Source organism: Malania oleifera, chromosome 4 (genome assembly GCF_029873635.1).
Source record: "Malania oleifera isolate guangnan ecotype guangnan chromosome 4, ASM2987363v1, whole genome shotgun sequence".
Lineage (NCBI taxonomy): Eukaryota > Viridiplantae > Streptophyta > Magnoliopsida > Santalales > Ximeniaceae > Malania > Malania oleifera.
The window spans coordinates 103,091,593-103,152,540 of NC_080420.1; the positions used below are offsets into that span (position 1 = coordinate 103,091,593).

At 34.8% G+C, this 60,948-nt stretch overlaps 2 long non-coding RNA genes across 2 annotated transcripts; both read right to left on the minus strand.

Annotated features, from left to right (window-relative positions):
* Positions 1-26,117: 26,117 nt before the first annotated feature.
* Positions 26,118-51,417, minus strand: LOC131153369 (uncharacterized). The gene is made up of 2 exons (XR_009136217.1): positions 50,925-51,417; positions 26,118-26,531 (listed from the first exon to the last, which is right to left on the minus strand). It is a non-coding gene; the product is annotated as an uncharacterized LOC131153369 (long non-coding RNA).
* Positions 42,742-43,603, minus strand: LOC131153370 (uncharacterized). The gene is made up of 2 exons (XR_009136218.1): positions 43,502-43,603; positions 42,742-43,386 (listed from the first exon to the last, which is right to left on the minus strand). It is a non-coding gene; the product is annotated as an uncharacterized LOC131153370 (long non-coding RNA).
* Positions 51,418-60,948: the final 9,531 nt, after the last annotated feature.

Consider the following 60,948-nt stretch of genomic DNA (forward strand, 5'->3'; position numbering starts at 1 on the left):
ATCAAAACTTCGTTTTGAGGCCACCATCGCATGCAGCTCACCGAAACGAAGAGAACCGTGCAATTTGGAGCTCGAATAGAGTTCAGACGAAGGCTCATGTGCCCTTACGCGCCCCGTGGGAGTAGGACACTTCGCCACGCGCCGGTTATGCGTCGGTGACTTGTCCCTCACGCGCTGCACGCGTTGTATGCATCTTCCTAGCCTAGACAGCCTCAACCCGACCCGCTGAGAACCTAACCCGACCTAGATACAGACTCAGCCCAGGAACCGATTCCTGACCCAGGTCCGACGCGCTACCTCAGCACCACATTAGCGCGCCACCCGCCATTTCAGTGCGCCACGTCAACAAGTGAACCCCACTGCCATGTTAGCAGGTGGGTCCACTGCCACATCAATGGGTGCCACATCAGCGGGTGGGTCCCACTACCACGTCAGCTGCCACGTCATCGGGTGCCACGTCAGTAGAGTTGACCAAGTTTGACCAGGTTTGATTGAACTTTGACTAAGTTTTTCAGAGTCGTTTTGGGTCCATTTTTTGAGTGAATTGAACCATTTCTAGGGTTTTCAATCGTTCTAGATCCGACCGCGCTATCCATTTAAGCTAGTTTCATCTTTAGATTAGCGAATCAAGATGTCAAATGAAAAGAGCTCAAAAATTGAAATGTTCAACGGAAACAATTTCGATTTTGGAAGATACAAATAGAAGATTATTTGTTTGGGAAGGAATTGCACTTACCGTTGAAGGGTGAGCCAACATCCATAAACGAGGACGAGTGGGAGTTGCTTGATCGAAAAGCCCTCGGAGCCATCAAAATGATGTTGTCGAAATCTATGGCGTTCAATATCATGCATATAACATCCACCAAGTCTCTAATGGATGCGCTCTCTAATATGTATGAGCAGCCTTCAGTCGCAAACAAGGTACATCTCATGAAAAGACTATTTATGATGAGCATGTCTGCAGGTGAAAGTTTCAGCAGGCATTTGAATAACTTCAATGAGTTGTCTAATCAACTCGCCTCAGTCGGGATAATGTTTGATAATGAGATTCGGACTCTACTGATTCTCAGTCAGTTGCCTGAAAGTTGGAATGGTGTCGTCACTACCATCAGTAGTTCCATAGGAAAATTGAAGCTTGTATATGATGAAGTCGTCAGCATGATTTTGACGAAGGAAATAAGAATGCAGTCGAACCATGGCTCCACTTCGAGTTCAATCTTGAACATGGAGAGTTGAGGTAGAGGAAACAGGCATGGACAATCAAACAACCATGGAAAATCGAGGCCCAAGCGGTCTAAATCCAGAAATCCCAAAGGTACTCAAGACACAGGTTCCCAGAGTACAAAAGTTATTGAGTGCTGGAACTGTGGAAAAGTTGGTCATTACAAGAACCAGTGCAGGAGTCAAAAGAAAGAATATGACATGAGGGCAAAGACAAAAGCAAATATTGCTTCTGAAAATGATGAGATGTTGATTTGCTCTTTGGAGAGTAAGCAAGAGTCTTGGGTCTTAGACTCCAAAGCCTCATTTCATGCCACATGCTGCAGAGATTGCCTAGGGAAGTACACACCAGGTAATTTTGGTAAGGTGTACCTTGGCAACGATCAACCTTGCAACGTAACCAGTAAGGGAGTTGTGAAGATCAATATAAACAGGTTCGTATAGAAGCTAAAGGATGTCAGGTATATTCTAGACTTGAGAAAGAATTTGATCTCAATTGGTCAGCTGGAAGATGAGGGATACATGACGAAATTCATTGGCGATGAATGGAAAGTTTCAAAGGGTGTACTAACGATTGCACGAGGTAAGACAATCGGAACACTTTTCCTAACCTTCAATGCCTCCATGTCTATTTGAGTAAAGATTGACATGTGTGAGGATTGTATAGTCGAGAAAAAGAAGAGGGTTAGTTTCTAGATAAATACCCGTGCCCCAAAGAAGAAGGGACTAGAACTGGTCCACTCAGAATATGTCGGGACACAACAGCAGAATACCGAGAATCTTCAAGTGGAGGAACCAGTGGGGCAGATTGTCGCACCACCATCTCCTACTCTCGTTCCAGAGCTTAGGAGATATACTCGGTCCCATATACCAAACAGAAGGTATATTGATTACTTACTTCTTACAAATGAAGGAGAGCCTGAATGCTATGATGAAGCATGTCAAGTGGTAGATACGAGCAAGTGGAAGCTTGCAATGAAGGATGGGATGAAGTCCCTCACCTCCAATAGAATGTGGAAGTTGCCCAAAGGCCTTCACAACAAGTGGGTATACAGAATCGAAGAGGAGTATGATGGCTCCAAAAGGTACAAGCCTCGGTTGGTAATCAAAGACTTCGAGCAGATGGAAGGGATTGACTACACCGATATCTTTGCACCAGTTGTGAAGCTGACAGCCATCAGATTAGTCCGCAGGAATCGAGCATACAGGAAGGTGGTGACTACAAAGAAGCTGAAGTTGTGTTCAACTTCAGTTGGTCTTCATGCCTGAAGACATATGTTTTGAGCACATCATTTATTCATGATATTGATTGTCTCTGTCTCCAAGTGGGAGATTGTTAGAGATGGAGCCAGGAGACACAGCTAGAGACGCGTTGCAAGCTAGGAGCTGAGTCAAAAACGCGATGCATTTACCCACCATTAACCTCTCCGTTGTAACTTCCATTCATGTTTGATTTTATTTTAATTGTGATTTAAATTCCAAGCCCTATAAATAGAGGGCTGTGAAAGATGTGAGTGTGAGTACAAAAGAGTGAGAAGCTTAGAGAGAGCAGAGAGGAAGAAGGGAGGAAGAGAGAGAGAGAGAGAAAAAAAAAATTGTAATCTTTTCGGCGAGATAGTGAATATTTGGTGTGTGCTCCGTGGACATAGGTCGTTATTGACCGAACCACGTTAAATCTTTGGTGTCACTTTGATTTGGATGCTCACAGGTTCCTAACATATATATGTCATCTAGGCATATTTTGAGAGAGATTGTGATCATTAGAGAAGTTTATTTTGTACATTTTGATTTCCTTAGTGAAATGTGTGTAACATTGTTTCCATGGATGTAGGTTTTGTCAAATTATGTAAATCTTTATGTTGATCTTGTTCTTATTGGTTGTGTTATTTATTTCTTGTTGTTTATTCCACTGTGCATCTTCATTATACGATCCATATCACAACAAGGATAATTCATAATTAATTAGGTGTCGTTTATCAAACAGATGTGTAGAGGGTGCAAATATCTTTCCTTCGCATAACTAAATTCCCGATCCCAACTTTGGTATAAGCAGACCGAGACTACTGGTTCATTAGGTTTAGTTTAGTGATCAATCAAATGAGTAGTAATTAGGTGTTCTAACTGCACCTAGGAAAATAAGTTAGTGGTAACTCTAAATTCAAAGTTTTTAAAGAATCATATTTTATCACCTTGTGGTCTCAGGCCTCGCTCTCGGACGTCGCAACTACCTCCAACAAAAAATTTTATCCACACGTGGCATGAATAATACTTTTGACCATCCGTTGCCTTGTTGCTGCACTTTTACCAAGTATTGAATGATTTTTCCACAACCCAACTTTAATCACCACTCCTATTTTCTATCTTTGCCAAAACTCTTGTATTAGAAGTCTGATCATTTCTCATATTAAGGAAAGTGTTCAACTAAAGACTAACTGCTTTGATACTTATATGAGTATGCTTAAATTTTTATGGGAACCTAATGACCTATATTAAGGAAACAGAGTGCTGAAAATCTCAAAAGAACACTGTGTGCAGTGCAAATATTATTCTCTCTCTCTCTCTCTCTCTCTCACACACACACACTTCTTTTTTCTTTTTTTTTAATTGAAGATAAACCAAATTCAAGTCTCAAAAGATGACTGTAGGGGGATAAAATGCATTAGGGGGCAGAATGCAAGTAAATTTTGAAAGACAGCTGTGCGGTGGAAAAGAAAGTAATAATTTTGAGCATCATTGCTGACTAAAAGGCTCCTATATAATTTCTAACAATGCAAAAACCTGTTTCACCCCTCCCTCCCTCTCTTGAAATTTCAATTTCAAGACCCAAAAAGCAAAGGCAAGAGCATGATGGCAATCTCAAAATCCAATGCAAATCAGCAGTGTCACAGGAAAAAACTCAAATCACTCATGACCCTTAAGGTAGGGCAGCCCCCTACCCTAAAAGCCTACCACATAATGAGTTTGGGACCAATATTTCAAACCCTTCAGCCCCATATTCAAACCTCCCAGGGAGGGAGGGGAACCAACACTTCAATATAAAACATTTGCATGTATTTTAAGTATTGACCTTTTGAAAAAACTATGTGGGTTAATATTGTTTATTCACACAGTATTTCAGAGTTGTCTCCTGTGGAAGGGCCATATAATTTGACCACAAGAGATTCAATCAAAGTTCAAAGTTCAAAACCTTGAGTAGAATATTATCATTACTGTACAAAACTAAAATGAGGAGTTTCACTTTATGCAAAGAGTCCTATTTCCCCAAAAGGTCTGCAAACTAGCGTATGAGTCTTACCAACTGTTATTCATTGGTTCAGACTTTTGAGTGATATGTTGGACAGGCCAAGGGAGCAGCCGCAAAATTGTCTATGTATATATTATATTATTTATACTTGTTCTAAAAATTGCTTTCAAAACTTTCAACTGTCACAGCCTCCTCTCTCCTTTATTTTTATTTTTTTTTTAATGTTTGATGAGCCCAAAACTTGTATAGATCAATGCTTTGCTCGAACACTCGCACATGTTTGCATGTGCATTTTTCTCTTTACATTAAAAAATATTGAGAAAAATGTTTAGATGAAGAGAAAAATTTTTTATCTACTTTTTTGAATTGAATTTGCATAGGTCTCGTTTAGAATTTGAGAAAATTAAGAAAAGAATAATATAAATGAGTCATTGTTTTCATGCATAGCTATCCAAGAAAGTATATATATTGCATAGAAAATCAACGAGTAACATTATTTTACATATCGTTAGATTATGTTCATCAGTCCGTTAATGAAAATTTTAGGTGAAAACGTATAATATAGGAATTGTCACCGATAATTTACTGTTTGCTTCATTAATACTTTCAAGAGTAAAAAAATAGTTATGATAAATATTGTATCTGTAAAGCACCGACACTTTAATAACGGAAAAACATGAAAATTTATTATATAAGGCCAAAATATTGTCACTTTTTTTAAAAAAAATTATAAATATTTTTGAATTTCCCATTGAATAATTTTAGGTGAAATTGTATTAAAAAAAAAAAAGAAGAATTGTCATAGATAATTTACTATTTGTTTGATTAACATTTTCATGGGTAAAAAAATAGTTATGATAAATATTGTATCTCTAAAGCACCGACACTTCAATAACAGAAAAGTTAATTAGTAATTCTGCAATTCAAAACATGAAAATTTATTATATAAGGATTGTCACTTTTATTAAAAAAAAAAAAAAAGTTTTAAAATTTTTTGACTTTCCAATTAAATAATTTTAGGTGAAAAGGTATACTACAAGAATTTTCACTAGATTATTTAAGTGTTTGCTTGATTAATGTTTTCATGAGTATGAGGGGAGAATGTTGTAAATTTAAAAAACACATGGAAATAGGTTCAGAGTTTTGTTGAGTAAAATTACTATATTAGACATTATTCATTTCACTATTATTATAAATCGTATGAATTCACGTGTAACATACCAAAAAATAGGATGATGTAACAGGTTATAATCAAAATAAAATATTATTCTTATGTTTTATCCTTTGTATTAGTATGAAGTCATGCTCAATAACATGCTCCTATTAATAGCCTTTTGTCATACGCTAATCATGTTGTTCAATGTGCTCAAAGGCACAATTAATAATGACTTTAAGCTCGATAAAGAATGGGGATGGTTTATTATTGGTCCACAAATAATAAGATTTCACATTTGAGCCGGTGATTTTGTTTGAAGAGAAGAAAGAGAAGGAAAACAAAAGGAAATTTATTTTCTACTGTTTCTCAACGTATAAGGTTGTCTAGCGATAAGATTGAGTTTTGGAATGAGTTGCTATCTTAGACATGTTAGGTTCGACTTTTCTTTTCGCATGGTCAACATTCATTTAAGTTGACAATTGTATTGATAATTTTTTATACTATTGTCTTAGAAGTAGTCAATTTATTTACGACTACACGCCTCTTTTATCTAAAAAAATAATAAAAGAAGCTTTATCCTATGCATTGGAGGGAGAGGAGAGGAGTCATAGCTACAAAAAATATATATACTTACAACTAATCTTAATGGTAAAGGAATAAAGAGGGCAAACTTGTTTATTCACAAAAAATTAAGTTAATAGTGGCGAATGTACTTTTTATCAAAACGCATCTACACGTATTTTTATGATTGCGATTAGGGGTGTGCAAAGAGTCGGTTCGGCCAAATTTGGTTAATTAATCGAATTTTTCGGTTAATACTAATCTCTAACAAAATCGACCGAATTAGTAGGTGTAATCGAACCGTACCCGACGAACCAACTTTTTGGGTAATTCGGTTTACTAAATTTGACAAAATAAATTTAAAATTAATTATAAAAAAAATATGATTGCAAATTTTATTTCCAGTTTGCCAATTCCAGCTTAATTAACTATTAATTTTATTGATAAAAGAGATATTTTAAGGTTAAACATTTAAGATTTAACATATATCATATATTAATATTACTAATTTATATTTAATTATTAATTAGTGATTTCGGGTAATTCGGTTAGTCACATTAAAGATTCTCCATACCCGAACCGAAGATCGAATACTCGAAATCATCCAAATCTGGAACCGAACCAAATCGAACCTACATGTTAACCAAATCAAGCCGACCGAACTCAGTCAATTAATTTGGTTAAACCCGAATTATGCTAACCCCTAATTGTAAAAATTAGGCAAAGCAAAGTCGAATTTACAGCTTCTTCTTCTTCTTCTTCTTTTTTTATCTTTCATTTAAATTTGTATTCCATTCCCTTCCCTGCCCGTTCTACTTTGAACAATTTTATTTTATAAATTAAAACATAATAATAGTTTGGAAATACACGCTCATTAATGCATGAACTGTATCTATATCCACCACTTCTAATAAAAAATAATTAATGAAATAATAAATTGAGTTCAATGGACACATTATGAACCTTGGAGAAGCAGGTTCTGATGCAGCATGCACTAAACCCTAATTCCGTGAAGAAAACAAATGCTTAAGCCTGCCTAGATATCCTTTAAAAAAGTACAACTGCGATGATCATGATGTCCCATTAACACTATTTTTCAAATATATTTTCTCCACCACCAGGGGCTCTAGGGCATTTTCATTACAGTAAGAGAGCGTGGAGAAGAAGCAGAAATCTTCCAATGAAGAATTCACATCTAGTTCTCGTGCAAAGCAACACGCAATCTTTCATTTTAACCAAATCGCATTTTGATCCAAGTCTTTTTAAAAGTTGGATTGAAGCCCCATAGAGAGTGCATTTTCTGCCTAATAAATCAAGTAAGTTGGGAATGTCCATAAGTGATTAATTTAGGGAGGCCGACTAAGTGTGAAATATTCGCAAATAATGCAGCAGAATATGATTATTGGAATGGTTCGTGGTCACTAATTCCTTGTAGAAACGTTGAAGTAGTGTGAGTCAATGGTGGCGACATGGGTGCAAGAATGACACTGCACTGCTAGTTGATTCTTGACGGTGACTGTTGAAAGTTGGGGTTGAAAGAAAGGAAAGGAGACGTCTTATGAAGCTTGACCTAGTGCGTATAATTAATTCTCTTGGAAAGAAACAGGAGATAAATTAGACATTTATAAACTAATCTAAGAAACCGATAACAACCCATAGTAAAATATAATTAACTCTTTTTTTAAAATAAACTAAAAAAATTTACGATTAATTTTCCTTCTCATAAAGATTAGGGGTAGAAAAACAGGTCGTAACCCGACGGGTGACTCATGACCCACCTGTTTAAACCGGGTTTTGATTTAATACAATCTAATCTGTTTATAAATAGGTCAACCCGAACCCGACCCGTTTATTAAACAGGTTAGGCGGGTTCGGGCGGGTGATCCGTTTATAACTTGTTTAAAAATAAAATGAAGCATTGTTTTTTAAATATATATATATATATATATATATATATATGTGTGTGTGTGTGTGTGTGTGTGTGTGTGTGTGTGTGTGTGTGTGTGTTATTTTATATGAAATGTTTAAAAAAATTAAATAAATAAATTATATTTTTTAAACAAGCGACTTGTTTATTAAATGGGCGGTTCTGAGTTTACATAATAGTCACCCATTAATAAACGAGTCAACCTGAACCCAAACCCGTTTAACCCCGACCCGTTTATGACCTACCCGAACCCAGCCCATTAACCCATTTTGTCACCCCTAAGAAAAATTACAAAAAAAAAAAAAAAAATCATAGTCAATTTTTTTCCAAAACAAATTACAATGAAATCCATGGTTAATTCACGGTTAAAAAACCATAGTTAGTTTTCTTTATAAATTGATATTTTTTCTATTATTCATTTTTGTCCATTGAATTTTATATTGAAAATAAATATAATATTATTGAATGATTATTTTGGTGAACCTATTAAAATTTTTTAGAACGAAATATACTTCTTTTGTATGAGAAGTACGACGTTATTATTTATTTATATTTTATAAAATTTTATGATTGGGCCAAAGAAAATTTGAGAATATATGTCAAATAATCATATTATTGAATAACTTGATGAATATCCAAAATTTAATAAATCCATTCATTTGTCTATGAAAAACTACCTTAGTAATTTTATAGCATTTTGTATAAATAAAAGATAAGAATTTACTAAAATCAATAATTAAATTGACACTTCAAACTCAATTTTTTTGTTACATAACTATATGAATTATAGGGTTTCTTTCTTTTTTTCTTTTTTGGTAATTTTTAACCATGAATGTACCAAATATTTCTTTCTAATTTGTTTTAGGAAGAAAAAAATTAATTATGGTTTTTTTATAATTTTTTTATGCAAAGTGAAATCAATCATGGAATTTTTTATTTGTTTCAAAAACAAAGTTAATTATTTTTTATTTATGTGATTTTGTGCATGAGTTGTCACTGCTTGAGTTGTCGTTACCTTATTGAGCTAGTTTACTAATGACATGGTAGACTTCGTATACCTAATAATTACTCCTACAATTGTCATACTAGAAATTGGTGGCTTAGGTATCCCTTGAAATTTAAGTAAAAAATGTATATTTTCTTTAGGGATATTTGGTAAGAATTTTATGGATCAACACAACTTACTTTTACTTTTATTTTTTTTATAAAATTTGTTGAATCAAATGTGTAACGGAAACACACACAACTCGAATCCGAACAAGTAATGCAAGCAACTAATAATGAATATACAGAACAAGCAATCACAATGAGAATAATGGAAAGTAATAAAATCAAAGACACAAGAAATTACGTGACTCAAAAATTTGCCTACATCCACGGGACCAAGCAACTGATTTTCACTATCAGATTCGTCAAGCTTACATCAAGGGTTACAAATATAGTTTATATATCTAATAGTATGCGCACATAAGACTTAGACTACATCTAAAACACTTCTGTAGCAATCCCCAGAGGGAAAACCTCTGAATCCTCCAATCTACTGATCTCCAAATTCAAAAATCTGTAACTTGCGCCAATAAAAACTGTCGACGGTTTCATATTGAGAGCAAATTGTCACTCATACCGTCGACAGTTTGATCCTACAACTAGCTTCCCTGTTCTTCGCATCACTATGCTTCCCCGATGTATGTGTTCCACTCAAATATGAGTCACATCTCCAATAATCTCTACCTTGACGAATATTCACCACTTAGGAGAAATATGGAAGCATAACCCACTGCTCCACTTGGGACAGTATATTGGGATTGTCTCTCGTCTAGTATTTGGAGACGTTGATCAAGTCCAAGCAATGCTTGAACTTATCTGTTGTGACAGGCTTTGTCAACATATTAGTTGCATTGTCAGACGTGTGAACCTTTTCAAGTAGAAGTATGCCTGAAGCAATCAGTTTCGTGATCCTGTGAAACCACACATCAATGTGTTTTGTCCTCGCATGATAACCTTGATTCTTCGCCAAATAGATGGCACTCTGGCTATCATACTCCAGCTGAACTCCACCTTTTCTGCACACCCAATTCCCTGACCAATCCTATGAGCCACAACGCTTCCTTGGCAACCTCAGCCACTGTCATGTACTCCAACTCAGTAGTAGATAAGGCAACAAACGACTGCACCATAGACCTCCAACAAATAGGTCCTCCCACAAGGGTGAATACGTACCCTATGGTAGACCTCCTGTCATCCAAGTCTCCTATGTAGTCAACATCCACATACCCTACCATTGATGGATCACTATGTTCTATGCTAAACATAATGTCATATCTGATTGTACCCATCAACTACCTGAGAATCCACTTGACTGCATCCCAATGATGTTGACTCAGATTCGGAAAGAACTTACTCACCATGCTGACAGCATGTGTCAGGCCCAGCCTTGTACACACCATAGCATACATCAGACACCCCACTACACTGGCATAGGGGAACTTTAACATGTCCTGAACATCACCATCTGTCCTTGAGTAGTAATTAGTAGACAATTTACATTGATTCCCCAACGGTGTACCGGTGACCGGTCTAACATTAACTATGCTAAATCTCTCCAAAACCTTCTCCACAAAACCACCTTGAGATAACCATAATCTCCCTACAGTTCTATCCACAAAGCCACCCTAAGATAACCTCAATCTCTCTACAGCTTTATCCTTGTGAATCTCCAACCTAAGAATATTCTTGATAGCACCTAAAACCTTTTATGTCAAATTCCTTTCTCAGCGGAGTTTCTGATTGATTAACCTCAGTTAAAATCTTCCCAACAATTGACATGTCATTCACAAAAAATAACAGAATGATTACTCATTTTCATCCTATCATCCTCTTCCCCTGTGGAAGCTCCACCAACTCACACATCTGATTCTTATGTAGTAACTTCATCTCCTCCACCATAGCACTCATCCATCTATTTTTCCCTTTTCTGTGCACTACATCTTGAAAAATAGTAGGAACCTTGCTGGTAGTGATGAATGCATAAGATATCCCTGATAGTGCACCTAGGCCCATTATGATCTTGCTAGTCTCCTAAGTTAGAACTCCCTGCAATATGAATGATGTCGTTTCTGCCCTAAATCTGTAACTTCACCTGCGTCACAAACTCCTTTCTGTTGTAGTTTACTTTATATCTTGTGCATGATTTATATTTATATTGTGATATAATTTCTTGTATCTTACCAAGAGATTTTATTTCGTAGAAAAATTCAATATACGTGAAAAGATCCATTCACCCTCCCCCCCCCCCCCTTTTTGACTCTACATTGTAAATCCGTTGCGGGGCACACGTATATACTCCATGGGCTACAACATCTAACAAGTGGTATCAGAGCCAGATGCTTGCATTTAGCGGAGTAAAATCTAGAGCGTAAAAATCAAATGGAGTATTTGGCGAGCACCTCTTTACAAGGGCAATCCGTGACAAGACCACCTATGTTCAACGACTCCAATTATCCGGTATGGAAAAATAAAATGGCCATCTTCATTCAATCCTACAACTTGGAATTATGGAAAAATCATTTCCAAAGGAAACTACATCTTCAAAAATGAAGAAGGGGAGCCGAAAGAAATAAAGGAGCTATCAATAAGTGAAATAAGGTTAACAGAGCTCAACTTTAAAGCAAAACATTTTCTTTATTATGCCTTGAATGATGTTGAATATTTGCGGATGTGAAACCGCAAAAGAAATATGGGATATGCTTCAAAGCACCCATGAAGAGCCTAGGAAAGAAAATGACCTCACCTTAGATTTATCTAGTGCTATTCATCAAGAAACACTAGAAGAAGCACTTTGCTTCATAACAAACAAACTAGAAGAAATTAGTTCGAAAGATGATGATGAATATACTCCTTCTTATGAAGAATTAGCAGAAACTTGTGATAAATTGTATGATAATCTTATTTCAACAAGAAGGAGAAATAATTTTTTGAGAAAGATCTTGCCAGTTTAAACATAGGGAAACCTCATTTATAAAAGGAAACGATACTTTTAAGAATAAGATGAGGAGCTTATCTTAAATTCTCAAAAAGAGCATGAAACTTCGAAAGAAAAGATAGAAAATTTGGAAGGAAAATTGTCAAAATATAAGGGTAAGGAACCTTGTCTTTGTTCTATCTTAAAAGAAGAAAAAAACTCTTTGAAAAATAAAAATGAAGAGCTTGTTTCAAATGCTCAAAAAGAGCATGGATCTTTTCAAGTAGAGATAGGGATTTGAAAAATCAAATGGAAAATATTATGAAAGAAAATCCTATCTTGAAAAAGAAAAAAAAAAGATCATGGCAAAACCACAAGAGGGAAAGAAATTTCAAACAAATTCTTAGGAGCTGAAAAAAACAAAACTTTTCAAAAATAATTTGAAAACCTCTTATAAATCACATGGGTATGCCTTAACAAGCAAAAATAGTGCAAATGAGTCAAGACCCTCACACAAAAATAAAATTTATTTATATTATGAAAGAAATGGTCATATTAGATATTTTTGCCCTTATAGAGGAGAAAGAGGCAAAGCAAGGAAAATGGAATGGGTAGTGAAGAAAACCCCTTGGCACCTAACGAGGAATGAGTACCAAAAGGAATTACATGAATTCCTTGAATTGTTTTCTCAGGACCTAGGATTAGGAAATAGGATTTAGGAAGAAACCTAGGTGAAATAGAATAAGTGTTGACCAAAAGAATTTATGTTGTGCTAAATTAAAAACACTTATTTTTAGGATTGAGCTCAAAATGTGAAAATTCTAGTTTTCATATTTTTTTCAAATTATTTTGTTGGAAATTTTTTTATGCCAATATTGATAAGTTCAAATGATAAAGCCAATGTGATGCTTTAAATTGTGTGTATATCTTATAAATTGGTTCCTTGTTGAAGGTATTGGCTATTGTTTATGGGATGATATAGCATGTATTCAAAGCTTGTTCTTTAGGAATAAATTTTTGAGTGACAAATGGAAAAACTTTGTTTTTCTCATATGAATTACTAAGGTTTTGAATTTTTTTTTAAAAGCATGCTATGATGTGTTTTGATGATATTTGCTTAGGTTGTAGAATGTCTAAGCATAGCATATCATATCCCATTCTTGAACTTGAGCTTTAGTGAAAGCTAATCATAACAAAATTTGAAAAATTGACTTGAATGATTGATCTACATCAAATGGTATAATTCTTCGAAATCATCATTCATGTGTTTGCAAGAAAGTCATTCTAGGTCTTCAGATGTTATGGTTTAGCAAATTTTTTGGCATATGTGTCTAGCACACACTCATCTTACCACCATGGTAGCATATATTTAGGGGGAGAAATTTTTAGTTAAAGAGTACCTTTCCTTTTGATGATGATCAAAGGGGGAGAAGATATTTGATGTTCCATTTGTTAGGAACAATATGTGTGAGGGGGAAATGAAAATGCATGTGGGGTAGAATGCATGTGGTAAAGATAATATGAAAGTTCTAATTGCTTATTTTATTTTGAATGAAGTTTCTATCTTATGCATTGCATGTTTAAAGCTATAATGAATATGGAAAAATATAGTTAAATATTTTTATACCTTATATGCATATGGTAAGGGGGAGAAAATGTTAGTCTTATCTAAGAATATGCATAAATTGAGGGGAGCTTTAAAATACACCCTATAGGAGAACACCAACGGTTTGCCATCATCAAAAAGGAGGAGAATGCTAGCCTTAGAGGTTACATAAGTTTAATTGTCTTGTTTTGATGATAACAACCCATTAGTGGTTTTAGGTTAACTTATCTTTGCATATCAAGTCATAGTGAATATAAATACAAATGTAAAGATTAAGTAGATTCTTATTAGGTTAGACATCATCAAAAAGGGAGAAAATGTTAGCCTTAATGGCTACACCATCATGGTTTATTGTGTTTTGATGATATTAACCTACTTGTTGTTTATAGTGTTTTCCTATCTTTGCAAATTATGTTTAGTACAGGTACTCGTACATGAAGTACTGGATCAAAAGCAAAGATCGGACCAAGTTGACGTGTGAATTAGAAGATCAAAAGAACACGTGCTTGGAAGGACCTAAGCACAACCGGAAGCTTAATTGTAGAATTATTTGTAATAAGGGTTGTGTGTGTGGTAGGAACTTTTTGTAACTCTTACATTTTATTTTATTTTATTTTTTTACATGATTTCAGAGTAAGAGTTAAGCAATGCACATGCATATTAAGACACATGAGTTTATAGGATTGCACTAAAGTCATAAACATAAACTCACCATTCATAGTTTTCAAAGTTAAATTCAAAGAGTTTGTCAAAACAATCCTAAACTCAAAATATATTTTCAAAGGGACAAGTTTTTAACATCCTAGTTTAAGAGCATTTTTATACTTGGTCCCAGTTTTTTCAAAGCATGGTTAATATCCTAAAGTTTTAAGAAAGTTAAGTATATTTTTACAAAAGGACATTCTAAGTATAGAAGATATCAAATGATCTTTCAAATTGTGTTTTCATAAGTCAATATATTTTATATTTGAGGAAAAACTCACTTGGACAAGTTTTAATCTTCATTAGACTTTATATATTTTATATACTTTTGTCCAAGAATATTTTAAGTGATTAAAAGGGTTTTTGGTTGGGTTTAAAACCTCAATAATGCACCTATCAAATTTTATGAACACCTTTCGATATTTGGGGCATAACTTTTGCTAGAAAAATCCAAAAAGGACGATCTTAGTGTCTATAGAAAGTTAAGATAAAATCCCTCAACTTTCATATTGATGACTTTGACGGTTTCAGGAAAACTATCGACGGTTTACGTCAGGATTTCCGCCCCAATGACTATAAATGGCTAGTTTGCATAGTTTTTTTATTGTTTTAAATGCCCAACGACCATAAAACGGCTAATAGCCCTTTTGCCTATAAATACGACTTGTTTAACAATGGTTTTGATGATTTATACAAGCTTATAGTGAAAAATATCCTTGATTCCAAAACTTATCACATTGCATCTTAGTTCATATTCACAAGTGCTCATCTCTCTTGTTCTCCAATCTTGTTTGATATAATTCTTGAGAGAGAAGTGTGAGGTTTGCTTTGTATTTAATATTTACTCATTCAAGGAGCATTCTTATTGTAATCATCTACTTCGTGTAAGGTTCTTTGTGAACCATTGTGAGAGTTCTTGGTGAACAGCTTGGGAAAGGGTCTTTGTGAGCAAGTAGGGATTTGTTCCCAAGTGTAGGATTCTGTACCCAAGTTGTAAGACTTACTCCACCAAGGAAGGAGCGTTGATAGTGGATTGTGGAATCCTTAGTTTGGTACTAAGGCTTGGACATAGGCTTGGTGCTGAACTACATAAAAATACCAGTGTTGTTTTTTCTCTCCCTTACACTTTTTACTTTATATTTTGTGCATAATTTATATTTATATTGTGATATAATTTCTTGTATCTTGCCAAGAGATTTTATTTTGTAGAGAAATTCAATATATGCGAAAAGAGTCATTCATCCCCCTCTGACTCTGCATTGTATATCCGCTACAACACATACGTATATACTCCATGGGCTACGACGTCTAACAAATACTATTAACTTTTACAATAACCAATGAACACTCACCCTCTCCTAAAGAGTTTTCTACGTTATTTTAGTTCGAACACTAAGAAACATAAAATTGACTAAGTAGTCATTCTCCCATTTTACACAAAAGCAAGCATTGACACACTTAACAAATAAAACCTACATACTATTTACATGATGATTTGTCATCCTATGCATACAAGTCAAACAATTACATGAAAACACAATGCCTGAACAAGTTAACCTCATGACACTAGGAAATTAATGGAATCACAACCCACCCAAAATTGAAAAGAAATAGACGAAATCAACTAATTAGGTTCGTTTCAATTTGATTCGATTGTGCCTAGTTATTTAACTCTTCTAATTCCCTATCACAACTACATATGCACATATAAAAACATAGATGCCCTTAAATCTTAACTTTAACTTATACAACTAAATATAAAGAAATTATTTTTTAAAAAAATAAATAAATTCTAAAATTATTTCCTCCCCCTAAATTTTCACATTTTTCATCTTTTACGATATACTGCTCTCTCTCTCTCTCTCTCTCTCTATATATATATATTTCGTCTGTATGTATAAAGATAATTCATATCTCAAACTAAAATTATAGTCCTTTTGCATTAGAAAAAGGGAACTACATAAAGATACCACATTTGAAAATGGGTTTGGTAAAAATTTTGTACTAAGCAATATATTAATGTTATCAGAAAAGAGTATTCGCCCATAAAGTGGCATCCTAATGGTTTAAGAATTAGCATGATTGATATGTACTGTTTCTGAAGACCAAGTTGTTGTTGGCAAGTGACCAATTGAATTGGATGAGACAGATGCTCTCAAGGGGGCAATCCATCTTCTCCCTCTAATTGATGGCATTTAAAATTTCTCAAACAACGGTAAAATGTGACATGTCATACCTTCCACAGCATGACACGTGGCATACCAATCTCTAAGACAGACATACCCAGTGAGATAGACCCACCACACCCTCATTTGTCAAAATGACAGAAGGCTAAGCAGCATTATTATTTTGATAATTGGCAGATGCCCCACCAGGAAAGGCGACCAACTTGATAAGCTCTTCTCTTGCTTTTCATTTTGGAAGTCCGCACATAAAAATTCTATAGGCTTCATTATTATAATGAGAGGAATTATTTTTTGGCTTGCCATTGACTATTTGAAGTAAGGGGCCAAGTGGGTTTTTATTATAATGTCTTTGAGATGTTGAGATCCAAGTTGACACTCGTGGGTCATATCACACACAAAATTTTGGAGGCTTGGACTCAAATGTGTGGTAAGTATATTACCATCATTAATCTAAAGTTAATTTAATCTTTTTGTGATTTTTAAAAGGAAACTAATAAAAAAATAGCATGTGATTATTTTGCCATATTATTTTTTAAAATTCAAACTTTTAATTTTCAAAAGATCCAAGCTGCAACTTCTAATTTTTTTAAAAAAGTTAAAAACTAATTTTTTTTTTTTAAAAAAAATTTCACCAAATATATAAGACGTAAATAAATTTTTACTTTTTAAAAAAGGGTTAATCTAGAAAAGGAAAGTCAGACTCACCTATAATAGGTCCTATGAGTAAAAGTACATAGAACTCGTTAATTGAACAGTAATAATATGTCCAATGCACGTGTACTAGGTAAACCAAATCACATGGACCTATTTTAAAAGTATTTTACGTGCTATATTAAACATATCAGCCTATGTGACTTACAAGTAGATAGCGATATACCTATATATATATATATATGGAACCCATCACACAAATGGTAATGATGTGCCCAATATACAAACATGAATGCTTTTATAAAAAGAAAGAGAAAAAAAAAAAAAAAAAAAGTCAATTCCTTCTAGTTTCTTCTCCTCAAACACGACTTTTCATCAAGAAGTAAGGAATTAAGGATTAAAGATGAGAAATGACATTTCCACCAATAATTGTAATTGGAAGTGCATGCAGGCCAAAAATTTTATTAAAAAAAAAATAGTAATGGGGGTAGTAGAGAGCTGGGTGTCTGCCTAACTCATGGATGATGCAGAATGCCCATGGCGGATTATAATAATAGTATAATTAAAAGTTAATTAGTTGAATAATTTGGGGCTAATTGGAATATGGGATTATAATAATAATAACTGTATTTCTGGCTTCTAGAAAAATTGAGAAATTAATGGTGGGAGTGTTCTAAACGCAATTGTGATGTGTCTTTCCTAGGATATATATATATACATAATCTCTTCTCCCAACAAGATCTTTTCTTTTCAAATTTATGAATTTGGCATTGCAGATAGATAAGACTCATCACAGTATCCAAGTGGGTCATATCACATCCTTCCAAATGAAAATCTCACCTTCCACAGAACTGCCTTCTGACTGGATAAAATTATTCCTACCATTACAAGTTTTTCTTAGATAGTCATTACAATGAGAAACACGAAACAACTGTAAAATTACCCATCTTATGTATTGATTCTTTGCTTCATAAGAAAGAACTGAAAGGAGCACTACTTGCACTGTGTTGGTGTTGCAATCTAGAATATGATTGGTTAACTTGATAACAATTTTTACCACCCGAAAAAAAAACAAAAAAAGAAAGAAAGAAAGATTTGGAGGACTTGAGGTGAACTCCGAGGAGTTATTCCGATTCTTAAATCAAGAAAATGGAAGGGTTTGTATGAATAGTAAAAATATATGAGTTCGGTGTTTTTGAGATGATTTTATCTTTTCTTGAATTGACCCTTTTAAGATTGTATAAGTTTTTCTCTTATTAATTGCCCCATTAAAGAGGAACTATTAGGGATTTATAAGCTTTTATGTTAGAGGTTATATATTAGACATGTGGGTCTTTATTGAGGGAGTTACAAGGGTTTATTATCCCCTTTAATTCTCCTTAATGTTTGGTTGAGCTTTTTCTAAATTTTAGGTCAATATTATGTGCCATTTCAGTTTCTTTTACTCTTAAATTAAAGAATTTTTTTTCTTGACTCAGGAGTAGTGACGAGCCGTTTAAAGGGGAATTCAAGCATCTTCTTCGATCGACATTTGGCTCAGATAAGCCACTTGTGGTTCCTTTGAGCTATTTATAGGCTTCTAAGATGATCCACTTAAACCATTATCCGAGCCCTATTTGTTAGTAGCCAAATCCATATTATTGACTCTCAAGTCAAGCCAACTAAAGAAATAATTGAGTCATTTTTTGTAGTAGCTGGAACTGCTTTGAAATTCATTTCCTATCACAAGAATTGGCTTAATCCAAACTAAATTCAAATGCTTAAGTGTGTATCGGCTCAAACAAGCCACTCGCAACTCCTTCGAGTCGTTTTGGCTAGCTCTCCGAACTGTCTCAAGCGGATTTTGTTGAAGTAGATGGAGCTCCACACTCGAGTTGTTTTTTACTTTTGCCGAGCAGACCTTGGCTCCTTCATTTTGGTTGAGCAAGCTTTTGACTTTTGTGCCTCGTAAGCAAAACTCATCTTTTGGACTTTTATTAATAGAACTCGTATGTTCGTACCTTATGAGTAGAGTTTATCTTTTGAGCATTTATAAGTAGAACTTAAATGCTCATGCCTAATGAGCAAACTCATCTTTTGGGTTTTTTTTAGCAAAGCTCATATATTCTTGTCTCATGAGCAGAACTCATCATTTGGACTTTTGTAATTAGAACTCATATGTTCATACCTTATGAGTAGAGCTCATCTTTAAAGTTTGTCCGAGCAGAGCTCACATGTTCATGTCTCATGAACAAAGCTCGTATGTTGGATTTTTATGAGCAAAGTTCACATGTGCGTGTCTCATAAGTAGAGCTCATCATTTAAGCTTTTATGATAAAGCTCATATATTCATTTCTCATGAGCAAAGCTTGTCTTTTGGGCTTGTTGAGCAGACATATTTTTGTATCTCATAAGTGGAGTTTATTTGTTGAGCTTTTATGATAAGAGCTTATGTTTTTGTGGCTCATAAGCAATGCTATCTATATTTAATTGTTCCAGTAAGTGGGTCTATTTGACTTGTTAAATTAGTCTTGCAACCTTTTGTAAGTTAGTTTTTAAAATACATTTCCCTGCATTCAAATATTACTAAAAAGAGAATATCTCATCATAATAGATGTGTTGGCCATTTTGTCTAACACCTCTCTGTCGTTAGATAGAGAAAACCTCTTCAAGACATTATTGCATCCTTCTTCTTGATAAGGAACAACTTGCTAATCTTCAACTCCCAACAAGGAAGGTAGACAAGGTTGGCAATGAAGAGGGGCACCAATAAGAATTGTTGATGTTGTAAAACAATTGTCGATGAGTTTGAGGGTGTTCTTTTCGAGCCTAGTTCATTGATTGTCAATTTCCTCTTTTCATAATAAATAATAGGGAAAAACATCTTGAAGAAGCCTTTTTGCTCAAGCAACTCATTGGCTCTTTCCTCGTGTCATTCACAAGAGTAACCTTCTCTTTGACATTTTATTTTACCTTTTTAGGACACTAAAGAGAAAGGTCAAGTGAAGTATGCTTGTAAGGCTTAATAAGTGCACAAGTAGGATGACAAATATACAATAGTAAAAAATTAAGGCAAAAAAAAAAACCCATTAAGGCAAAGGGGGTGGTGATGTTGCTAAATGTAATGGCTTCATCGTAATTACATTTAAGGCTACCTTGATTCTCTTTTTCTCGAGGTGGAGGCAAGGTGTAACAAAGTATTGTTTGGGATCACCCACTATCCTACTTACAACTAAGAAAAAAATTTATTCTCCAAATTTATTGAAATGAAATCCAAAATTTTATAAAGAACACTTTAGCATTTGTTGCACAAAAATAGTGTATGCCCACCCCACTAAACAAATTCTTGAGGTTGAAATAGTTTAAAAGATTCCTACTTTCAATGCAACACCAATCTCAACATGCTAGCAAACAAACCTAAGATACACCAACCAAGGGGGGCTAGTTGGACTAAAGTTAAGGCCTAATGGTGGAAAATGTTCTCAATAGAGGGGAACAAAAGTTTGAGCCATACCTTGAAGAATCTAACATAAAGAAGAATCTTGCCGAAAAGCGTGTAGGCTTGGTCTAAGCAAGTGGAGGTAGATGGTGAGGTATTTAAGGATAACAAAAGATTTTACCTTTAAGAGGGGAGAAACTATGCTAGAGAGCTTGCTATAAGTGTCTTGATGAGGCCCCTCACATAAAAAGAAACACCATCTCGACGATGAGGCCCCTCAACCTCGACGATGCTAGAAAACTCAATTTCTATACCTCCCAAATTAACCAATGGTGATATAGAACCAAGGTAATTAACTTACTGATACTTTTGCACTTGGGAGAAGGGTTCCTCATGGACCACCTCCTTATGCATCACGTAATGAGCAAAATGCAAATGTTCCCTAAAGTACTCTTTACATGACCAAATGGATCAAAGATTATAGGTCTTCGATGGAATTTAAGAACACCCCGAACCAAGAAAAAAGAGAGGGTTGCCTTACAGATTTAAATACAATGAAGGAATAATTGACATTGAAGGAGCAAAAACAACTAGAGTAGACTTGCTCACCACCATCATAAATGGTATATGTGTGTCATACATGCATTATTGATTTCTGTAGGATATGAAATGATATCATAAGCATGTTGTCCAACCCTAAAGACTTATTGAGGTGACATGTCATGTCAAACCCTATCAAACGACATGGCACCTTAAAAAGTTGAAAGCCAACGAGAAGTAACTTGGTACTCTCATACCCAAAATTGCAAGGTCTTATATGAGTGAAGTGTAATTGATGCAACTATTCAAAGATTGAACGTTCCATCCTAACCAATAATAAACAAGTTTTAGTCAAACCTTTTCCAAGCTAAGCAAGGAAAATCAAGTTTGACCAAGGCCAATCATTCTTCCCAATAAGAAAATACTAGCTCTAAGTAATCAACACGTCTTAAGTAACAAGGGCAAGAAATAAAAATGAAGTATAAGCCATATAGTTCATGCTTTTAAATATCAATCAACTATATCTACGTTGTACAAAATAGAAAGACACGATAAACACACTTTACAAACATAAATAGATTCATATCTATACAAAGTATAAATAAAATGATCTGTACCTAGGTTCAAGTATGCCCATAAGATTACCCTCTCACTAAAAAGTCTTATGTATCTTGCTAACTTGAGCATCAAAAAGTTATCATCAAAGCATTCTTCAAGTAGTTATGTTTTTTTACAAATTTTTAGCTCAAATTCCTCTTATCAAGCTCCTTGACCTACCTAGGTCACTAATTTCAAAATATCATCATTGCTAACCATAAAATTAATCTATTTTTAAGCCTTCTTTGCAAAATCACCAATTATTCTAAAAGCTTAAGTCGCTAAATTGAAGGGTAATTATAGTTAAACACTCTCCATGTGATTCCTCATTCTAAATAATAGGTAGCTCCTAGAGAGCCAAGGCTATGATGACTAACTCTTATACTTGTTAGATGACCAATTATGTAGACTATTTAACTATAATGCTTTTGACCAAAAAAAAAAAAATAGGTGGGAAGATTTTCCAGCCTTCCCCACATGTACAAGACCTTGAGGCCTTAGGGGCTTGTCTCAATAGCTTAAATTTTTAAATTTTTAGATTTGAAAAATTATAGATTAATATTCTTATCCAAAAAAGGCATAACAATGGTTTAATATTCTTGAAAAAAGATTTAAATAAATAGAAGAGACAGTCACTACAACACAAATGTCCGTCAATAGAATAGCTGGGAAGATTATCAGAGTGCCCTGGTTAGGTTTCCCAAAAGCACAGAGTCCAGAAGAGCTGCTGGAGAGAAAAAAAAATTTATCTGAGTAGGGAGGAAGACCATTGGAATGACTTCCATGGGTTTCACAAAAGTAAAAATTTAGAACAAATAACTTGCAATATGCACTTGAAAAGGCTACAGAGCAAAGATGTATGTGTATAAGATGCTTGTATTTCAATTTATGAATTTAAATTTAAATTTAAATTGTATTTTATTAAATTCATACACATTTAAATTTATAGTTTGATATCCAAATACCTAAATATGGGGTAATCCTTAGGATTGCCAATGAACTAAATCACTCACGAGTAGTTCGGAAGTCTGACTCAGTAAGAGCTTGTTTAGACTTATATTACATAAAGGAATGATTCCCAAACCTAATTTTTTAATTCCTTCAATAAACAAGCTGAGACTGAACATGAATGGATTCAGCTCATTTCACCTCTTGAGCAGCTCAATTATAGGTTTAATTTGGGTTCATTTAATAGACTTGAATTAGAATCATTTATGAGCTAGTTTAATAAGGTTGAATTATGTTTGATAGATTGTAGTGGGCTTAAAAGTAGAGACTGTATGTGGATTAGATTATTTAGCTTAAACTTCATAACTTAAATATAATGATAAGACTTATACTCGAAGTCAATAAGCTAGCTTGGTGGAGTAATAAAACTCTAAGACAATATTAGCAAGAGCCTCATTTCAGATTTTAGCCTAACACAATATCTCGTCTCTCAAAATGAGAGGTTTCAAAAAGGAACCAAACCTTTAGTAAGTATCTTTGTAGCTTGCTAAATAAGGCTCGTGAATTCATTCATTTGCATAATAAACAAGTTTGAACAAATATATTAAAGTTCAGTCAAAACTTAGCTCAAGTTCCGATTTAATTAAAATTTTAATTTGACAATTTTGAGTATGACAAAGTTCAGCTTGACTCATTCACAGTTTTTGATTTCAATGTTTCAGAAAGACCTTGAACTTAAATTTGTATAAAATTATAAATATATATATATAAAATATTAAATTATATTAAAATTTATTTCATTTAAATTTAAAATTCAAAATTCATACTATATATATATATATCCATTTGACACCGTTTTGTGGAATGATGGACATAAATATGGGTGATTATTCACTGAAAAAGTTCCATTTTTAATTTTTTATTGGGCTATGTACAAATGTCAATTAGCATCAAATCAAGACACCTCCACAGCCATTACTTCTTTCGGCATATGACTATGAAATTATGTAGGTTGCTTTATTGGGTTTCTAAAAATGTCCTTCTTCACCCCCCCTTTCCCTTGTGTGAAGCTATGACCAGTGTGTCTGGGCGCCTACTTCTTTTCCTATTTCATTTATTTATGTTTATCTGTGGTTACTGCAGGATGCAAAAGCATTTTATTTTCAAAGTCTAAATACAGGCAAGGCAACTAAAGGAACAGAGGCAATGTCCAAACCATCTTCTTGATCTAGAGTGCCTATGCCTCCAGATGCCTGCATATATGTCTACTTTCTAACATTGTTATACACAATTTATGTGCACTCCTACCTTATATAACAAAATGTAAATCATATTTAACTTAGGCTGAAAAGTGCTTTAGTAGACTTAATCCTTTAAACCTTCTGCTAGGGTTGGGAATTGTTAAACTGACTGATTTTTATTTTATTTTATTTTATTTTTTATCAAAAAATTGATAGTTTATGGATTTATATTTGTATTGGATTTGGATAAAATATAAAATTATATTAAAATATGTCCAAATCCACCTAAATTCAAATTTAAGATTCAAAGTTCATACTCCTAAACGCAGCATTAGTGCGAGTATCTACAATGCCCCAAATAGGACATTGAATCCTACCCCGCTACCTGGATAAAAACCCCTATGAAAATGCAAATCAACACATCTAACTCGATACAATCACAAGGTAGAAGTTCTAGTTTTACTTCTCAAAAAACTATCGTTATGTTTGGAAGTATGAAATTTAAATTTGCGTACGAAAATTAAATTAATTTTATATTATATTTTATTCAAATTAAAAAAAAAAAATCAAATCCAAAAATTGAATTCCGAACTGCCATATATGAGGCAACTTTCTTTGTGATAATGGGGGAATGCAAACCAGCATTTCCAACTTGGTAGAAACTGGAAACTCACCTTCAAATGTTTTTCTATTATGTGTACATACAGAATTGCCAAACTTAAAAGAAACAAAGGGCTGAGCATGGTCCAGGCCTCAGGCCTGATTCTAGTCAAGTTATAGCATTTTGTAAATCATAGTGTATATGGAATGCAAATACAGTAGGAAATAAAGAGAATGAAAATTTGAATGGAGAGTCTGATCAAATCAAATGATAAATTTCATTTTATTTCCCAGATTCCATTGCTTTCCTACAGGCCAAAGGTGCAGTAAGTAGTCATTCTATTTCTGATGCGAAATCCTCGATGCCATATGAAAACAAAATTAGATGGCACACTGATAAATGACAATACGAAGAATTGGACATTATGGCTAAATGTATGGCCAAGAGGAAAAACACGAGAATTGTATGCTAGCCAGATTGGGGATTCATACCCTGGCTCATTCCCATTCTGAGTTTTAAACTAAAGCCTAAATGGGACTTAGGTGAAGTTCCCTGTTCCTTGTATCTTTTTTCCCCTTGCTCAATAAATACACCATGTACATTGAGATAACAAGACTCAGTCACACATGGACTGACATTCTCTTTTTAAATTCACACAGTTTACTTTAAATAGGGAGCAGGACCAAAAAAAAAAATGAGAAATTTCATCTGAGTTCTCTCCAAAACTAAAATACTTTCCCAAAGATAATGATTGTGGAAAAAATATCAATAGAAGATAATTGCTTGCGATCACCTAGTCTTTCGTTCAATGATTTTACTACAAACTTCTTTGTGTAATTTTCTTATTATACCTAGTATCACCTATTTGGGTGTACTATTTATTATGAATTTTTCCTTCCCAACGACGTTTGGTTTGCGAAATGTTTATTCCTAAGAATAGATTAGATTTAGTAGGATAGATATAATTATTTATACAAGAAATCATGTTGTTACTATAAAACAAATAACAATGTGAAACATTTTACGAGTTCATAATAAGGAATAGATAAGCAATAACTATTCCCAAATTTCATCATTGATATGTTTATTGCTTTGTTATTACATGTTGAATGATATAATTAGGAATAAATAAAGAATAACTATTCCCTTCCTAAAATTTAAACTATATTCTATCTTACTCTAATGAATAGCTATTTAGCCAAACCAAACGAGTTGTAAGTAATTTCGCCAAGAATATATATTCTAATAAAGTAAATTAAGAAATTTGTAAGAAAAAATCATCTAATACTTTTATGCTCTAAAATGAAAGAAACAAAAACTAGGGCATCATATTAAGGGCTTCCCTATTGAATCAATAGGAAAGCAGCAAGCAAAAGAAAATTAAAAGAACATTTTTATATGAACTAAATAGTAGACAAATATGTTGTGCAAGGAAAGTTTTGTCAAACAAAACTAAATGTATAAAATGACAAAATTTCCATTTTCTAACAACAGATGTTTTTTAATAGAAAGGAATTGCAAATTGTAGAAAATCAAATAGAGCAGAGTGTTCTTGAATTATCAGCACTAGCCAATAATGCTGAATTTAATCAGTAAGTTATACCTCAAAAAGCATGGAGATCTTCGAGGAAGTTAACAAATCAGGAGGCAAGAACTCCATATTATTTCACTTATTTATTTATTTTTGCACTGATTTATAAAAGAGCACAATAATAATGCATAAACGTTAAATGACAGCCATGACTCACTAAAAGATGTATTATACCTCATGATGAGCATGAAGCCATATATAGACCCAGAACATATTCTTTGTACCCCAAGGCAATGCCACCACCCTCATATGCCGTTTCAGAGTTGAATTCAACCATGATGTTTCTCCTCCTTCCTCAAAATGTTCACTTATCTTCAGTTTGCAAAATTCCGAGCTTTCCTCCGGATAAATTTTGAGTAGCAGAACCTCTAACATCAACTCTGCAAACCATGATTAGATGACTTCTTCTGAGTACTAGAATAGATGGTGAAGAATTCGACATAGTAGAACTTAGATGACAGCTGGAACCTTTCTCACTCTGAGATGTTCTAAATATAGGGTGCTGGTGCATGGTTACATAAACAAGTTACTGTGCCGATTCTTTTAACATGCCACAAACTACAAAATAAATTGGATCAGCAGTTTTTTTTATATTATTAATTTGGAGTAATTTCCACACTATAAAGTTTATTTAGAATCGCTTTTGCATATCATTATAATATATGCATACCAATGCTGCTTTTTTTATTTTTTTGTTTTATTTTGACTTAACTGATTTCTGTACAGCATCAGAGAGTCTCTCTCCTTGCATTTGTATTTTCCACTAATTAATAAAGAAATTTTGTCCTATTTTCTGATTTATTAAAAAGAAAAATCAATTCAACTCAACTACTTGAACCTCTCTACTCTCATCATTCTTGTGCTTATCTACAGTTTCATGTGGTATCAGGTAAGAAGTAGAGCAAACAAGGCTGAAAAGCTTTTGCAGCCAAGAAACTAAAGATTATTGGTAGAAATACAAAGGCATCGCCCATCTAGGCCCTCCTACAATTGATTCCTACAAGGGTGCACAAACTTGTTCCCGCTCATAGCCTTTTCTCATACCTAGCTCCACTCCTCAAGCCCCTAGCCCCCCCTTCTCTTTTTTGCCTCCTCCCTTCCTACAGTCACAAGACAGCAGAACCTTAAAAAATAATAATAATAATAATAATAATAATAATAATTAGCAACCAAAACTTCAGAAAGTTTGTCTTCTCATCCTCACAAAAAGCACAAGTGTTATTTATAATAGTACCAACAAAGTTTTCAAAATATACCACATGGCTAATCATTCACGTTGTAAGTAATTTTCTCTAGCACCTCAACATTGGAGGCGGGGATCAAAGCCCTAACAGGGAAGGTAGTTTAAATTCTTCTTACCCTAAAAATGATTCCATGCTTCAATTGCATGGGTCTCCATGGAGGCAAATTACAAAACCTTAACCATGCACACTAGCAGTCGTGCATCCTCCACTGCTCACAGACAGCCAGACCTTCTGTTTTTTAAATTTAAAAATAATTATATTTTTTTTTCACAAGCATATTAGCAATATCATTTTTATTGGGATTTTGGAAATTTGAAAAGCCAAGCAAAGACTAATACAATAATGGAGAATTTCCCTATATATATATATATGTGTGTGTGTGTGTGTGTATACATGTGTGTGTGTATACATATGTATGTATTGTATGCATCTATACCAGTAAATTTGAATAGCATTCACTGAAACTCTTCAGTAAAGTTCCTAACACTATTTTATGGCAAAGTAGTCTGCAATGGTAGGGAAGTTCCCAGTGAATCCTGCTCCCAGATGATATCATTAGGACTTAACAGTCAATGCATGAAGCACTGCAAGGGAGCTCCCAGGGAAGCCTGTCATCAAATGACATTGTTAAGAGTATAACAGTCAACAAACAGGCATCTTTTTCTGTTTCATACCCCCAAAATAATTTTTTATAGAGGCTTTTTCATCATGATAAAGAAAAACCTCAGCAGATTTGCACATTGATGCAGGGCAGCATCAATAAATTGCTGCTACTGGTGAAATTAGAAGAGAAACAGAGAGGAGAAGGAAAGAAGAAGGAAGGAAGAAGGAAGAAGATACAATTTTTTTTTACAAACCAACCCCTAAAATATACAAATATTAAGAACAAGACCCCAAACACAGTCCAACTATAAGCAAGCAAAACACACGTAATAAACTACTAATTAACTAGCATATTTGGGTTTGGATTCCAACAACCCATTGACCCTATTCTTTGAAATTGACCTCCAAACTTGGTCAAAATTATCCACCCAAGTACCAGCGTCCGTCCTACATCAAGCCCCTCCTTATAGAAAGAACTCAACTCCATCGAGTTAGGGAAGCACCTAGGAGTCCAACACCATGAATAGAATCATCTTGCTTCAAAGAAAGAAATGTCGTTTGCTTCAATTTGGTATGTGGAGGAGCTCGATGGTATCAACTTATAATTCTCCTCATAGATAGATACGGACGAAAAATTTTCAGAGACATCATGCTTAACCCTCCTATCAAATAACCATGGACAGCCTAGAAGGATATGACAAATCTTGAGAGAAACGGTGTCACATTGCATTGTTTCGACAATTGAACAGCAACGACCATTGACCTCCAAGTTGGTATTGTTCACCCAAGCAATTTGTATGGATCCGGATGACATCCAACTTACAAACTTAACTCCTTCATAACTTCTTAGAAACTACATTTGTATCACTAGCAGGATCAAAAATCAAAATGCAAAGCAGCTTATGAAAATCACCAAAGTCTGAAAGAAGCTAATTCGTCTCCAATCTTCTTTTTCTCCAACCTTGTGGGAAGAGCATAAGTCAGAGCACTCAACAGATTTTCACATTGTCATCCTCATCTAAACCACTTAGGACTTCTGTTTCAGCTACAACTACTTGAATGCCATCATCATCATCTTTTTTTTCTGCAACAGCCATGATGGGACATTGTGCAGCTTGATGCCCTAAACCTTCACATTTGAAGCACTTAATTGATGGTCGAAGTTATTCCAAAATGCTCAAGAATCCTACAAAGGGTATTAGTCTGAACTCCTCTACCCCCAATTGCTTAGTTGACTTCTCTCGCACAACTCCACTAGTACTCTTCTCAAATCAAAGGGTCAATGTAGCTCTAGGAGGATTATGCTGCATATCCTCCTCAGTCCAAGTGGCAACCTACTACATCCCTAATTGCAATAAGACGGCCTGCAGCAAGCTTGGAATAGTTGGCTTCAACCCTTTTCTGTACAAAGCTAACATCACATCCTCCTTACATTCTATGTTGGCACAAATAGCTACATGATAGAACCTACTAGTGTACTCTGTCACCATCTTTTCTACTTGCTTCAAATCAAAAAGTCATGTGAACATGCTGCCAATAATGGATACGTACAATTTTCTCCTGCATGGGTCATTTCATCTTGTCCCATGTTGCAATCTCACCAAATATCCTTCTTCTAAAGACCTTCTATGATTTAATCGCCAAATTTGAGCAGTTCCTTTCAATTTTGAGCCAAATACAACATCCTAGTCTCATTCATGTCATCATGGGAAATAATATTCCAAAGAATACACCCAATTAGACCTAGCAAAGTAGGTTGGGTTGGATAATGGCGGATTAGGCAAATTATCAAGTGACAAATTTACAATCAGTATCTAACTCAATTAAGTGGAGGATTTATGGAGGTTAGGATTAGATAATCCATGGCGGATGGCAAATATCTATCATTCCCATCCCTAGTATAATTTTTTTTGCCATCCAATGAATAATTTATTTCGTAACATTATAATAGAGGTTATTTTTAAAATTATAATTTGGTAAATTGTTAAAGATTTAATAACCAATCACAAAATTATAATTTTTTTACTTTTCAAACAATGAATTTAGGGCTTTTTTTTTTGTTATCACAAGAAATGAGTATTTGAGCTTGAGTTTGAATGTGGGCATGGGGCAGATCCAGAGACAAATACAATAGTGCAAGAGTTGGGAGTGTGTCACTAGGTGTAAAGACTCTTGATGCGAAATCCTAAGAATGAACGTCCGGAGACCTTAAATCAGATTTATCAAAACCCCAAACCCAAAATAAGATTCGACATGGTAGTAGATCTTTGACCTATTGCTTGACATGAAGCACAAACCAAGAATATCAAATTAATGGATGAACGCTACAAAGGTTGCATCTTTGATAAGTTCAATGAAAATTCAATGAAGAACTTGAAGAGAAATAAACCTCACTTGGAATTGTATTCAGCCAAAAATATTCCTTTTTCAATACAACAAAGAGTTGGCTCCTTATAAAAAATAAAAGAAACCCATGACATTAGCCCGGCCAATAAAAATAGGCTATGACATCAATATGGCCAATAAAATAGCCCCGCATAACCTTAAGCATGTCATGTCATTTAATGAAACATGTACAAGTCACATGTCATGTGTCATGTCATTTAATAAAACATATGCAAGTCACATGTCATGCTTAATTGACACAATTAGCCCACTATTTAGCCCATACTTTAATTAAAATAAGAAAAATTCCCTAAACAACCCCTATTGGCTTAAGGTTCCAGCTTCACACGTCTTTGGACAATATACCATCTTAGGCTCTTCAAGAAAGTCCTTTTCTTTAGTGTCCATGACCCTCATTGACTCTTGTTCGAACAACTTCTCAATTAGTCCTTGCGTAGCCTCCTTGACCTTCTTGGCTTTAGCTCTTGTGATGGGTCCGCTTGGCATGTGCAAATCATCCTGTACAATCGAAGCTTATTGGTTCATATCAACTCTAGTGAGTATTGACCTCATGGGTTTGCCCTATAAAAGATGTCTCACATAGTTGGAGCCAAAACCAACCTTAAATGCCCAAGATCTCTTTAGTACACATCCGATGTGGGACCGTGAGACTATGAGAGACTCCCATGTAATCTCTGACGTCCTTATCAAAGTGGCTTACGCCTCTGTGTAGGGTCCACCCAAAGGATACTACCCCTAAGGTGGCTCTGATACCAAATGTAACGGTCTTGGACCCAACTCTGGTAAGGTATTGTCCGCTTTGGCCTACTAGCCGCATGGCTTTGTCCTATAAAGGGTGCCACACATAGTTGAAGACCAAACCAACCTTATAAGCCCAAGCTCTCTCTATCCTATAAAAGGCGCCACACCAAGGTGGCTCTGATACCAAATGTAACGGTCTTAGACCTAACTTTGGTGAGGTATTGTCCGCTTTGGCCTACTAGCCTCACGAATTTGTCCTATAAAAGGCACCACACATAGTTGAAGCCCAAGCCAACCTTATAAGCCCAAGCTCTCTCTAGTACACATCTAATATGGAACCGTGACACAAGGCTTTGGCCAATTGAGCTTATGATGATTATAATGATTTTGAATAAGCATGAACATATAGGATTATCTATGAATTTAGACATTAGTAGCTAATGGATAAGGAAAATATCCATTGGATAAAATCCGAAATATGCCAACCGACTCAATTAGGGGTAAAAGAAGTTTAAACCATATTCGACTAATTTAATGTGTGGATCAATTATGAGTTGGTTTAAGCAGGTCGAATTTGGCTCTGATTAACAGATTTTTATCTGTTTTTCCAGGTCTACAACCAATAATCAAATTCATCAAGAGCACCATTACCATTAAAATCCAATACTTCTAGTTTAATTACCTTACTCAAATTATCATTTCAGCCTTCATGCAACTCAAAATTATGAGGGACAATAGCTATACCATTTTCTTGTTTGGTAGGAAAATCAATGGACCTCTTTCCCAAGGCTGCAATTTCAATTGTTAGCCTATTCAAAGCAAATAATAGTCTCCAAGCCCCCTCCATGTTTTCTACCCTATAGGAACTATAATTCCACTTTTGCAGAAGACTCAAAATTAGTCACCATGTTGTTTACATGTGTGCTGCAATTATTTATTACCAAAGACCCTTACCACAAAGTGCCAACAGTTCTCAGTCTATTTATACAAAACCACTGACCTTATTCCCAATTTCTCAAGAAATATATCCAAAGAGTGTCATGCATAAATTAAATAATTTCACTTAGAAAAGCAACAAAATGCAGCAACAAGATCTGATTCTTGATGCTGGCAGTGACAATTTCTAGCTTATCATATCAAATTATCGTGCTTGCTTGAAAAATATCCCATTAGCAATGAAAATATCACATTGCAGATCAAAATATCATGGAAATATCAAAATCTTGTGGTTGGAACCTATATCTCTCAAACTTAGAAGTTGCAGGAATTTCTGGGGAATTTTCATACGCATATCGCTAGCATGTGGGGCACATGTGCTGCCAGCATCCTGGTGATGACCTTCTGATGATGAAGTTCGGAGCGGAGGTAGATCACAGGATGCTAGTTGTGATGTTGATGGAGGTGTGCAGAAATAATCCCAAGAACTTAGGGATTTTGAGGGGGCGGTGGCTGTGGAACTTTTCCTGTTCGAAATTTGAGGATAGTGGCTGTAATTTCATATTTTTCCCCTTTTTCCTGACTATTTCTTGGTGCTGTAGAATCAAGGAAGGATAGGGAAAGAGAAAGAGAGAATTAAGAAAAGAAGAAGAAAGACTAAGGCAGAAGAGGAGAGTGGCTGCAGACGATTAGGACAGAAATGAGAGAGAGTCGTTACAGAACAGAAATTAGAGGCAGCAGAATAGAAATATCAGAAATAGAACAGGAGAATGGAAGAAGGAAAAAGAGGAAGAATGAGTGAGAGGGGTGAGGGATTGAAATGGATGAATGGTGTGATCTGTTTGGAGGAAGAAATTGAAAGAAAAATAGAGGAAAAGAGAGGGAAGAAGGAAGAAGGAAGAAGAAGAGAGGAAGGAGATACAATTGGGAGAGAAGAACACACGTTCAACTGTCATTTCAAATTTAATTATAACCCCCTCCTAGATTGCTTTCACACACTATTTACAAGAAAGCTTAAAATATAGGAAATTACACATATACCCCTAAAGATACATGAAATTACAGACACCTATAACACACAAATACTACAAATAAGCCCCCCAAAAACATAATCCTACCACAAACAAACTAAACACACATAGTAAACTACTAATTAAACAAGCACGCTTGGGCTGAGGACTCAAAAATCATTGACCTTATTCTTGGAAATTGGCCTCCAAATTAAGTCAAAATGATCCATCCAATTACCCAGTTTTCATCCTCCATCACACATCCAATTTATAGTGACAACAATGTAGATAAAATTGACAGAAAACTCATTTTATTGCAATTAAGTTCAAAATCCTGATGCATGAACCAATATTCTTACAAGCTTCCAACAAAATATAGGTAGCTAAGGACAATAACAGGTATCATGACATGATTTCAGACATGAATGGCAGCCTCATAAATAACTCAATAATAAATTTGACCCATTAAATTTGCAGACAATTTCCCTGCTGTGTCATTAAAGAATAATTTCCCTATGAAAAAAGATCTGAAAATGGAGGATACAAGAGTTATATTACTTTCTCGTGCTACAATTTCCTTGTAGTTGTATCAGTGCACTCTAAAAGTGGAAACTCTTCAAATATTTTCCTCATGTCATGCACACATGCGCATCTGTAACACACAGTGAGAGAAATTCAAGTGCCTATTGTACAAGTAGCATTTAGTTGCGAACAAGGACTTGAACCCAGTGACGCACTTCCTGATCCTCCCAGTTGGGAGGTTGAGGTTTTAAGTGTTGCTAGCATTGTCTAGGAGGCATTTGTTAAAGGGATGGAGTGAGGTTTTGGGTAGTTCAGGTGCCTGCTTCTAAAGGAGCCTTTGTACACAAATGCCTCAATTATTTGAGGGGCCTTAAAAAAAGGGTAAAAGCATGGCAGTTCTTGTGATTGTTTTTCTTTTTTTTCCTTTCAAGGAGGAGGGAAGACTAAGGAACTCTGCCTGTGATGCACTTAAACTCCTAAAAATATATGAAATATAATTTCAATCATGGTAGGAGGAATAATAGGGAAAATATTAAACTTGTTGGTAAAAAAATTAATAGCAGTGGCAGATTTTGATACCTTAGGTCTACTACGTAAGCAAAAGGAGAAATCAAAGAAGATCCACTATGTAGAGTTAAAGTTGGGTAAAATAAAGAAGTGCTTCAAGTGTGTTGTGTGAAATTGTAGAATACCTTAAAATTAAAAGAAAATTTTTGTAGGACACTGTAATACCAACTATGCCGTATGGATCGAAATGTGGGCCAACCAGAAAACAACATATCCAGGAAGTAAAAGTTGCCGAAATGAGAAAGCTAAGGTGGATGAGTGAAATAACATTAAAAGTATAAATTAAGGAATAAATATATTGCAGTAAGTTAGACATAGCAGCTGTATAAGATAAAGGGAAGGGCGGCAGGGAAGGTTTAGGCACCAGCAATGTAGGCCGCACAAGTAAGGAGTGAGCAAATGGGATACTAAGGATTCATGTAGCCAACTCCACCTAGTGGGACTTAAGGGTTCTTTTGTTGTTGTTGGAGGGAGGACTAAATGCTTCCTGACACCAAACATTCATTTATGTAATCATACAGGTAGTTCTACTCACCATCTAACAAAGCAATAGATTATTTGGACATCCCAAGGAAATGGAGTCCTTCCCTAGAACCTTTCATTTTATGCCTTTATCTTTTCTTTTAATCAGCATAGATGAAATTCATTAAAGGGCCCAAGGGGTGTCACCCATGTGCAAAGTGCTAAGAAAATCACCTGTAATAAAGGGTGTCAAAAAAATTGAGAACTGTATGAGTGTCTACTATGTACAAGCCACTATACCAACTAGTTAAAGTAGTAGTCCATTTGTCGTTGGTAATATGCGAAGGGAATATGAATCAAAGTTTTCCTTCATTCCTTACTTGAGCAAATGCCTTTCCAAGCCCTTCTGGCAGTAATCCTCTGCTACCTGATCAGTGTAGTGGCCAGATCCCAAAGATTTCTGGTCCAAGAATAATGCAAGAGGATATGCTCAATTGTGTAAGCATATTCCATACACAGAAAGCATCTGTTGACAAGAGGTAGTCCCCCTTTCTGCAGATTGTCTATTGCAAGAATCTTCCATAGAAGAGCTGCCTCCCATGTAAAAAAAAGCAACCTTTGCGAGCACAGTGGTTTTCCAAATCAGCTTACTGGGGAACCTGCTGCTGGTTGCTACGGGAGAACTGAGCTTTCCTATTGAAGGAGGCTACGAGCTAACTGTAAAGTTGCCACCATTTTTCTATAGGTTCCTTGTTGGTTCATTAGGAATGTTTCAAAAGGGAACTTTGTACAGGCTGCTAAAGAAGTCCACAAGGTGATCAATCACCCAATCATAAGCATTCCTCACTGGAGGAATGTTCCATAGTTGGAGGTCATTACTAATTAGAGCTTCTTTATCACAGGTTAAGCTGAATATGGTAGGAAACCATGTGCTCAGGGGAGAAGGCTGCACCTGCACCACATGTCATGCTTGACAAAAAAATTATCCCGATTTTCAAGTGTCAAGTTTAACAAGGAAAAAAATATTTTAAAAAAAAATAAATAAGGGCCGTACACAGTGCACAAGGCTCCCACTTTGAGTGGGGTCTAGGAGAGGTGGATGTCGGCAAGCCTTACCCTGATTTTTGGAGAGGCTGCTCCCAAGTCTCGAACCCGAGACCACCCGTACCAAGGCGGAGGCACTTGCCATCGCACCAAGGCACGGCCTCTAACAAGGAAGAAAATATCTTGAAGAAAATTCCTTAGAGGCTGAACTGTTGTGGTTAAGACCATATTTTGAAGCAACGATTTTTCTCCAAAATTGGTATTTGTCCTTCATGAACCTCCAAAGCCATTTTCCAAAAGAGAGATTTGTTGAAAGTAGAGAGGGATTTTCACCCTAAGCTTATTCAAATAGGTTTGCTTAACAAGTCCCCATCTATGGTCTTAAATTTTCACAAAATTGTAGAAATTTCCATCGAAATTCCAATTTTCATCACCCTCGAAATTGAAATGGCAATCAATTTTCCTTTTACATAATTTCCATTGGAATTTCAATGATTCATCTAAACTTTATCAAATCTTAAAATTCTAGCAAAAATGGTCAAAGTTTTAACTATAGAACAAAATTTCCTCGGAATTCAAATTAGAGATTTAGAAGCGAAGTGAAATTACTTTCTTAATTTATTATTTTTTTATTGAAACAAAAAGTTTATTACAAGGGCTTTTGAAACTATATTAAAAAAAATAAGCTACAACAACATTTTTTTTATCTAACCATTCATGTCTAAATTATCGTTATTTGAATAATATTTTAATGATTTATAAATTTCATTTGTATTAACTAAATATGTTTAATGCACATTATCTAACAAATATATTCGATACAAAAATTATATTTTAACTTTCCCACATCATACACAACTTAAATGTATTTAACATGTAATATATTAGTCCAAAAAACTTATATTATTAAATCAATTAACCATTTCTAAAGTTTCATAAAAAAATTCCATGCTTTACTGCTGATTTCCATTATTTTTTCAAATAAAAATCGAAATTGACATTGAAATCGAAATATCCATCGAAATTTCCATAATTTTGGAGCTTCGAAATTTGAGTCTAAATCAAATTTAAGACCTTACCCACATCTGACCAAGTGGTATTTGAAATTCTTCACAGCCGTATGTCTTTCAATCAAGAAGAAAGAAAATTATCAAGATCAAATTCACTAGAGCACCTTCCTCAAATGTCAAAGAGTGTACCTCAAACAATAGAGTCTACAATAATAGGAGTGTCTTCGAATAGCTTGGAATTTCCAGCTTTCTAGACATGATAAGTTATGGCAGCTCAAAACAATTTGCAAACAGTAATAAATAAAATGCAAATCAGTAAAGTGGTGGAGCTTATGATGTAGGATGTCACTATCTTACTATTTCAGGGGAATTGATTACTTCATGTATAAAGTAGTGATGAATGGTCAGTGAGAATCATGCTCTGCAGACCTTGACCTTCTCTCATCTTCTTCTCTTATATTTTCTGAACCTAACCCTAATTCTTCTACTCAAGTTAGATGTTTCAGTTTAGCAACATGGTATCATAGCAAGCTTGGATTCATCATGCTTGAATCTCATTTTTCAGTTCATTGTTTGTCAATATTATTCACCGCTACAGTTCACTGTTCACAGTTCATCATTAATGTTCCTCAGCACTATTCACAGTCATTGTTCATCACTACTGTTCAGTGCTACAGTTCACAGACCCCACCCTGTTTCTCTTTCCTTTCCTCCTTGACTGACCCCTTAATTAGAACACCCCTGGTTTGCCAGACATTCAGCATTTTTTATCACTCTATTCAGTTGTGTGTGGGTGTTGTGCGTTTAGGCAAAGGAAATTGTTACTATCATCATAAAATGACACCAGTTATGATGTGTGCTCAATTCATAGTTGCTGTGGATGATCTTGAGAAGGTCTAGTGTGCCTAGAACCTCTCTTTGTTGCAGGCAGACTGCTGGTAGTGTTTGATCCATTTTTTCCATCTTTGTTTCAGGTGGATCATTGCTATATGGATCAAAATGCTGGACTACTAAGAAACAACACGTCTAAAAAGTAAAAGTTTCGGAATTGAGAATTCCAAGGTGGAGAGTGGTATAATGATAAAAATAAACTAAGGAATGAACATATTTGTAGTAAGTTAGGTGTAGCTTCTATAGAAGGTAAGATATGGGAGAGCCAGCTCAGATGGTTTGGGCATGTGCAAGCAAGGTATTAGATTTCGATTTCGAATCAAATTTCGAAGCTCCAAAAGTATGGAAATTTCAACGGAAATCTCGATTTCGATGTCAATTTCGATTTCAATTTGTTGGAAATAAGTAGTAAAGCTTGGAATTCTTTTACAAAGCTTTATAAATGATTAATAGACATATCAATGTAAGTTTTAGGACTAATATATTACAAGTAAATACATCTATGCTGTGTATGAGGTGGAGAAGTTGTAATATAATATGTGCATCAAACATATTTGTAAGATAATGTCCATTAAACATATTTAGTGAATTAGTTAATACAAATGAAATTCATATATCATTTAAATATTATTTATTATACAAATAATGACAAAAACATGAATGGTTAAATAAAATGTTGTTGTAAGTTTACTTCTTCATAAATTTCAAAAGCACTTGTAATAATATTTTTTTTTGATAAAAAATAAATAAAATAAATTAAGAGAGATATTTCTCTTCACTCCTAAATCCCTCATTTGCATTTCAGGAAAATTTCATTGCATAGTTCAAATTTCGACAAGTTTCGCTAAAATTTCGAGATTTCAATAAATTTCAGATGATTTGTTGAAATTTTGACAGAAATTCTGCAAGACGGAAATCGATTGCCATTTCGATTTCAAGGGTGACGGAAATCGGAAATTTCGACAATTTCATGGAAATTTAAGACCATGTGTGCAAGGTAGGCCGTATAGTGCACCAATGAGTAGTGAGCTAGTTACTGTGAGGAGCGGTAGAAAGGGCAGGGGTAAACCTAAAGTAACTTGGAATGAGATAACGAGCAAGGATTTAACTGAATTTGTTGGTGGAATTATTGGCAAAAAAGGATTCATATAGCCGACACCACCTAATAGGACTTAAGGCTTGGTTTGTCGTTGTCATAGTTATTGCTGTTGTTATTGTTGTTGTTGTTGTTTTTGGAGGATATTCAGTTGTTGACATTTTGTGGTTGTGACAGATTTTTATACCTCTCTATTAATCTGTTCCAATTCTACAATTTATCACAGGGTGTTAGCATGTGTGGCTGCTGGTTTTTGAGCGCTGTTGTGTGCTGCTATTGCTCTGTTTTCTTGCTGGGTTGCACTGATTTTTGTCTTCCCCATATTTTGCCAGCCTTCCCTACTGTGTGGTTTTCTTTTCTTTGACTAGGCAGCATAGTTTGTGTCCTGGGCTGTTTAGAGGGTTGCTTTTATGGTTTCACAGATAAAGGTCCAATTCATAGTGTTAGTGTGCAAATTACAACATTAAAATTGTTTGTTCTCAGGAAATAAAAAAATAAAAAACATTAAAATTGTTTGGGGTAGGTTGCGAAAGAGATGGTTGTTTCAGTATGGGTGCGAATTATTTTGGTGCTCGTGCTTGCACTTATTGCAAGGAAAAAAATCATGTTGTTGATCATTGATGGGTTCTCCATGGAAACATGTGTGGGCCAACAAAGGGATCCTTCTTGTACACCAGGTCTTCTTAATGGGAGGATGAGCACATCATCTATTATGTCTTAAGAGGAGTTTAAAAATCTGGTCCATGCGGTCCAACAGCTTCAATCTAGCTTTCTACCATGTCTAATACAATGGTGACCCATTCAAATGTAGCAGGGCTTCTAAGCTCTCTCAGTTGCTCAGTCACATTTTATCATTCTTACCATGTTATCCAGGTCCAAGATTTTCAAAGGGAAAGATTGATGGAGGGCTCAAGAAGGATGGGCTATATTATTTCTTAAGAGATGGTGGTAATCCTAGTTCATCTTACATGGAATTTTCATTTTCTTCATATGATGTTTTTCTTTGGATCAGTGGCATGCTCACCTACGTCATCCATCTCTCATGAAAATACAAGTTCTTCCAGTTTTAAAATCTCTCCCATCTTGAATGTCAAGCTTGTCAATTAGGGAAGCATAGGTGGTCTTCCTTTCATCATAGAGTGAGCTTTGTAGTATAAATCTATTTTTTGGTCATGCTCATGCTCTTGAGAGCACCTGTTTTGTCCATATTCAGCAAGTTGGTCAAGATAAACGATTTTGGTTGGCATTTTACTGCCCAATACATTTGCTAGGACTCTTCAATTCACCAACAGTGTCAGTACTGGCGTGACCTTTTCTAAGAGAACAGCCAATTTTTCTTGGGCTACTCTTTGGACGATTCTAGTCTTGGTGCATTTACTATTAGTGGTTCTACTTCTTGTTTAGGCCCTTCTATTCTCGCTCCCATTACCTTGCTGGACACCTCTGTTTTAGTTGTAAGCAAACATTGTCACTATCAACTCTATATGAAAAGAATAACATCGCTACAGCCATTGAGCAGCCTCTTCAACCCTGTACTGTGTCAGGTTCTGTTTGAATATATTAGTCTCATGTTGAAGTTTGATATACATTGTTGGGCCACAACCTAATAGCTTAAGCTTTTAGGTAAAATGGTAATCTAACATGATATCAGAGCTGGTTACTAGGAGGTCTAGGTTCTAGTCTTGTTGCCCGCATTTATTGTGTGCGTTTAAAAAATATTATTGTGTTACCTATCATGGGTCTCATTTATTGTGTGTTTATCTCTCCACATGCTGTCGAGCTACACGTATGGGTGAGTGTTGAAACTTGATATACATTGTTGCCCCACAACCTAATAGCTTAAGCTTTTAGATAAAATGGTAATCTAACATCTCAGTAGACTTCGATTTGCTCATTGCTCTTAGGAAAGGTATCATAACTTATATTCAGAAACCTTTGGTCACTTAGTGTTAAAATCCCAAGTATCATTGTAAATAATTAATAAATTAGGAAAATGGGTAAATGTGGGGGATTTGATATTATTCGGTAAGGAGATTATTTCCTTGTTTAGAATAGGGAATTGTATTATATAAGATTGGGATGTACATATGAAAAATTAATTCAATAGAATTCATAAAACTTCCGCTTACATGGTATCAGAGTTAGGGTTCCTCAACCTTAGCTAACTATGGTCAACGGCATCGTCAACAGCAGAGGGTCAACCTCTTCTGCAAATATCGACGGCGACTCAGAGGCCACATCTGTTGGGGGTTCGAATGGACTTGACAACATATCCTTTCCACTCTCAGTGGAGAGATTAAACGGAAAAAATTTCCGTGAGTGGGCTCAATCCATAAAATTGGTGATTGAAGGAAAAGGGAGGCTAGGCTATCTTACCGGCGAACGGAGGAAACAAGACTCTACCGACGTGGTTGCCTTGCAAAAATGGAGGTCCGAAAATTCCATGGTCACCGCATGGCTCGTCAACTCGATGCAGCCGTCACTCGGGAAAATCTACCTGTTCTTGCCAACGGTGAAGGACGTTTGGGACGCTGTTCATGAGACATATTCCGACGTCGAGAGTTACTCGCAAATCTTCAAAATCAAGACCCGATTGTGGCAGATGAGGGAAGGTGAGAGAGGCGTTACTGAGTACTTCATGGAGATGACCCATCTCTGGCAGGAACTCGACTTAAGCACCGACGAGGAGTGGGAGTGCTCCGCCAACAGCACACGATACCGAAGGAGGCTCGAGAACGAAAGGGTCTTCGAGTTTCTTACCGGCCTGAACCGGGATTTGGATGACGTGAGGGGACGCATCCTTGGCCGACGACCTCTTCCTTCAACCCGAGAGGTATTCGCAGAGGTTAGGAGGGAGGAAAGCAGGAGGCGTGTAATGCTGAGGCCCCAAAATGATCCTGTCGGGTTGGACCTACCCGTATCCGCCCCAAATCTAAATGGGCACACTAATGGGCCTGATGTCTCGGCCCTTGTATCAAAAGGCCCAGGGGGATCCAGCCAACGACCACAAAAAGGTAAATTATGGTGCAAACATTGCCGAAAAATAGGTCATTCAAAAGATACTTGCTGGGAGATTCATGGAAAGTCGGTAGATTGGAAGCCGAGACAATACCAAAAAAATCGTGGGTACCAGACTAGCACTGACAGGTCAACTAAAAAATTACAAGGAGAAAAAATCAATACCTCTTCAAATAGTGCATTCAGTCCTGAACAGTTAGACCAGCTGTATAAAATGATTTTGTCAATTCAAACATCGGGTCAGTCTTCTTCTAGTTCCCTAGCTCACCGAGGTAATTATCTGTTAGCTTTAAATACTACATCCTATTACAAATCTCCATGGATAATTGACTCGAGCGCATCTGATCATATGACTGGTTCTTATCAATGTTTTTCATCCTGCTCACCATATGTTGGGAATTTGAGAGTAAAAATTGCAGATGGCTCTCTCTCACCAGTTGCTGATAAAGGAAGTATTCACATATCTGACTCAATCACTTTACAATCAGTCCTACATGTTCCCAAGTTGTCTTGCAATCTGCTATCCATCAGTCAATTAACAAAAGACTTGAATTGTTCTGCTAAATTTGTTTCATCTCATTGTGATTTTCAGGACCTATCATCGGGGAAGACGATTGACACTCCTAAGACACATGAGGAACTCTACTACTTTGAGGAGGCAAGCTTGAGCGAACTATGTAATACTCCAATATTTAAAATGTTTGTTTTCGTCTATTTGTTCAAATAAAAAGTCTCCTGAGTTTCAATGTGAAGTGTGTGAGCTTGCAAAACACCGTCGTACTTCCTTCCCATCATCCATATACAAACCATCTCACCCATTTACTATGATTCATAGTGATTTGTGGGATCCCTCACGTTCACTCAATCGCACCAATACAAAATGGTTCGTTACATTTATTGATGACCATACTCATCTTTGTTGGGTTTACTTGCTGCAAGACAAAACTAAAGTCCGCTCCATTTTTATCAGTTTTCATTCCATGATTCATACACAGTTCCAGACTAATATTCAAATTTTACGTACTGATAATGGTATGGAATACTTTAATACTATTCTGGGAACTTATCTTCAAGAAAATGGGATTGTTCATCAGAGTTCTTGTGTGGATACCCCTCAACAAAATGGGGTGGCTGAACGGAAAAATAGACATATACTTGAAGTAGCCTAGGCGTTAATGTTTACTACCAACATGAAAAACTATTTTTAGGGTGATGTAATCTTAACAGCCACACATCTCATTAATCGAATGTCGAGTTGAGTACTTTCCTTTGTCACTCCTCTTCAAAAATTTCAAGAACACTTTCCTACCTCTCGGCTTCCATCCAGTCTACCGCTGAAAATCTTTGGTTGTACTACATTTGTTCATGTTCATGCACACAACCGGGATAAATTGGATCCACGTGCCGTTAAATGTGTCTTCCTTGGTTATTCCCCTACTCAGAAAGGCTACAAATGCTATGATCCAGTCTCCAAAAGGCTGTTTGTTAGTCTTGACGTTACTTTCTTTGAAACCACTCCTTATTTCCCAAAGCCCTCTCTTCAGGGGGAGACATGGAGTGAAGATCGGTTCTTTGACCTCTTTACCATTGAATCTGTGTCATCTGAACCCGTACCACCTATTGAGCCTTCCGTTGCTTCATTCCCTGACCCATCTATCGAGTCTTCCATTGCATCAATTCCTAACCTGCCAAACACAACAGAACACTTAACCTCAGGGGGAGATACAGGAACGCAAAACAACACAGACATACTTGTTTACTCAAGAAAGCCGAACACAAAGAACAGGGAGAATCTCATACCTGAGGCACCAAGAACGTCGGAACCGGTGATGGCTCCAAATAACCATGAGTCCATGCCCAATCGTGATCTGGTAATTGAGCTTTCTTCTGATAATCATGTACCTGATGATATCAATTTACCTATTGCAATCAGAAAACAAACCAGGTCATGTACTTAATACCCTTGGTCTAAATACATGTCTTATAAAAGTTTGTCTACAAGATATTGTGCTTTTGTCTCTAACCTTCACAGGATGAGAGTACCAAAGAACATTCAGGAAGCTCTAGAAATACCTAAATGGAGAGAGGCAATCATGGAAGAAATGCGGGCCCTAGAAAAAAATGGAACTTGGGAGTTGATAAATTTGCCAAGAGGGAAGAAGCCAGTGGGTTGTAAATGGGTCTTCACAGTGAAATATAAATCTGATGGGACAATTGAAAGATATAAAGTCAGACTTGTTGCAAAAGGATTTACACAGACTTATAGCATTGACTATATAGAGACATTTTGCACCAGTGGCAAATTTAAATACAGTACGGGTCCTCTTATCCTTGGCAGCCAATTTAGATTGGCCACTACAACAACTTGATATTAAAAATGCTTGTTTAAATGGCGAGTTAGAATAAGAAGTATACATGACTATACCACCTGGATTAAGTGGGAAAGGTGCAGAAAACAGAGTGTGTAAACTCAAAAAGTCCTTGTATGGACTCAAACAATCTCCCAGAGCATGGTTTGACAGATTTGCAAAAGTAATAAAGAATCAAGGTTATCAACAAGGGCAATCAGATCATACCCTATTCTTCCAGCAGTCTAAAAGAGGTAAGAATAGTGTATGTTGATGACATAATCCTTACTGGTGACGATACAGTAGAGATGGAGAGATAGAAGGTCCACCACAGTGGAAGATAGAAGGTCCAACACAGGTTATTGCACATCCGTGTGGGGAAATCTGGTAACTTGGAAAAGCAAAAAACAGAATGTGGTGGCTCGTAGTAGTGCTGAAGCTGAATTCAGGGCAGTTGCTCAAGGGATATGTGAAGGACTGTGGTTACAGAAACTCTAGGAAGAATTACAAGTCTTGGTGAAATTTCCTATCAAACTCTATTGTGACAATAAGGCAGCTAACAGCATCTCTCTTAATCCAGTTCAACATGACAGGACTAAACATGTGGAAGTGGACAGACACTTTATCAAAGAGAAAATCGAAGAAGGAATTATCTATATGACTTATGTACCTACCAAGTAACAAACTGCAGATATTTTCACTAAAGGGTTGGGACGACAGAGCTTTGATGATCTCATTAGCAAGTTGGAGATGATTAATATTTATGATCCAACTTGAGGGGGAGTGTTAAAATCCCAAGTATCATTGTAAATAATTAATAAATTAGGAAAGTGGGTAAATGTGGGGGATTTGATATTATTCGGTAAGGAGATTATTTCCTTGTTTAGAATAGGGAATTGTATTATATAAGATTGGGATGTACATATGAAAAATTAATTCAATAGAACTCATAAAACTTCCGCTTACACTTAGTCAATTGCTAATTATGTTTCCCTAACTTGTCTTCCTCCTGTTAGTCACTCTTTTGCCTTAGTTGTGTCTCTGTTACTATCCATGGTCTCATATTGAGGGCCCTTGTGAATTTTGGGTGAAAGGAAGATATGGATATAAAATGGACGCTCGACTTCTCAAGGGCCATGGGAATTGGTGATTTTTCCACCAATTAAAGATTTGGTTAGATGTCGCTAGGTATATAATATTTAGTTTTATCCAGATGGTATTATTTGAAAGATCAAGGGGTATAGTTGGACCTTTGGTGTGTTTTAAATGAGACATTCTCTCATGTAGCTTGGTTCAATTCTGTTCTGGTTCTAATCTTTTGGGTAGTCATTTCATCTGGCTTTTGTACCAGGTAGATTTAAAAAAATAAAATAAAATAAAATCTTTCAGGTGTACATGGAGCAAACTCATGCCAAAAAAAGCAAAGGCCACTGCCTCAACCCACATGAGGCAACACAATCCTATAGGCCAACCAAATAAATTCTGTTTTTTCTCTCATCCTACAATTTTTTTTCTACCTCGCTTCTGCATTCCTCTTTTATTCTTTCTTTAATGACCAGGTTGAACTCTTCTTTCTTTTTTTTCCCAGTCTCCACACCTCACCTATTTTTCAATAAAGAAGTGCTCCAAGCATGCAGCCCTGATCATAGAGTATGCATAAAATCTAATGTTAAGACCAATCAAGCTATATGGATTAAAATGCTAGACAACTACAAAAAAAAAAATATTCTAAAAGTTAAAAGTTGTCAAAATGAGAATGCTTAGGCAGATGAGTGGTATAAGTGTATAACTACAAAATATAAATTAAGGAATGAACACATTCGTGATAAGCTAGGTATAGCACTTGTAGAAGATAAGATGGGTGGGAGTAGGTGATTGAGATGGCTTGGGCACCTAGAACGCATGCAAAATAACACACCAATAAGGAGTTAGTTAATGTTTGTGGCAATAGGAGGAGGAGGGGTAGACCTGGCTAGGATAGTGAATAAGGATATGACATCCCTCCATTTATCAAAGAATATTACCCTATATCGTGCAAAAAAGGGAAAAAAAAACGTCCCCGCCAAATGGAACCTAAGGCTTGGTTGTTATTGTTATAGTCCCTCACTTCTCAGTTTTGAGTTTTCAGTCGTGTTCTTTTTTTCTCTCCAACCTCGCCTCACCTTGCTTCTACTTTGATGATTTGATTGAATTCCACTTCTTTTTTTCTTCCCCTTCTTGGATTTGCTTAGACATCTCTTACCCTTTTCTCTTTTTTCTTCCACATCTTTCTTCTTCCAATATTGAATCTTTCAGTATTTTTGAGTTCAATTATTAATGCTATGTATTTACAAATTGACAATTCATTATACAGAGCAATTTAGACACAATTAAATAAATTTACACCTTACCTTTATCTCATTTTTGGGCTCCAAGAGCTCTATTTTTCTTGCTCCTCTAACAACTATGATGTTTCTCATGGAGATAGTAGCAAGGTTTGCAAGTTGCAAAGGCCATTTATGATCTTAAGCAGTCTCCTACGGTCTGGCTTGACAAATTCAGTGAAGTGGTACCTTAGTTTGGCTTTTCTATAAGTGCCATTCTGATGACTCTGCCTTGTCCATAGAAATGACACAAATGTGGTGCTTGTGGTTGTTTATGTTGATGATGTTATCCTCACTAGTAGTGGGCACAAAGTGTTGGCTTCAAAAGTAATTCCAAATCAAGTATCCAGGGCGATTTCCGTGTATTGAGGATGTAAGGTATATCAAAGGCTTAAATACACAGCAAAAAAAACATAACTAGAGTATTGATACAAGCGGCCAAACAGGTACACTGGGAGCTGAACAACAGATATTCCATGGAATCAATGTTGGAGCATATTTTGACAAGCATTAATACACGAATTTGGTTGGAAAACAAAGGGCATGTTCAGTTCTTGAAAACAGTTTCCCTTTCCATTTTCAGGTTTTCAAATGATTACAAAACTACCACCTTGTTTTCATCTTTTCCAAGATTTATATAGGAAAGCATAAAATATCCTTTTTTTGTTTTCAAAATTCTCCATAAATCATCGAAAAACAGGAAAGTAAGATGGTACTTCTTTAATTATTTAAAAAACTGAAAATTGAAAAGGAAAATTGTTTTCCACAACTGAATACATCCTAATATACCATCCAGTGATCAGGCTTGATGTATCTTTTGCTATTAGGTTGTTATTCTTAATCAGTTTATGGAGAATCCCAAGTTTACATACTAGGATGTTTTTTGCAGGATTATTCAGAACCACAATAGCTCTTGTGGGGCAGGGAATAGGGCTTTCTTTCTATTAAATCCTGATATACATTGTTGGCCCACAACCTAATAGCTTAAGCTTTTAGGTGAAGTGGCAATCTATCACTTTTAAGATTGTTGGGATGTGATTGGGGTGGATTTGTGAAGGTTTTAATGAATTTTATGGGAATTGGTGTTGAGTGAAAGTATTAATTCCATTTTCATCACTTTGGTGCCAACAAAAAGTAGGTTTATTAAGGTTTTCGATTTTGGACCTATTAACTCGGAGCTTAGTGATTAGTGTGTACAAGATTATTACTAAGGTTCTAGCGAATAGGTTGGGTGCAGAGTTAGGTGATACTGTTTCTTAGGCTCAAAGTGCATTTGTGGGATAGAAAACTGTGGGTGCTACTTTGGTGGCTTAAGAGGTAGTGGAGGATGTTTCCTTGGACTAATGAGAAGGGGATTATATTTAAACTGAATTTTGAAAAAAAAATTATCACAGGGTTAGTTGGAACTTTTTGGATAAGATCTTTACTAGGAAGGGGTTTGGCGGGAGAGGGAGAGGGAGATCTTGGACAAGAGGTTGCTTATCTAATACATTCTTTTTTTGTTATTGTTAATGGTGAACCTAACCCATGGTTTGGGGATGTCAAACAAGGGGATCCATTATCTTCATTCTTGTTTGTGCTTGTTGTTGATGTTCTAAGTATTTTGTTGGATAGGGCAGTTGAGAACGGTTTTGTAAGAGGGTTTGGAGTGGTTTGAGAGGCGGTAGTTGTGTCTCACCTTCAATTTGCACATTACACTATTTTCCTTTAGGTGATCATTGAGAATCTTTCTTGAATATTCGTACTCTCCTTCAAATTTTTGAGTGGTATTTTAGGTTAAGAATTAATTTGGGGAAAGGTGGGATTGCTGGGAGTTGACATCTTTAGTTGAGTTGGTAACCTAGATTAGTGAGTTTTTGGGTCCAATATTGGAAAGAGTGTCTTGAGGGGTTGTTTTACTATGATTCAAGCTTGTCTTTCTACTATCCCTCTTTATGACTTGTCTGTCTTTAGAATTCCAGTGGGAGTAACTAGTAAAATTGAGAAAATCATGAGATATTTCCTTTGATAGGAGTAGGGGAGAGGAGGAGCCATTTGATGAGTTGGAATATTGTGTGTAGGTCTAGGTCGAGAAGGGGTTTGGGCCTTGGTAAGTCAGTGTCCAAAAACACTGCTTCAGTGGGCTAAATGGTTATGCTGGTTTCCCTTAGAGGAGACTTCTCTATAGCATAAAGTTATTAAAAGTACATTTGGCATGCATATAAATGGGTGGGATGCAAATTTAGGGATTAGGTGTTCTCTTGAGAGCCCTTGGAGGTGTAAGTCACAAATTTACCCCTCTTCATTCCCTATACTAAATTTGTTTTGGGTAATGGTTCTCAAATTCGCTTTTCGGAAGATATTTGATGGATTACACTGTTCACCTCCTTTCCTCTTCTTTATCATTTTTCCTCGGCATAATGTTGTTTCTTCCTTTTTGCTAATCCTGCTAAATATCAGAAAAACACACTCCTGTAAAACAACCAAAAGCAAAACACTAAAGCAAGCCCAAATAATGAATGCTGTTCCATAACAAAAAAGAAGCCAATTTTTTCTCCATAAATATTCGTGCATTCCATTCCATCCAAAATCCCCACAACACTATGAAAACCGTACATCTCCACAAAGCAATGCATCTTTACCCTTACAGCATCCTAAAAATGATTTGGCAGACAAATCTTCAACCTACTCCAAACAAACTCAGTGCCATCCAAAAAAGCCAAAAAGCTTATTCCAAAATATCCAGCAAAAGCACAACACAACAAAATAGATGAGGAGCTGTTTCTAAAAAGAGTTGAAATTATCTCAGCAAGAATATACCTTCGACTTGTTAAGTGATTATTGTGAGACTGGTATTGGGAGTTAAACAAGTTGATACACCTATGAATCCCAACGTGAAGTTATCTAAGGATGTTAGATTGGATTTTGAAGACAAATATTTGCATGCAATCGGTTGGCAAGTTGATCTACTTGACTATCAATAGACCTAACATATCCTTTGTTATGGGGTGGTGAGTCAATTTACGGAAAATTCCAAACAACCACAATAAGATGCTATTTGTAGGATTCTACAGTATCTCAAAAGCTTTTCTATTAAAAGTTTGATGTATAAATGTAATAGAAGCTTTGAGACCGTGAGACACTATAATGTAAATTGTGCTAGCTCTATTGATGATTGGTCTACTATTGGATACTACACACATTTGTGGGAGGTAATCATTTTACCTTGTGTAGCAAGAAACAAACTAATGTAGCAAGATGTAGTGCTGTGAGCAAGCATATGTGATTGAACTCTCTTATGTCAGAAGGAATTCTTTGAAATGAAATTCAGTTATATTTTGGGATAACTGCCCTTTATATAATGAACCCATTGTTTCATAAGAGGAGAAAGCACACTGAAGTTAACTATTATTCTGTGAGGAACGATACATTGAATAAGGTTGTGAAGACTCCATTTGAGAAATTTGTGGATTGGGCAATGTTTTCACAAACACTTCATTCAAGCCTACCATGTCTAATGGTTGTAACAAGCTAGGGTAACAGGGTTATCTAGTATTCATATACCTCTGGCATGAGGGGGAGTGTCAGGAAAGAGTATGCTCTTTTAGTAATTATGTGGTGTAAGTTGGTGTTATTTTTGCCTCGCATGTCTTCTTATTATTAATAAAATATAAAAGTGCAGAGGGTGGAGCTGTATATAATGCTCCAGGAAACTGCCACCATACTTTTCTCACCTTCTTCCCTTCTCCATCTAACTTTATAACACATTACTTGGAGGTGATGATCCTCAACATAATAGGTGAACAAATTTCTTACCATTCAAATACATAAGTTAAAGACGATGATCTATTTGGGAGTTTCTATCATTTGCTTACATTACTTTTGGGAGCATGTATTTCAAGGCTTGGATATGGATTTGTATGGATTTACACTAAATATAGAATTGTATTGAGTTTCTTTCAAATCCACACAAATCTAAATCCATGCTCCCCAAATACTACCTTTGATTATGGTGTGGTGCCCAATGGTAAACTTAAACTTGAAAATGAATTCTAAATATTTCAGTTTAAATGTTCTCATATTAATTTTAGATGAAAGAAAAGATCCCGAATGCATGTTTTTTTTTTAAATCATTCTTTCCAAATGAATGTTCAAGAACAAGTAAAAAACGAAAGAACCAAAAAAATATATTTTCTTTGGTGGACCCTATGTGTGGGGTTCACAACCAGGCTCAGCTACCCTGGAAGTTTAGGTTTCCCAGGATCCTGCATATTGTCACGGCTGCGTAGCATTTTGGGAGCATGGATTTGGGGCCTTCAATTTGAATTTGAGTGTATTTTTGGATAAAATTCAACATAAAATTGTATTACATTTGGTCCAAATCCACGCAAATCCAAATCAAGAGACCTCCCAAACATAAGTTTAGTATCTTTCATTTTTACCTATCTTTCTCGGCAACCAAACATATCATCACAAAATGAGAGAAAATTAGACAAGGAAAAGATATGAAAAGGGAAAAGATATCACGCTTACCCGAGAGATGTAGAGAAGACGAGAGAGAGAATCGAGGCTGTTTGTTGCTTTTGAAGCTTGAATCTCCCTTTTTTGAAAAACCTATTGTTTCAGATACTTAGAGAAAACACATGACGGAGTTGCAGAAAAATGGTTGGAAACGGAATCAAAGACTCAGAATTTTTCATCTAGAGCGCCATCACCAGAAATTTTCATCTGGAGCTACTCTGCGAAGCCAAGTTGTTATACTTGCAAAATAAAATGTAGCATTCTAGATTAAAAAGAAGAAGAAGGAGAAGAAGACGAAGAAGAAAAAGATGACGATGATGATGATGATGATGATGGAGAGAGAGAAATGGAAGATCGAAGGGCTGATGAATTGAGGAAAAAGCGTACGTAGCCAGTGAGGAATTGCAGGGATCAGACGAAAGTTCGGTACACGAGCTTCAGCACGAGATAACCGTTATGGAAGATTCGCCGTCGGCACTTTTCACTCAAAAGAAAGGAAAGGGAAGGTAAATAGAAACAAATTCATTTGCTTTAGTATTTTTTTTTTATAGTAAATATTATTAGAAATTGAATTTTGATTTAATTAACAATTAAAAAATTCAAATGTTAATAATATATATATTAGGATTTTGTTTAAAGTAATTTTTATTCATATTTTTTTTTATTTTTTAATACTTCAAAATATGAAAATAAGATTTAAGAGTCTATTTAGATAAAAAAAAAAAAAAGGTTATTTACAAAAAGAAAGAGAAGAAAAATAAGAACAAAAAATATTCTTCATTAAATTTTCTTTTTACATTAAACACAATTAAAGATTAAAATTTTATTAAATGTGATTTAGAATTAAGAAAAATTAAATATTAATGATATGCAAAATTGGAATTTTTGCCCTCCCTCTCTTCCAAAAAAAAATCAAGATTTTCAAATGTTAAAAATTGTTTCTACCAAAATTTACGAAACAAAGATGCAATATAACCTGCAAACGGGGTGTACTTCAAGTATTATTCGGGAAAGAATAAATTATACTAAAATAGTTATATTATGATAAAAAATTCTTAGGAATGTGATGTCTATTTCCTATGAATATTTTTGTTTAGCTCACATTATAAGATTCTCATAAATGTATACGAGATTTTCATTTCAATGTTTTGCTCAATAGGAGAATCCTAACAGACATTTCAAGAAGACAACTATAATGCTCTTGTATATGTTCAACTAATATATGAAGAATGACTATACTAAAACCTAGTAAGAATGCGTACATAATTAAATTCATGTCCTAAAATATTCTACAATCACAAATTTAAAAAATTCAACTCTTACATAATATTAATTGAAGTAATTGAGGGCAACATAGTGTCTAGCTAATCGTTATATTAAATTACTATAATAGAATAATAATATTATTTTTTAATTTATTTATAATTTATTATTTTAAATATAATAATAGACTATAATAATACTATATTATTGGGGCATTATTGTTCTGATCGTCAAAATAATTAGTGCAATTTGATCCAAAAAGTGAAACTCCCATATAATGAAATTTTCAATAAAACTTATTGATTGGCGAAGGTGAGAATATGATGCTTGAATTCTATAGGAATTCTTTATTTCTAGTAATGTGAACATTTCAATCATGTCAAATTTTCATATTCAAATAAATGGGAAAATGAAATCATATAGATATCACATTTCAAGAACGTTAAAGAGATGTATGAAAGATATTTAATCAAGGTCTTCACAAAAAAAGAGAAGTTTCAAGACATTAATTACAATTAATAGCTTAATATTTGTTAGTATCTAGAATTTTTTTAAAATATCATTTTTTTTTTTTAAATTACATTGAGAATTGGTGGAAACAATAAAATTAGTAATATATCCTCCTCTTGCTAGATTGACTCAAAATTTATTTAATTATTCTTATTTCTAAAGTTGTAATTGAGCGTGCTTTTTTTTTTTTTTTCAAGTTATAAATTTTGTTAAAATCTAACTTGCAATAAGATAGAAGATGACTATCTTGTGAATTACTTTATTACATATAGTAATAAAGAAATTGTACAAAAGTTCAATACTAATTTAGTGATTGAGGAATTTTGTATTACGAAAAAAGACAATTATAGGATCATTACTTGAGTTGAATTATTTGTTTGTATCTTTTGAATTTTTTTTTTTTTGTATATGTCATGCTCATAGCGGCATACATTTTTTATTTTTGTACTGCTATTGAGATGTATTTACTCACAATTATAATTAAGATTTTTTAAAATTCTTGTATGTGTAGATAATTAAGTAAAAATTTAATGAAGTCATAATAATTACAAACATATTATAACAATGTATATAACTTTTGTTATACATATATTTTTGCCCCCCTAAATATAATTTATGGATCCGTCACTGACAGCGAACCAAATGCCCTTTTAAGTTATTCCCACCTCCTTGATAAGGTGACCTTGAGGGGTGTTTGGTTCTTTGCATCTTTTATGATTCTCGAGACTGTGATGCCCATAAAATCTCATTCTTATACTTATTTGGACACCAAAATTTAACGTGGGAAGCATCTTGACATTTCTAAGAATAAAAACTTCCTTAAGACATGAGCATCCCATTCTAATCCTTTCTCATAGGTATTTTATTCCATAGTAATTTCACTTTGGGATTGAATTGCTTTCCCTATTTTTGATGACTATATATTAAGGCTCCCATAATATAAAATTGTTACATCCCATTATTATATTTAAGATAATAAATTTTTAATGAAAGTAAATTTATTATTATTCTTATTACTATGTCATAATAATACAATATAATGATTATGTTGACTTTTTGAGTTCGATTCCTATTTTGATTATGACAAACCACGGTATCTCATCTATGTGCTAAGTATATAAACAGGTTTACTTTTCTAAGCATGGATGACAAATGAGAAATGGAAGCCGAGAAGTACTTAAACGAGCACATCATTCGGCGCAATTCATGATATTGCAAAGGAGCAGAGCATGAAAGTTCTTTTGTTTTTCTTTCAAGTTATATTGTATTGCGTTATATTTTTTTTGGGTTTGTAATAATCATATGATCTGCAATAATCTGCATATCATGCATAATAGGTTTTATGCTCAAGTTACCTTAGAATGACCATAGGAACTATCACCTCTCAAAACCTAAATGCTATAACTTATTCACACATTATTGAATAAATTCAAGGAAAAAATCAAGGCTTACACAGACTTCGGTCGACCAACGCCAGGTTTTTGGGCTTAATTTAAAAGTTTAAACTGTAGACTGACTCTTAATTCCCAAGCACCTCATGACAAATCCCCTCTAACTCAAAAGTTATAAGTATATGAATAGGGTTGACTAATTATCATAATCAGGACCAAAATTAAAGTTTGAAAAGGCTTCGGGCGACCAAACCTTGGTGTTATAAATGCCTCAGTCGACCGAACCAGCCTAAGGTCAAAATGTTGACTATGGCTCGGACGACCGAATTGAAATTGAATTGAATGTCCGGTCGGCCGAACCTTAGAACTGTCACTTTTTACCTTCCCCGAGTGCTTGAACTCTAAATTCAAAATAGTCCCGGGCGACCGAATTATGAAGTTCGGCAGACCCAACCTACCACCGGGCGATCGAATCTCGAAAGCTTGGGAAATCGCCTTTACTCAGCCACCCAAACTTTTCCTCGAGCACCCAAATGTGAAAAAGTTACTTTTCGCTGTGTGTTTATTCGGGCGACCGTCCCTAAGGTCTGGGCAACCAAAACTCTTGGGTTGCCTTATTTTTATCGTAGTTTATTAAGGGTAATTGGGGTTAATTTTTACTTAAACAATTTAAAAATACCCAATAGGTCTTCAATGGTCAAATTTTGAGGGATATCTATATATACCCTCTCATTTGCCTTGATTAGCAATGAGATTAGCAAAAGTAATTAGGAAAAATTCTCTCAAATTTTTTATATCTCTTTTGCTATATACTCAATATTCCAAGCATATTTTTCATACTCTCTTACATACTTATTAGCAAATATCATTTTGAAATAGAGAGTTTGTTTTTCTAGTTCTTCTCACTTGTAAATCAATTGCAAGGTGTATGAAGATTTGATTGTTTTATTATATGCATATTTCAAATCATTTCCTTGGCATTACTCTCATATTCATACACATTTGAAAAACCTTTTTGAGAGTTTTTCTTGATTGTTTATTCCTATAATATTTCGTTTATAAATATTTGATTGGGAATAACTTATTTTTAGCTTTCTAATCTTTGCTTCAAATTGTAATACTTAAGAGCTTGCATACTTTATTTTGATAAATCTTTTGCAAACTTAAACCCTAAGTATCTGTTGTGATTTTATTTGATAAAATATTTGTGTGATACTTGATTAGAGTTTTGAGGTAACCTTGAATATTCACTCGTTGAATATATTATCTTGAATTAAATTTTTCAAGATCTCACTTGAGCATAAATACTATTATTTGTGAGTGCATCAATTATTGTTTGTATGTATTGGTACATATTTGCTTAATTGATAAGCATTTGAATTATACGCAATTTTATATTCATTGTTGTATTCCAGGCGTGGCCTGAAGGGGTGTTGATCTAACCCGTAAGGATTAGGTTGTAAAGGTTGGGGTCAACCCTGTTAATGTGACATTGGGCCTTCTCCGCCCCGTAAGGAGAGTTTGTAAAGGTTGAGGTCAGCCCTAGTAATTTAACCTGGTGTTATAACAAGTGTCACTCCACCCGTTAAGTGAGCATTAGGGAATCCTCGAACTTGCGAGTTGAGGTGGGGACGTAGGCAGTATTGGCCGAACCCTGATAACATATTGTGTATGCACTACTTTATTTTTTCGCAATTTATTTACTGCACATGTATGTTATTTTCAATATCTGTGAATGTTGCACATGATTTAATTTCCACATATTATATTTATCTGCACATTTGGGATTGCATAGACAAACCCTAGGTTGTGAAATACTGCTAATATCTAGTTAAACTTAAGAATAAGTTTAAAATTTCAATTCACTCTCCCCCTTTCTTAGGAACACACCAATTCCAATAGATTCATTTTTGAAGAATACATTGCTCCAATTATTTTATTTATTGGATTATGTTGGAATTGGCGTGATCCTAAGAGGGGGGTGAATTGGATTTTTAAAACTTTTTGGCTAATTTAAACATTTCCCCGATTCACCCCAAATTATATCTCATTCAAATATAGTCGTGTATGTAAAGTGATTAAGTTATGTGTGCATACATACACATGTAGAGCATATCAACATGACGTCACACATCACATAAATACCGGGACTCGATTTAAAACATTAGGACTCAACTTAAGACACCGAGACTCAATTAAAAACATTAGGACTCAACTTAAAACACCGGGACTCAATTAAAAATATTGGGCTTTTTCAAGCAGGGTCCTCCAATTTTCGGGATTCGAAGTCAACTTTTATTACACCGAGTCTCCTCAAGGTAGCCTGGTTAAAATTGGGGTGTCGACACACACTATTCAGGAAGTGTTGGGTCGGAGGCCAATTAGCCCCGAAGTGTTGCGGCGAGTAGGAAACCCACTGTACACCAACCCCAAAAGCGTTGTGGCGAGTAGGATGGGCGGACTAGTTTGGGTGGGCAATCGTGCATAGTCATGTTATGTTTGAGGCCGATTAGCCCTAAAGTGTTGTGGGGAGTAGGAAACCCACTATGTACCAACCCCAGAAGTGTTGCAGCGAGTAGGATGGGTAGACCAATTTGGGTGGACAATCGTGCGTAGTTATGTTATGTTTGACTTAACCTGGTAGGTCTGTCATGGTTAAGTCCAGCCCTCAGACCCCACAACCTTATCATGCAGGGTTAATTCATGATAGTATGTCAGTACCATCAAGGAAAGAAAGAAAAGGAATTATACTATGAATATATTTATGCAGATTTATGAAAACATGTTTATTTATTAAGTTAAAGTATGTTTGAGTAGAAGATAAATATATTTTCAATTTTAGGTGGAAGTTAAATATAGTTTCTTCACAACTAAATTAATGGATATATATTCTTTACTCATGCTAAAAACTCATTTGTCACACATTGATAATAATTTATTCCCACTTACTGAGAGGTGTCTCACCCCAATGATATTTTAACATTTCAAGGAATACCAGAAATCAAACATAAGAGCTTTCGGGGTGAGTCTAGATAATGTTTGGTTCAAAAGTAGGCACTAGTGAGATGCACGTATATAGTTATGTTTTGGTTTGTTATGGGCTGTATATCATTTCGAGGAGATATCTATGTAATAATGGTGATCTTAGAACTCTAGTATTATATCTGGGTTATTATGTGTATGATTCCGCTGCATGGTTAGATATATGTGATGAACAAGTCAGCCCAGTACCACTTCGGATCCGGTATATTACAGTTGGTATCAGAGTTTAATGTGTGAAAATAATAATAATAAATAAATCATATATAGCAGAATTTTCGGATCGTTACACCTAAGTTGTGATCTCTTACCCATGGATACTAGGAATGCCCATAGGAACAAAACTGCCACAATTTCCAATCCCAATTCTTCACCTTTTTCATGGCTAAGTAAAGCACTAGATGAACTCTTTCAACGATTCCTTTTTACCTTAAAATAAATTTATCAAATTAGCTAAAGGTTTTGCAATCTTGCAGCAACTGTCAAAATGTCCAACAAATAGCCTTTCCATTTCTTTAAAGGAATTAATGGATCACAACTTTGACACTAGATACCAAGATTGCATGAGTCATCTCAAGGTATCTACAAAAGCTCAACATAGAATTGTGTCAAATGCTCTTTACAATTTAAATGAATCCAGATGGTCAATTACATCCTTGGCGCTTTCATACTTATTGAAGTTAAAAAAGGTCCCATAAACTAGAAGGATTGTTCTCTCAATATGGTATGCTCCAAGACTTCTTTCATCATATGTTAAAACTAATCCCCAGTCTTCTTTAACTTGTACTCATATGCCCTAGGATGGAGTGTGTTTGCATTAGCACTAACAAGATTTTCCACTCCTATAATTTGTTAGTTGGCCCAAAGTTGTTTCCAAGTTCTGCTTATGGTTTACTAGAGTAGCGGTGTCTTTACCTTTTCTCAAAGGGATCAATTATGCTACTTGATTTTGCCCTATCAAGGAGTATTTCTTCTTTTTCTATAGAATTTCTTCTAACATTGCTTCAATTCATATTTGGAAAACGAATAGCTCCATAGGAATCATTCCCTCTTGATGATACATTGGCTTGCAATGAATGCACTAACAAGTAAAAAGGGGGATTTGGTTCCTTCTAACTGATTATGATGGGTGTTGTTTTATGAGGTCGACATGATATTGGAGAAAGGAAATTTTGTCCTACCCCTACCTGGCACACTAAACTGTTGCCACCAAGATCCTCAAGACTAGTAGGCAATAAACTTGCAAATAAAAGAGAGCAAGAACCCTAGATATACTCTGGCAATCACACTATCCTTAAGTTGGGGGAAAGAATAAATTATGATAAACCTAACAACAATAACTAATAGTCGATTTGTTTTACCAAAACCTTGGCCTCCTCTTTTACTAGCAAGCTTCCCCAGGTATAAATGTCTTACACCTTTAATTCTAAGAGGATTGCAGGATTTATAAGCACAAATTTTTACTTTTATGTTGTGTTTGGGAGCATGGATTTTAGATTTTGGATTTGGATTTGGGTAGATTACTTGAGAAATTTTCAATAGAATTTTAGGTTACATCTTATCCAAATCCAATATAACTTTAAATCCAAAACTTCTCCAAGCATAGAGTTAGAATTATTTAATATAGATAGAAAGTACAATTCTTTCTTCTTCTTCTTCTTCTCTTTCAGTTTCCCAAAAAAATCCTTAATCACTTTAAAACTTTCTAAATTACATTTATAAATGTATTTATATAGTTGCAAAATGACAAATATTATTGTACAAGAATATATTGTTGGGTGGTCTTGGTTCAAATCATCGAGATTAATTGATTATGGTTGGCACAATCTTGGGTGTATTTAATTGTTAAAGTGCCCAAATCCACCCTCGCTTCGTATTGGCCTAAGAAGTGTTATATTTCTCTTATTTTAAAATCCAATAATATTATAATCATTGTAAATAATAATAATAAGATTCCATCCTATGATAATATTAATCATCATCATCATTAAATTTAATATTAATAGTACAATTTTACATGCAGTCTATTAAATATTAACAACAAAACATAATGCTACTATTAATCACATACAATTCATCATCAATTAGGTCTTGGGATGGCTTCATGGTTAGATTCATAACCATCTTCTATTTTACAGTTCCATAAAATGTATATATATATAGCACAAAGATTCATCTTTTCAAAGCTAGTGATCAAAATCACCACCCTCAAAATTAGAGATCCTCTTTGGAAGCATATCTTTATCTAAAAAATAAAATAGAAGCACTTAAAAACAGCTCTTTTGTTTGGGTAGAAAATTGAAGAAGATTAAAGCAAAATCAAAGATATAAAAGAAACTCAAAAATGGGGCAAACTTGAGATTGGTTGTAGCATGATAAGGATTGCCAACGAGGATATTTTTTATCGTGCCGTTGGATGCCCGCACTAAATATTTATAAGTACACAAGAATAGAGCGAAATATAGTAAATTTATTCTTTATAATTTTACATATTCAATTTGGAATGTTTCATTTCATTACAAGTTCATTTCGTTTCGTTTTAGCATATTAATTAATGGATAAGTTTAAATTACACAATAGGAAAAGTTCGCCTCTCATCCCATGTCACTCATTTTTCACTCTTATTAGAATTTAGCTTGAGACCTCCAACATAACAATCTCAAACTTTAACCATTAGAATGTCTTCCAAAAAATCTTCTAAAAGACATTCATATACCATCTCTAGTCATTTTTCTTTTTTATGAATTCCTCAATGATTGTGAATGATGCCATTATCGATTAGCATAATAAAGGAAATGAGTCATATGATGCCTAGTTTGGAATAAGTTTTCTTAGAAATGCTACACTTATCCCATAAATATCACAATTATACTTATCCATTACTTTGTGCATATTGTACTAAACTACATAAAGCAGCAAATAAGGACAAGTAAGATATTTGGATGATAACTTTAACACAACTATATTTTTCTTCAAAATTTATTTATAGTGACTACAAAAAATACTAATGATATATTTGGGAGCATAAATTTTAAGATCACTACAAAAATAATACACTGTGACGGACAAATATCGTCATTAATAATAGGAAATTGTCACTATTACTTATTAGTGATAGTCTAGTGACAGTTCTAAATTAGTCACTATAACTATCATCTCAACTAAGCATTAGTGACGATTCACAAAATCGTCACTAATAATTGAGTATTAGTGATGGATGCAAACTGTTACTAAAAAAATGGAACAGTCACTAAAACATTTTTTAACTAAGTATTCATCACTACTACTTAGATTTTAGTAACGAATAGAGAATCGTCACTATAAGTCTACTTTTAGTGACAGTTCCCAATCCATCACTAAAAGTCTTATATATATATTGGAAAATCATGCATTCCTATGAAACCCTATAATTACATATTCATCACACATCATATTCGATCATAATTATTGGCTAATTGCTATAATCATTAAGAAAATGAAAAATATGTACATAAAAAGTATACGATCAATATTAGAGTGCACATATATATCATACACATGGTTTGTCCACATAACAAAAATACAAAAAAGTAAAAAAAAAAAAATAGTGTGCGTTATCATCATTAATCATCATTGTTGTCATCGTCATCATCATCATTAGAAACATCGCAGACCCTACAAAATAATAATTATAGAATAAATTAGTACAAAATTTCATAATAATATAGGTAAAAATTAATTGATAGCAAAAATGATTACTACTTAATTAAAAAATGATACAGTTCTAAGTATCTAGCTTTGATTTTAAGTGTCCAAGTTTAAAATTGGGATCAATTTTTTGCGACTGTCAGCTC